This window comes from Cavia porcellus, unplaced genomic scaffold (genome assembly GCF_034190915.1).
Source record: "Cavia porcellus strain 051 isolate PalLab524CR breed Dunkin Hartley unplaced genomic scaffold, mCavPor4.1 scaffold_25, whole genome shotgun sequence".
Taxonomy (NCBI): domain Eukaryota; kingdom Metazoa; phylum Chordata; class Mammalia; order Rodentia; family Caviidae; genus Cavia; species Cavia porcellus.
Window position 1 is genome coordinate 20,347,710 of NW_026947508.1, and position 57,478 is coordinate 20,405,187.

The 57,478-nt window shown below is 47.0% G+C and overlaps 2 protein-coding genes and 1 pseudogene across 6 annotated transcripts; all 3 read left to right on the plus strand.

Moving 5' to 3' along the window:
* Positions 1-7,109: 7,109 nt before the first annotated feature.
* On the plus strand, positions 7,110-7,801 carry LOC100714031 (methylosome subunit pICln-like; annotated as a pseudogene).
* A 4,195-nt stretch (positions 7,802-11,996) lies between these two features.
* On the plus strand, positions 11,997-55,716 carry Zdhhc18 (zinc finger DHHC-type palmitoyltransferase 18). Of its 5 annotated transcripts, XM_063235843.1 has the most exons (10): positions 11,998-12,446; positions 18,520-18,680; positions 42,576-42,725; positions 44,110-44,247; positions 44,364-44,412; positions 44,931-45,033; positions 46,560-46,672; positions 47,669-47,768; positions 49,993-50,070; positions 50,582-51,261. In XM_063235843.1, exons 1-9 carry the CDS (start codon positions 12,112-12,114, stop codon positions 50,032-50,034), a joined length of 1,191 nt encoding a protein of 396 aa, XP_063091913.1. In that variant the 5' UTR covers positions 11,998-12,111; the 3' UTR covers positions 50,035-50,070; positions 50,582-51,261. The 5 variants fall into 5 exon arrangements, with proteins under 5 accessions (XP_063091911.1, XP_063091912.1, XP_063091913.1 ...); XM_063235841.1 differs by lacking the exons at positions 49,993-50,070; positions 50,582-51,261 and adding an exon at positions 54,890-55,716 and having other exon boundaries at positions 11,997-12,446; XM_063235842.1 differs by lacking the exon at positions 49,993-50,070 and having other exon boundaries at positions 11,997-12,446.
* A 133-nt stretch (positions 55,717-55,849) lies between these two features.
* Sfn (stratifin) lies at positions 55,850-57,198 on the plus strand. Its single transcript, XM_003471295.5, has one exon. It carries the CDS (start codon positions 55,977-55,979, stop codon positions 56,721-56,723), a length of 747 nt encoding a protein of 248 aa, XP_003471343.3. The 5' UTR covers positions 55,850-55,976; the 3' UTR covers positions 56,724-57,198.
* The last annotated feature ends 280 nt before the right edge of the window (positions 57,199-57,478 follow it).

Sequence of the window (57,478 nt, forward strand, 5' to 3'; positions counted from 1 at the left end):
TATTTTATTTTTCTGGATCCTATTGTGAAAGGAATTGTTTCTCTAATTTTTCTCTTGGAGTTTATTAATGTACAGTGATGCTATTGATTTTTTTAGTGCTAACTTTGTATCCTGCTACACTACTGAATTTTGTTGTTAATTATAGGAGTCCTTTGGTGGAGTTTTTGGGGTTTTCTGTATAGAGGATCATATTATCTGCAAATAATGATAATTCAGCTTTTTCCTTTCCTATATATATGTCTTTTATTTCTTTTTCTTGCCTTATTGTTTGGGCTAATGTTTCAAGAACTGTATTGAACAAAAGTAATGACAGACATTTCCATCTTGTTCCTGATTTTCCTAGCTTTGGATTTGGAATGTTCTAGTTTTTCTAGGACTTTAAGGCACATCATAAGATTATTTATTTGAGCTTGCTTTGTTTTTCTGATGTAGATATTCATTGCTATAAGCTCTCTTTTTTAAATTTGAAAACAAGAAAATAAAAACAATGTTACAGAATTTCAAAACAAAATAATAAGAGATTAACAATGGTTAATATATTGCATATTTTTATCTTCAAAATAATTTTTCAGATTATAAGATATAAGCATAAAAAATGATCACACAATCAAACAAAGCACGAATCTTCTTTTTGATGGACCAGTAGTGACATGGCAGAAGAGTGTTGCAGAGAAGAAACAGCTTGAGATATAGAAGGAAGGAAGTAGCAAAAGCAGCAAGCAGCAGCAGCCCTCTTTCTCCCTTATATTCCACTGAAGCCACCACCCTTTAGGCAGGTAGCACTCGCATCCAGCATCACATTTTTTCTTTATTTTTTGGTACAAGGGATCAAACGCATGACCTCACACTTGCCAGGCAGGTGCTTATGCCGCTGAACTAAATCTCCAGTCTACCCAGCATCACACTTTTATCCCAGCATCACGCACCCTAGATTTAGCCATCTCTAAAAAGTCTCACATAAAGCTTTAGGAGAAGGTCTCAATACAAACTATAACAGGAAGGAAGGATGCAGTGTAATTGGCCCAATGTCAAGTTTTTTGGGAGTGTATGCTAGTATTGATAATGTCACAAAGGTAAACTGGGTGTTGGGTTACACACATACACATTCATAGCAACAATTCTGCAACCCTGGTAATAGCAAGCAAATTAGCTACAGTAGCATCACCCAAAAAATTTAGATATTAACATACCGTAAGAATAGATTGTGTACTATCCTTTAACCTAGAAATCCACAATTACTCTGTAAACATTAAGGCAGCATTGATTTACAGCTAATATATACTAAATGCAACAGACTTATTTCTGCTAATGGTAGAAAAGAATTCAACCATAATTTTATACAATTATCTAAAGATTAATGAAGCTTTATGGTTACACTGTTAAAGAAATAGAGTTGGAAATTAGGGAATGCAAGTAGAAAACTTTGAAACCTTAAACCATGTGATATGAGGAGGAGAGAGCAGCAAGAATAAGGACCCTATTCAGGAGTAGAAAGGTGCTTACAGAATTAGGTAAAGGTAGCAGAAAAAACTGACAAGAAATAGAAGATACAAGAAAAAGAGATTATATGAGAAGTAAAAATAAGGGAGAAGGGAAGAAAAATTTGAAGGGAGAGAAGGAAAAAATACAGAAAAAAAGAAGAAAATGCGATAAGCAAGGAAAAAGAATAAAAGAAAATTCTCCAAGCCCCAGTAAACTGATAGAGAAGAAAGAGGAAAGGAAAGAAGAAAGAAACAAGCAAAACAAACAAACAAAAAAATGATTTCCACATTCACACACACACGAAAAGGAAGAAACTTCTCTGTGATTTTGAAAGGTGGTATTCTTCTGGGATCTATAATTTTAGGTCCAATGCTAGACATGTCAGTGCTCATGGCTAGTAGATAAAGAAGGCAGTCAGACCCCAGGTGTGTGTGGGATACAGGTGCCAGCAGGCAGTAGGAGTAGGGTAAAGGTGCCAGTGCTGCAACTTTCAAATCCAGAGGGACTCATGCTGGGCCTGGCCCCTGGCCAGGGGGGCAGAGCTGCTGTTCCATAACTCAAACCCCTCAGGGGGCCTCGTTCCAGCCCAATCTCAGCCGTCTCCCATGTTGGTCTTCTACTCAGTCACTGTGGGAATGTATCACTAGGAGCCCTGAAGTGAAGCTGTTGTGCAGCTGTTCTGAGTCCCAGATTCAAACAATCAGCCCTCCCCAGGGATGACATTCGACCAAGCACTCTCTCCAGGAATATGGTGAGTGCTTGGACTAGAGGCACTCACCAGCTGTTGCCTTTTAAAGGAGTCACATAGGAGTAGAGCCCCATACTATCCCTGCAGAACACAGCATCTGTTGGTCACTCTGCCACTGCATTTTTGCCTGAAGCCCTCTGGATCTCTCCAGCTTTTCACTTGTCTCTGTAGTTTCCCTTTCCTGTGTGCCACAAACTAGGAGTGGGGAAAATGTGCAGACTGTCTCTTCCCTTCTCTGCTTTGTGTCATATATATAATTTTTTTTTGAGACAGTGTCTTACTGTGTGCCTAGAATGGCCTTGAACTTGTGGCAATCCACCTGCCTCAGCTTCCTGAGTGCTGGAATTATAGGCATGTGCCTCCTTACTGGGCTATTTATTTTGCAATTCTGGGGATTGAACCTAGAGCTACATTCTTAGTTCTTTGCTATTATTTATTTATGAAAGAATTTACAGGTTTATTAGGCAGTTAAACAGGAAGGGAAAATAGGAAAAGACTCCAACGAAAGTAGCTGGAGGGAACATACTCTGATGCGAGGATTCATACAGGTCTGATCACAAACCATGAAGCCAGCTGTTAAGGATTAGCTGAGGTGGGCCAGGGTCTAAGGACTCATTATTTTAGTCCTGGTTTTGTAGCTCCAGAGGAATCTCTGTCACTTAAGGTTCAATTAGATTCCATTAGATGAGTGTTTATGCTTGGAAAGAGGCTACTTTGGTTCCCACCATGGAGTAACTCTTCTGCTTGGGATGAGGTGAGTTTTTGTTTTATTTTATTTTATTTATTTTTTATTTGTCTTTTTTTTTTTTTTTTTTTTGGTCTTTTTCATTTTTATCGGTTCCGGGGATCGAACTCACGAGCCTGCTCACAAGGCAGGTGCTTATGCCGCTGAGCTAAATCCCCAGCCCCTATTTTTTTTGTCTTTTTCCTTTTTATCGGTACCAGGGATTGAACTCACGACTACCTGCTTGCAAGGCAGGCTCTTATGCCGCTGAGCTAAATCCCCAGCCCCGAGGTGAGTTTTTATTTGTTTGTTTGGTTCAGGGGGCCGAACTCATGACCTCACACTTGATAGGCAAGTTCTTGTGCCGCTGAGCCCTCACTGGCTCATTCCCTTCCCCCGGCTTATTGTTAATTTTTAGATTATTTTTACTGTTCTATGTTAAGCTATATAAATACCTGCCATTGTGCTACATTTGCTTATAGCATTCATTCCAATAACAAACTGTACAGATTTGTGGTTTAAGAACAGGCTGTCCCACAGGGCCTAGACTGGTATTAGGTTATTTTGTTTTGTTTCTGTATACACCCTGTGAGGTTCACACAATGGTAAAAATACCCAGTATGGGCTGGGGATTTAGCTCAGTGTCATAAAGCGCCTGCCTGGCAAGCACAAGGTTGTGAGTTCAATCCCCAGTACCAAAACAAACAAACAAACAACAACAACAAAAAAAAAAACCAGGGGCAAATTTCTCAGAATTTTCCCTATCATTTTTTTTTCTTGGTCTTTTTGGTTTTTATCAGTACCAGGGATCGAACTCACGACTGCCTGCTTGCAAGGTAGGCGCTTATGCCGCTGAGCTAAATCCCCAGCCCCTGAATTTTCCCTATCATTAAGAAACACACAACCATATGTGGTGACTAACATGGGTCACTTGCCGCTCTGTGGTAGGCAGGGCCACGCATGTCCTGGAACTTCCTCTCTACGAGGACAGCAGACCAGAAGTAAACTGTGTGCAATGTATTGTGGACTGAATTGTTCTCTGCCCCCAAATTTGTTAAATCCCAAACCCTTCAATCTTCACTTGAAGATAGGACTCTAAAGGAGATAACTAAGGTTAAAAGAGAGTAGAGTATGATGGTACACAACTGTAATCCTAGCATTCTGGGAGACCGAGGCAAGAGGATCACAAGTTCAAACTCAACCTTAACAATTTAGTAAGCAATTTAATGACTTAGAGAGACCCAGTTTCAAAGTGGAAGAAAAAAGGCTGAGAATATAATTCATAATATAGTGAAGGCCATGGATGTACTCCCCAGTATTGAAAGAAAGAAAGAGAGAGAGGAAAAGAAATTAAATGAGGTCATAAGGATAGCACTCTAATTTAATAGTGTATTCAGGTATCTCCTTCTGCAAGTGACTTGCAAAATAAATGTTACCGAGTTTTGGGTTGCTCACCTCTCTTTCTGGAGTTAGATTCCAGGTTGTTCTCATCTCAAAGAACTGAATGAAACAAACAAAATGCAGTGGTAGAGTTTATTTGAAAAAATAAAAGTGAAGAATGAGAGAAAAACTGACTACACAGCAAGACTGGGCAAAAAAAAAAAAAAAAGAGGAAAAAGCAAGGTAAAAAAAAGGTATAGCCTGGGCTAGGGATTTAGCTCAGCAGTGTAAGTGCCTGCCTTGCAAGCAGGCAGTTGTGAGTTCGATCCCCGGTACTGATAAAAAGGAAAAAGCACCCCCCCCCCAAAAAAAGATACAGGCTGGAAGAAGCAGTATGGACAACTGAGGAAAGCCACAACACCGAGCTCTTCTTGGCATCTGTGTCCTTTTATACTGTCCAGATCTCAACCTGTAAGAACTTCTACATGTGGCTCCTGAGAGGCTGTGTTGGGATACCTTGTGTCAGGCTGGCATCAGGCCTGGGGCATCCTGTTGAGAAGTCCACAGGCAGGACTTCGGGAACTGTTCTGCAGGTATGTCCTGGAATTTTGTAATTAACAGGTAACGCCTACTTAACACCAGTTTTGCTACACCCCAATATGACTGAGATCCTTTCAAGAATAGGAAAAAACACCAGGATTGTGTGTGCACTGAAGAGAAGCCCTTGTAAGAACACAGTGAGAAGGCAACCATCAGCAAGCAGGAGAGAGGCCTTGCCAGAGGGCACTTGATCTTGTTGTTCTGGCTTCCAGAATTCAGGGAAAATAAATGGCTGTTGCTCCAAGATATCCAGTCCAGTGTTCTGTTATGGCAGCCCTTAGCTGATTCATATGGTAGGAGAGTTACAGTTATTAATGTCACCATCAAGGACTTTTTTGTTTTTGTTTTTTTGAGACAAAAATCTCACTATGCAGTGTAGGCTGGCCTTGAACTGACTATGTAGCCCAGGTTGAATTTATGGTGATCTTCCTACCTCAGCCTCCTGAGTGCTAGGATTACAGGCATGTGCCACTGCACCCAGCAAGGACTTCTTGGTTATTATTTTTTTGGTGGTTGTGGTGGTGGTGGTGGTAATAGTAATGGGTATTGTTACTATGTAAATCAAGCTCGTGGACTCACAACATCAAGAAATGAAGTCTTAAAACAAAAGAAATTAGAGTTTTTATTGGAAATAAGAATAGTTCCTGGATTTCCAGGAGGGGGTCCCAAGTGGGTAGGTATCTTACCAGTTCTGCGATGCTGGGGATTTCTTCTAGAGGTGCTTTCTAGGGTTAGGGTTATTAATCTAGCTGTGAGATTACATGGTAACAATCTTGACCTTGGATATAATACAACATCAGTACATTGATATCTTGTTAATTGAGTCTGACATACTGGAAGTAGCAAGTACCTTATTAAAAACTGAAAATACAGTGGATATGGTGGCAGATGCCAGCACTTTGGAGGCTGAGGCAGAAAGATTGCCATGAGTTTGAGGTCAACTTAGGTTATATGGAGATCCAGGCCAATCTGGACTGCACAATGAGACCTTGTTTAAACAAACAAAAAGACAAAACAAAAACCCTCAAAATTCTGTAAGTTCAAGCTATAGTACCAACTCCTCTTCAAGTGGATCTTATGAACCAGCACATCCAATGAACGTATTTGTGTCAAGGAAGGATGTTGTATGGAGTTTCTAGCAAGCACCAATAGTGGGATCAGCACTGACCTCTAGGATTTGAGAGTAAACCCTTATCCGTGGGTGACTGCTCTCATTTCACTTACTTCTGCACCCTGGTAGATGTTAAAAGCCTATCCACAGGATACTGAATAACCATCTGACCTGAGTTTCCCACTTTCAGTTAGTTCACTTATCTCCCCTACCAAGCAATGAGGCTAGGTATCACAGCAACAATCTATCCTCAGGTAGAAATGGTATCTAAGAAATCCAGCTAGAGCGTCTGGAAGAGGAGGTCATGAATATGTTGCATGAGTGGATAATTTTCCTTTGACCCCAGCTCCTGCCTTACTGCCTCTTCATGGAGAGTTCTTTATGACTACAGCTGGCTCACAGATGGCTCTGCACCATATGCTGGCACCACATGAAACAGGATGGCTGACACATTATAGCTCCACTCAGGTGGCCCTGAAGGACAGCGGTGCGCTGAAGGTTCATTGAAGATTCAAGTCCTTCAGAACAGATTTGGATCACCTACCAGGTAAAGAACACTAACCAGCTGAGATGCTGGCAGAGGGCAAAGGGAATATGGAATGAAAAGTAGAGAACTAAAACTATAAATGTTAACCATGGTCTGTGATCTGTTACAGAAATGTAAATTGTTAAGGCAATGCATATTTTCTTCCACGTGTCACACACGTGTCTGTAATTAGACTATATAAATACTATAATAGTTAAAATTATACACACATAAATAGATAAATAAAAACACATGTAGATAATTTTCTGTCTTGTATTTTACACAAATTGAAAGCTTACAATTCAGTTTTCTGGGAACAGAACTATAAAATAAGAATGTTTTGAGAATTATTGATATAGCCCAGAGATAGGTACAACAATGTCTTTATGTTGGGGAATGGGTGAGAATGTATTTGTACTAAAGATGTTGCACCTTGTAAATTGTATGAAAGTTCAAAAATGTGGGAGGCAGCCTGGGGCAAGCGGGGACTACTGTGCCCAGCTTCCTCCAAGGGAGCCATGTATCCATATGCCTAGCTATGGTGAGCTGCCTCAAAAGTGTCCTGCCACCAGAGCTGGCCGAGGGGCTCTAGCATCAGCCAGATATCAAGGCTGTGCTGAAAGAGAAGGGCCTCACCACAGACACGCTACATCACTGAGAGCCACCTGTATTGGTCAGATGCTTTCGGATTAGGATTTTCACTGGGATAACCCACCATTAGCATACATGCTAAGTTCAGGGACCTAGATGTCTCTCTATGAAAGCATTTGTATGTTATGATGAATGTTAAATTTACAGAAGAAACCACAGAATCTCTCACTGATGAAGAAGAGCAGGATAGTCATGATAAAGTTAACCTACTGCTGAATTTAGATTTGTGCCTAGTGATAAATCAGTACGGGAGGCTATGGGTAGCCGTGCATTCAGAGCCTGAAGATGAAGACTTGGATAATTATGATGGAGAAGAGTAAGATGTGGAAGCACATAAACAAGGACAGGCAGATAGCTCCATATTTTATTCCTATGGAGAAGGATTGTCCCATTTAACAGCAGAAGGACAAGCTATATTGGTGCTATAATAGAAGGGATGTTTCTCAGTCTGTGAGCAGCCAGTATAACATGGCTGGGATCTGGATAGAAGATTCAAAAAGAGATTATGAAAACGGCACAGAGGTATATGCCACACCAACAATTGCCACGCAGTTTGAAGATGCAGCTGTTGACTGCTGAAAATGATTTATGCTTCAAGCCGAAGGTCCTGCTCCGAGCTTCAGGAGAGAACCTGGTGCCTCGTTCCCTGGAGTAAAGCTGTCTTTTTCATTCTGTGAAACTCACTTATACCGGTTTTCCCTCAAGACAAGCTATGCTGAGACAGCAATTTGTTGCTAGCAAAAGAAACTATGATCTTTAGTAACAAAAGTGAATTTGCTTGACCAAGAGATAGTTTCTCCTTCTTCTTCTTCTTCTTCTTCTTCTTCTTCTTCTTCTTCTTCTTCTTCTTCTTCTTCTTCTTCTTCTTCTTCTTCTTCTTCTCCTTCTCCTTCTCCTTCTCCTTCTCCTTCTCCTCCTTCTCCTTCTCCTTCTCCTTCTCCTTCTCCTTCTCCTTCTTCTTCTTCTTCTTCTTCTTCTTCTTCTTCTTCTTCTTCTTCTTTTTTTTGTCTTTCTCTTTTTTATCGGTACTGGGGATCGAACTCACAACTTGCAAAGCAGGTGCTCATGCCACTGAGCTAAATCCCCAGCCCTGATAGTTTCTTCTTTATCCTAAAACTTTCTGTGTCTAGCTACCCTCTGAGGAGGCCTGTGATTCCTACCTTTGCTGTATGTATCAGCTGTATGCTAGCGGGCTGCTGAGGTGAAAATGCAAAGGAGCTATGTGTAAAAATGGAATCTAAAGGTAAGATGCCTTTTTGGAGCCTAGAGATACCCTTACCACTAGAAGAAAATGTAGCAGTCTTTGAAGAATCAGCCTCTGTCATCTTCCATAGGACCAAGAGCATTTTTTTGATTTGGGGCTCAGACTAATTGATTCAGACTGCTGTAGGAAAGTTCTTGGGAGACTGCCAGCTGTAGATCCCACCACTGATACAGTGGGTCTGGAGAGCTGGTGCTCTTTCTGCCGGTTTTCTAGTCTGCCTTCATACAGCCTTTTAGGGTGTGGCCTTTGATTTTTACCCCTTAGTTCATTTTCTTTATCAGAACTGGGACTAGTTCTCAAGGTACTCCTGATGGCAGTTGGTTTGTCTTCATAATAGCTTAACAAATGCCAGCTGTTAAGTGGTGCATGCCTGTAATGCCACCACTCAAGTCTGAGGCCAAAGGGTCACCAGGAGCTCATGGCCAGCCTAAACCACAGAGTGAGACTCTGTCTCAAAAAAAAAAAATGATAAAGAGCTTAACAGAAGCCAGGAATATAGCTCAGTGGCATAGCACCTACCTGGCAAGCACAAGGTCATAGTCCAATACCTAGTACTAGATTTAAAAAAAAGAAGAAGAAGAAGAAGAAGAAGAATGTAACAAGTCTAGATTTTCTAAATTACTGTGCTCTCATATTTATTTATTTATTTTTATTTACTTTTTGAGACAGGGTCTTACTATGTAGCCCAGGCTGGCCTCAAACATATGCTGATCCTTCTGAGTGCTGGGATTACAGACATGCACCACCATGCCCCTCCCCCCTGCTTTTTACTAGTACCCTAATGAGGGTGGAGATAGTAAAGCACTGGAAAGTACTGTTTTTTTGTTTTTTAAGTTGTTTTGTTTTGGTACTACCCACATGCTCTGACTGTGTGCACCCCTGTTCCTATTGTTCATAGGGGTTTTTTTTGGTTGTTGTTTCTTTTTGTTTTTGTTTTTAGATAGGGTCTCACTATGTTGTCCAGACTGGCCTTGAACTCATGAGTTTAAAGGATCCTTCTGCCTGCCTCACCCTCCCTAATTCTGAGATTATAGGCACTTGCCATCATGCTTGGTTTATTTATTTATTTATTGTACTGGGAATTGAACTCAGCACCTCATACTTACCAGGAGGCACTTATGCCACTGAGCTATATCCCCAGCCCCTTATTTCAGTTTTTGTTTATTTTTTGTTAGTATATTATTGCAGTACATAATAATTACACTCCTCATTGGGAGTTATAGATACATAATGCATCTTAATTCTTTTCTCATCCTCTTCCCTTCTTCTCCCTCTATATCTTGGCCCTCTTTCCATTTGCAAAATATCTATCTACCAATTTCCAATTACCTATCTTTTATTTTGCTCTTTATATTTTGGATTCCTCATACAAGAAAAACCATGCCAGCTTGTGTGTCTGATGTACTTTACTTAACATTATAGTCTCAAGGTGCACTCATTTTCTTCCATATTTTGTATTTATTAATTGACAGTTAAACAAATAACTTAGTATGTGATTACAGTCTCAAAAAGGAAGAGAGATAGGTCGAGAAGGAGACCCATATCTTTTTCCCCAGTGCTGGACATTTAGGGCTTCATGCATGCTAAGCAAACATTTTACCCCATGCTATTTCCCAGACCCACATTTTAATTTTTTAATTTTTAACTTTTTGTCTCAAGATAGGGTTTCACTATGCTGTTCAGGCTGAACTTGAACTCACTTTATAGCCTAGGCTGACTTCCAATTTGCAGTGCTCCTCTTGCCTCAGCCTCCTAAGTGCTGGGATTACAGGCATGCACCACCACCCTTGGCCTCATGTATTTTTGAGATGAAAGGACAGACACAAATAAAGAGACATTATGAGATACTAGGAAAACTGAAAATCAGTTTCCTACTCCTCTGAAGTGAAAGGATAGCTTTGGTTTCTGAAAGTTTCAAGTAACAAAAGATTTAGGGTTGCAAGGTGGCCCATTTGATGTGGGATAATAGAAATTTGTGCTGGAACCAGGATGTCTAATTTGTGCCTTTGTTTCAGCAAAAGGGGAAGAAACACACCACTGACTCCGTGGTGGGGCTGATCAAATCCAGAGCCTCTGGCACCAAGGGCGTGACTGGTCAGCTATGGGCATGTAGCAATTAATAATTCTTCTTGTTGTTGGCTCCCCATTGTGGATATTGCCTGTGCTCTGCTATTCTCCAGTTTTCTTATTTTATTGTAACGACAGTGTGATGGACATCCCTAACAAATGATCCTCAATGATTCCTATCCCCTGACATTCACAACCATGTGTGATCTACTACTCTTGAGTGCAAGAAGCACCTGTGACTTACTTCCAATCAAAATATAGGGCAAAGGTGACAGTATAATATTCCTGTCACATATAATACATTATACAAAGCTTTGTCAGGCATGATAGCACAGTCCATAATCCCAGCACTCAGGAGGCTGACACAGGAGGATCACCATGAGTTCGAGGCCTAGACTACATAAGCAAGCTCAAGACCAGCCTGAACTTTAGAGTGAGATCTTGTCTCAAAACAAAACAAAACAAAACAAAATGCTCTATTTTAGGTTTGGGACTGTTGATTAGTGGTGGAGCACTTGTCTAGTATGTAAGGCCCTGAGTTTGATCCCCGCACCACAAAACAAAACTTTGTCTTAGCAGACTGGCGCTTTCTCCAGCTTGCTGAAGTAAGCCCACATGGCAAAGAATTGTAGTAATCGCTACAACTACAGGTGAAATTTGAGGGAACCCTCATTCTGGCTGACAGCACAAATGCAGGCTCTTGGTCATCTGTTCTCAAGAAACAAATCCTGCCAGCAACCTGAATGGACTTGAAGTAGATTCTTCCCCCACTGGAGTCTCCAGGTGAGAATGCAGTCTGGGTAACACCTTGACTGTAGCTTTGTGAGCAACCAAGTGGAAGTTTTAGTTGACCTGTTTTTGGACTCCTGATCTGGGGCCTATGAAATAATAGATGTATTGTCTTACGCATTAAATTTGTAGTAATTTGTTCCATAGCAGAAGACTAATACATGCAGACTTTCTGGAAAAACATCAGAGCTCTCAGGCTCCCTGCATTAGATGTTATATAGAAAGCCCTGTCTGGGAGGGGGGGCCAGGACACAGCTGGGGGAGCAGGTCCCACACAGAGGATGGGCCACACACATCCACTCAGGGTACCCTGAGTTTCAAAGTAAATTGTTCCCAGTACCCTCCCATCAGTCTCCCGAGCTAGGTGAAATCTGGCCCTGGAATCACAGATTGGGCCACCATCTGAATCTCGGCGCTTGGCACGGTGCTTGGCACTCCGTGGCCTCCTAACCGCTGGTCTGATAGCAAAAGAAGAGAAAGAGTCCTGAAGCGCGCATCTGCTGGGCGCTCCCGGGGCTGAGGGGATCTCGGGACCCCGCGCGGGCCAGGCCCGTCCTCACCGGCGCCATCCCGCGCCCCGGCGGAGGGGGCGCTGCGGCGGGAGGCCGCGCGGGCCGGGGGCGGGGCGGGAGGGCGGGGCGAGCGCGCGGGGCGGGACCCAGCCAGCCGGAGAGCGAGCGCCGTTCGCCGCCACCTCTGCTGCTCGGCCCGGTCCCGGAGCGGCCCGGCCGGCCCGCGGGGCACAGCGCCGAGGCCCGCGGCCGGCTGCATGAAGGACTGCGAGTACCAGCAGATCAGCCCCGGGGCCGCCCCGCCTCTCGCCTCCCCCGGGGCACGCCGCCCCGACCCCGGCCCCAGCTCCGCCGCGCCCCTCGCCTCGGGCCCCGGGCCCGCGCCCTCCGCGCCGCGCTGGAGCGGGAGCGGCAGCGGCAGCGGCAGCGGCAGCGGGAGCCTGGGCCGCCGGCCGCGGCGCAAGTGGGAGGTGTTCCCGGGCCGCAACCGCTTCTACTGCGGCGGCCGCCTCATGCTGGCCGGTCACGGCGGTGTCTTCGCGCTCACGCTGCTTCTCATCCTCAGCACCACCATCCTCTTCTTCGTCTTTGAGTGAGTTCGCGACGGCCGCGCGCCCCGCTCCCCGCTGCCCCGGACACCTCGCCGCCCCGGCCCGCGCGTCTCCTGCCGTCTCTTGTCTGCTCGCCTTGGTCCCTTCCACCCCTCCCAGCAGCCCGGTCCTGGCCCGCCCTGCGCTCATCCTTGCCTTCCTGTCCTTGCCAGGCTCGGCGGGGACACTGCCCTCTCGTACTCCGTACGACCCCTACTCTCCCAGAACCTGTCCACCATCCCATCCGCGTCCCATGGACCCCTCTGCGCTCCTCTCCGGACTCCCCACCCCCAGGCATCTTCGCTCCTACCCCTTCCAGACGGCTTCTGAATCTCCGGCGTCGCACAGCACACCATGAATTCTGGGCATCGCTTTGCCTTCTCCAGGTCTCCCCGGGGTCCCATTTCCTTTCCAGACCTCCCTCCTTTCCCTCAGTGCCGCTCATCTGAGGCCCCAAGTCATCCTCCCTCATGTATCTTTGGGCCTTGGGCTTCTTCTGCAGCACCTCCCTTAGTTTCTCTGAGTTTCCTGCCCTTCCCTTAGTCTCCTTGCTCTCTCCCCCACCACTATCGTAGCTTCCTGCCTTTTTTTTCCCTCCTCAACACTGGGGAGCACCCCTCCAGCCCACTGCACATCGCAGACAGCTGCAGTGTCTTGTGATTTTTCAGGCGGCTGCACAGTGCTTTTGTAAGGACAGGTCCTATTTGCCCCCATGGATTTTTATGCCTCCTTTTTTTTTTTTTTTTTTTTTTTTTTTTTTGGTCTTTTTCCTTTTTATCGGTACCAGGGATCGAACTCATGACTGCCTGCTTGCAAGGCAGGCGCTTATGCCACTGAACTAAATCCCCAGCCCTTCCCCCATGGATTTTTGACCTCTTCATCTTCCCAGTGACCAGGGATTGTAGATGCTTAAGCAATTTGCTTATTAGAACCACAGAGGTGCACTGAAAGTTTCTAACCACCCTCCAATTGTAGTCACCTGCAGCTGACTCCTTGGTGTATATCCCCGCCCAGCGTGCACACCCTCCCCTGAACCCCACCTTCTCCTCCTGTTTCTCCCCGTCCCTGTGGTCACCTTCCTCTATTATGCCCTAGTCAAGAGTTTCATCTCTAGACTCAGCAGACCAGCTCCACCACCCACTAATTATGTGACCTCCGGGCCGTAACTTTACTTCTCAGGGGCCTAGTTTCTTCATCTATAAACCGATGCCTTTAGTAATGCCTGCCCCCTGTGGTCATCATGAGGTTAGTATGAGGCCATACACACACACACACACTTTAGCCCAGTAACAAGCACTTGATGTTTGCTGCTCTACTTGTTGTCTTCAGCAAAAAGCACTTCCCAAGGGCACGTGTCCCTGGTGAGATGCCACAGAGACACCAGCTCCCAGGTGCCAGATCCTGTGTCTGCAACCCTGGGTGTCTCATTAAAGCAAGGTGAAGGCTTCCTATAAATTGGCTTCTCCTTTTCACCTTTCCCCTACTCTTCTCTTTCTTTCTGAGTCAGGGTGTATAAAAAGTTCAGGGGTGATTTGCAAGCAGAAGCTGGTGCCCGCAGCCCATAGAATACCCCACCACCACCACCACCAGGTTGAGTTTCAGATCCACCTAGCCCAGCCAGCCCCATGGGCCATGTTATGGAAGCACCTTTTTCAGAGCTCACACACCTCCCCTGCTGTGGCTCAGGTGGGAGGAAGCTGTGCTTGCCATGGTTGGCCCTGTGACCCTGAAGTGAGATTCAGTCAGTTCAGAAGCTGGACCTTCTCTGGCTTTACTGCTAATTGATTTTTCCCCATCTAGGGAGGAAGTCAGGTGAGAGCTTTTGAATCATTTTCCCTTTTGTCTCTTCTCATCCTTATCTGGTGGATTTTGCAGTAGGGTTTGACTGGGGCCTAGAGTTCCCCTGGGTCCAGACTGGTACAAAAGCCCAGTGAGGACCTGGATTGGTAGAAATGCCCTTACTGAGGACCAGAAGGTTAAGAGATGGTACCAATGGCTTTCTCAGACCTTCCCGATTTCTTATTTGGTGGATTGTGGTACAGGCCTCCCAGCAGGATCCCGGGCCTCTGTCACTTCCTACCCCCTCAGAGCAGCCAGTGTATGCCATTCAGATCCAAGTCAGATCCCAGTCCTGCCCATTCTCCAATAAAGAGCTAACCTCTGAAAGTGGGCTTCCTCTGGTCCTGGTCCCTGTCTGTTTACCCCAGCTTCACTGCTGCACATTCCTCTTTAGGTTTACCAGGCTGCTGAGCACTCCTACCACAGGGCCTTTGCACTGTTTTGAACACTCTTCCTTCTGGTAGCCTCATGCCCCACTCTTCCTGTTCGTCCATACCATATATATACTGTTTGGTAGTTTCTTGCTGCTGTTGTGCATGAGAGCGGGGTATTCTTGCTATTGAAACCTTAGTGCCTAGAACCAGACCCTGGCATGCAGTGGGTGCTCAGTACAGCAAATACTTGCTGGATGAATGAACAGATCATTTGCTGGGAGCTCAGAGACCCTGCTCTGTCATTGGCTGGCTAATCTCCCTTGGGAAAATGTAGAAGCTAGGGCTTGGTGTTTCCTGAAAATCTTTTAGGTCTCAGACTTCAAGTCTTCTCTATCCCCAGAAGAACTTTGATTGCTTTTGTTTGCTTGTGTTGTTCTGTTGTTTGGAGATAGGGTCTTGAGCTATAGTCTTGCTAGGTGGCCCAGGCTATCCTCCAGTCATGATCCTCCTGTCTCAGTCACTGAGTGCTGGGGTTACAAGTGTGCACCACCATGCCTGGGTAAGAAGTATGGTTATACGTGAACTGGATGAGTTGTTCTGTGGGTCACACTGCCAGGCTGGTTCTATTTTGAGGGTCAGATCTAGGAAGAGTGAGAAGTGCAGAGCGGAGTGTGGCCCACTGGGCAGCGTGGGCCTTGGCTTTTCCTACTTCAGAGGGAAGAAGCCTCCCTGGAGGCCAGAGCATCTGAAGATGGAGGTTTGGAATTTGCTGCCTGCTTCTGTGCTGGCTCCCGGAACCTTGGGTGTCTCAGTTCTCCCTGTAGTCAGTCATCTCTCAGACAGCAGCTCCCAACCCAGCAGGTCTGCTCTGGCTCCAGGAGGGAGGGTAGCAAATGACAGTAGTTAAAATAGAGTATGAGATGGATAAATAAATAGAGACATAGAGACACAGATAGATAGATAGATAATGGGCCTCAAAATCAGACCTAGTTTGAGTCTCACTTTTAGCACTCCTGAGCTGTGTGACCTTGGGCAGATTACTTAAGCTCTCTGAGCTTTTGTATCCTCATCTGTAAAGTGAGGTGCATAATTTCAGAAGGTCACAGTAAAGAAACAATGAGAAGGTGCATATGACTTGCTTAGTGTGAAACCTGGCACACAGGAACAGTCCAGTCTGTGGTTCAAGTTTTGTTCATGATAACTTAGGGATGGTAGTGATATGTGTATATAACAAGCTTTAAAGGAGGGTAGCTATGTTCTGTGCTCTGGCAGGAATGAACACAGTTCATTAGTTTTTCAGTTATTTACTGAGTACCTTCTTGGTCCAGGTGCACATTTGCTGTGTGCTGGGAATGTACAGTGAATAAGGAGGTATGGTGTATCCTCAGAGGAGCTCGTGGCCTGGTAGTGGAAGAAGTACCCAGCATATCAGCTATTAATGTTTTAGTGAATGCCATGCAGGAATTTAGGAGTATTAGGGAGGTCTGCTGTGTTTAGAGTTGTCAGTGAAGGTTCTTCTGAGGAAGGATGAATATTCTAGAGGAAAGGAACAGCATATGCAAAGGCCCTGAAGTGCATAAGAGTTAGATTTGCTCTGGGACTGGTTTTGAAGCTTTTGTGAAGGGAGTAAAGGTAGTAGGGAGAGTTTCATGGAATGAGATTGGAAAAACCCTTCAGTAGGTCCAGGTTGTACCTGGCCTACAAGGTTGTGGTATGGAGTTCGAATTTTATTCAAAATTTATGAAGTTGAGCTTAGTAGTACATTCCTGTGATCCCAGCAACTTGGGAGACTGAGGCAGGAGTATGGCAAGTTTGATGCCAGCCTTGACAACTCACTGAGGTCTGTTGCAAAATAAAATAAAAAAGGTTGGAAATGGATTATGGTGGCACATACCTGTAATCCCAGCCCTCTACGAGGCTGAGGCAGGAGGATTACAAGTGCTAGCCCAGCCTGGGAAATTAATGATTTAGGAAGACTGTCTAAAAATAAAAAACAAAAAAGGACTCAGGATGTAGCTCTGTGCAGAGACCCTGGGTTCAATCCCCTGAGCCACTAAACAAATAAACAGACATGTGAACAAACAAACAAACAAACAGGATTGAAAGTGTAGCTCACTAAGGAGTAATAAAATCCAAGATGTGTAAATTTTGTTGTAAAAAAGAGAGGGAAAAAAAAAAAAAGAAAAAGAGCTCTAACGGATATAACAGCAAGTGTGTTTGGGGGTGTTAAATAGCTGACTTTATCAATGTTTTTGGAACATTGAACACAGCTGTTTGCAGTCTCCCTGTTTGAATGTCCACCTTGTGTTCTTTGATACTGTGATTTGAGGAACTATTTTCAAGAAGATAGTGTGTAATCTACTAGCAGGTGATTTCTTACTGTTATGTTTTTTTGTTTTGTTTTGTTTTGTTTTGTTTTGTAGTTCTGTATTGCGTGTACCCTTACGCCGCTTTGGTTTGTTTTGTGTTTTTCTCTTTTTCCTCTTAAATTAAAAAAAAATAATAAATTAAAAAGAAAGTGTAGCTCAGTAGTACAGCACCCTTGTGTCAATCCCCAGTATGGCAAAAAAACCCACAAAACTCCCTCAAACCCACCATATATATAAAACGGGAAGCTTTGTAAGAGTGTCAAGCAGGGATTTGATTTACATTTCCAAAATGTGACTCTGGCCTCTGGGCAGTCAGTGGCATGACAACAGAGAAGACTTGCTTTAGAGGGCCCCAGTGGCTTTATTCCATCTTTAAGCCGAGTCCCCACCATGTCTAGAACTTGTAGAATGTTCCAGCCTTGAGACAGGAGGGGGCTTGAAGAGGATGTGGAGCCTGTGCAGACAACCTGCCGGAGGAGAGGGGGCCTGGGCACCCAGCAGGCCTAGGTTGTTTTCTGAACCACCTCGGGCCAGGGACCCCAACAAACTCCTTAAGGTTACATCCCCGTGTGACAGTGGCAGTGGCTGAACTCACCGCACTGCTTATTCTTCCACATTATCTCCTCCAAGGACCCTCTCCTGTCCTCTGTCATCTCCTCGCCCTGGGAGAGCACACATCTGTTACGGTCCCCACTAGACCATGTGCCACGTGGGGGAGGGACTTTTATCCTATTTGTGGCCATTATTCCTGCCACTTATTGAAAGTGTTGCTTAGCACAAAAGAGAACCCAGTAAATTTTTGTAGAGTGAGTGACAAAATGAATGATTCAGTGAGCACTGCTATGGTTCATCTCAGGCAATGATCCACCTCATTGCGGGTAGCTGCCTGGAGCTCTGGGTTTAGAGGGATTTGGAGGCTGCATCTATGTGCTGAGGTCGAGGGTTGGGGTCGGGGCTGGGGATTTAGCTCAGTGGCTTAAGCGCCTGCCTGGCAAGCATGAGGTCCCTGGTACAAAAAAAAAAAAAAAAAAAAAAAAAAGCATTGGGGTCAAAGCTGGTGCAGGGATGCAACTATAGACCTGGATATTTAGGAGCCTGAGGTAGAAGGATTGCTTGAACCTAAGAGTTTGGGACCAGTCTGGGCAATGTAGCAAAATGAAACCCTGAAATTGTCTCTTAAAAAGAAAGAATGCTAGTGACAGGCCTATAATCCCAGCACTCAGGAGGCTGAGGCAGGAAGATCATCACAAGTGCAAAGCCAGCTTGGACTACATAGGGAGACCTTGTACTCTGCCCCCCTACAAAAAAAAAGGAGTGCTGAGATCTGTTGGTCACATCTGCCTGCCCTGGGCTGGGTGTGTCTGTACAAGGACTAATTAGTGATGTTTGGCCCGGGCACTTCTTGCCCTCACCAAGTGGCTTGGCTATGTGGGGAGAGGTCTAGGAGCCTTGGGGATGTCTGCTAATCGCTCTTTCTCTGTCTCTCCTTCTAGCTGTCCTTACCTGGCCAACAAGCTGACCCTCGCCATTCCCATCATTGCTGCTGTCCTCTTCTTCTTTGTCATGAGCTGCCTGCTGCAGACGAGTTTCACGGACCCTGGGATCCTGCCTCGGGCTACACTCTGTGAAGCAGCTGCCCTGGAGAAACAGATCGGTGAGGCTTCCACTCCCAGCTAAAGCTGTCTCCGCTGCTCCCCACTTCAGGACTAGGGAGGAGCCCTGATTTCCTCTTCCTACATTTTGCTAGGGACTGGGGATAGCGTAGTGAACAAGGCAGGCTGGAGCTGACACTGGAGCAGAGAGAGGCAGATGATAAATGATCATATAAATATGCAAGAAATGCTAGCAGTGAAGGCTGTGCTGGCAGCCAGCATAAAACCAGGTGCTTCCTAGGCATTGTTTTAAGCTCTTTATAACTTGATCTTATTGAATCCCTCTTGAATCCTATGAGGTAGGTACTGCTGTTATCCCCTTTTGCTGATTGATTTAATTGGGGCAGAGATGTTAAGTAAATGGTCCAAGATCACATAGTAAGTAGAAGATTGAGATCAAGACCTAAGCAGTCTGGCTAGAACCCCTGCTTTAAAACATTTATGTACCCTCATTTATTCAGTCATCAAACATTTACTGTGTACCAGGTACTTTTCTAGATGCTGATGCTGGGGCAGTGGTGACATTCTAGGGGAGGAGAGAAACCATAAACAAATGATTAGATATCTAGGTTGTTAGAAGAAAACAGAGAAAATAAGAGCTAGAGGGGAACAACTGGCCTCCAGATTGGCCAAAGGAGGTCCTGTGATGGTGGTAACCTCTGAGCAAAGAGGCCGAGGCCTACAGCCTGGATGGCATGGGCTGGGGTCTGAGAGAAGACAGGGTTGCAGTAGATGTGGGGCAGGGCTTGTTTAGTCTGGGTAGTCAAGGCAGGCTGTGTGCCCCAAATGTTGTGGTAGGAAGACAAGGATCTGCACAATAGAAAAGGAAAAAGCCCAGAGTGGTGAACAGGTCGGCAGGGCCTGAGGACCAGTGGAAAGGTTTGTGCAGAGGGGCTGGGGATTTAGCTCAGCGGCATAAGTGCCTGTTTTGTAAGTGTGCGGTTGTGAGTTCGATCCTGGTACCTATAAAAAAGAAAAAGACAAAAAAAAAGAAAGGTTTGTGCAGCTGGTTTGTAGGCACCCCAGGTGGCCCTTGATTCTTCCTAGACTGCTGCCTGGGTTCTCCTAGGCTGCTGGGTCCCAGGGCAGGCTGAGGCCTTAATCTCAGCCTGCCCCACCCCTGCTCCTTCCTGCTGAGGAGCAACAGGGTAGTTTCACACCTCTGGTTTCCGGTCTGCGGTCTGCTCCTTCCCCTAACTGCTGGTGTTTACACAGGCTTTTAAATGCCCAGCTGGCCCTGAAGAGATGTAGTGGCCGGTAAATGTCAGAGCCCTGCTGCATCCATCACTAGAAATCATCTCAGTAATTCTCTAGAGCAGCTTGGAGGAGACTGGCAGGAATAGGATGTTCTCTGGAACCTGGGCTGTTCTTTGTCACCTTCCTGTGCCCAGCTGTCCCTAGCTACATCCATGGCAATTGCCTTCATCTCCATCTTGCCACCATACAACTTCCTTCTCTCCCACACCCCAGGCTAGCAGGCCCAAGGTTCAGCTCCTCAGCACCCTTCCGTGGACCTGATCAGGTTTACCTGGCAGCTGTGATGACTCGGCACCTGCCCGTTTCTCCTCTCCTTCGTGTCAGGGCTAATTGCGAGGCAGGATTAGTGTCCAGCTTAGACTCAGGGCTTGGGGCAGCCTGGAATCCTCTGGCCTCCTGTGAGCTGTGCAGTAATGATGACAGCAGTAATCCCTGTGTTTGGAGAGAGCTGGACCGAGCCCTCTGTGCATCCCACCCGCTATCCCTCCCAGCCTGTGGTGCAGTCAGCCTGGTGTATGATGCAGGCTCTAAGCCGGCAGTCACAGGGCAGGGATAGGAGAAGTGGTGTGGAGCGGGTACCCTCCCTCCCAGGCACCTTGCTCTGCCTTTGGAGAGGGCAGCAGAGACTCATCCCCGTTGTCTTTCTATTTCCACACTGGCGTCTTGCACCTGGAGCCCTGTGGAGCCAGCCCCTCTGTCACAGTCCCACTGCCTTCTTCCTTCTCTATCCCCTGTGCTGCATGGTCAGTACTGCCTCATGCTTCCCCGTGCTGTGTGGGACCTTGTCATCATGTAGTGATGTTGGCTGAAAGGGTGGATGAATGACTGAAGAACATGCTGCCCCCAAGGGCCATGCTGAACGGTTGTCAGGGTGTCTCCAGCTGTGCCAGGTGGAAGTGAGTCTGTGCTGTTCTTACACACAGGGTGAGGACTGCTGTGTGCCTGCCCTCTGCAGCTTTCCAGCCTAGGCCAGTTCAGGGTGGAAGGCCTGACTGGGTGAGGCCAAGGTTTAGAAGGTGATCAGAGGGATCAGGAGTAACCACCACTTGGAGAACCTGCAAAGGTGACAGTTGAGCCAGCGTAGAAGTTTGGGTGGAGTTGACTTGTACAGAACAAAGAGAAGGCAGAAGTGGCAGGAGGCAGGACAGGTATGGGCATTGAGCAGGCCATGTGGGCTGAATGTTTGGAGCATTGTGAGAATCAGATTTCCCTCAGAAGCTTGGAGTCAGTCTTGTAGGTGTCATAATGTCAGGACTTAAGGCTTTCCTTTTTTTTTTTTTTTTTTTTTTCTGGTTCTGGGAATCAAACTCAGGACCTTGTGCTTGCCAGGCAGGCTCTGTACCTCTGTGCAATATGACCAGCCCCTAAGACTTTCCTTTGAAAACAATTACCAAGTGTTTTTGTTTGTTTGTTTGTTTTGAGACAAGGTATTGCTATGTAGTGGCCTTGAACTCACTATGTAGCCCAAGTTGCCCTGGAACTTGAGGTGGCTTTGGTACCTCAGCCACCTGAGGTACGCCCAGCTAAACAACTCACTTTTAAACACAGACATCTACCCATAATTATATTTGAGTCAGTGGTGGACCTCGTGTTTGTCTGTAGTCCTATGAGATAATATTGCTTGATGGTGACGTGGCCCTTAGTGTGTACAAGCATACTGTGGTGATGTTTGGCATAAGGAGGAACTCACATGACACAATCACACATTTCTCAGAATTTATCTCTATCCTTGGGCAATGAGTAACTGTATTTTAAAAAGAAAACTTGTATCACTTCTGTAAGTGGAAAACCACTTTGCTCTGGTAGAAGATACTCTACTCCCACAGCAAAAACAACAATGTTACAGCTCTCCTGCTGGGGAAAGGGTACCTTTGAGGCTTGTGAGGTTCTCAGTGTTAGGCAGTAAAAATTGAGACTTGGCTTTGAGGTAGTCAAAGGCTTGACAGAATTGGGAAGGGAATAATTTTCTTATTGCACGATTCACAGCTGCTTAGTAGGAAACAAATTATCTTCCATCCTCCTGAACCTGCCCCCTGCTGGACAGGCTGGCCGTAGGCCCCCACCCCACCCTCCCACCCCGTTTCCTGCACACACACACACACACACACACACACACACACACCCACCCAGCACCCTAACCTTGCTTTGCGCCAGGACACACACACACACACACACACACACACACACACACACACCCAGCACCCTAACCTTGCTTTGCGCCAGGACACACACACACACACACACACACACACACACACACACACACCCAGCACCCTAACCTTGCTTTGCGCCAGGACACACACACACACACACACACACACCCAGCACCCTAACCTTGCTTTGCGCCAGGGAGTCTGTACCTTTGCCGGGCTCATGCTGTTTCCTGTACCATCTGCCCTCCTCCCCAGGTAAGTTTGCTGCCTCATTCTTTCTGGTACAGCGCGGCACTGTCAGTTTTTTCCCTGCCTTGTCTGGCTCCTCCTGCTTGACCCTGCTTTTCCCCTCGGCACCCCCAAAACTGTGTGTAGGCACCAGTGTCCTAGTTGGCTAGCTCCAGGTTAGACCTTGATATTATGTCATCTGTTAAAGTCTGACACTGTTGTTATTCTTGTTTTCTTTCTTTCTTTCTTTCTTTCTTTCTTTCTTTCTTTCTTTCTTTCTTTCTTTCTCTCTTTTTCTTTCTTTCTTTTTTTGAGTCAGAGACTCATTGTGCAGTTCAGAATGGCCTTGAGCTCACTTTGTAGCCCAGGCTGATCTTGAATTTGCAATGATCCTCCAGCCTCAGTCTCTCAAGTGCTGGGATTACAGGCACGCATCACCACATCCGACCCTGTTATTCTTATTACTCTTATTTATTTATATAGTGCTGGAAATTGAACTCAGGACCTTGCACTTGCCAGACAGGTACTTGTGCCACTGAGCTATATCCCTGGCCTTATTATCCATTTTAGACATATGGAAACCAAGAGAGACTGAGCAGCTTCCTCATAGTCACAAGCTGACAAGCGGCCACATCAAGTTTCAAAATGAGACCAGGCTGCTCTAGTCACCTACAGTGGCGCTGACTCACTGTCCCTCCCACCTGACCTTGTGGGTGCATGCTCCTCCAAGTCTGCCCTCAGGCCGAACTTCTGCTGTATCCAGGCCCTAGTCCTGACCTTGATGGGGGTAATGGCGCCATAAACCTCCAGGAAGAACTAAAGCGGTGACCCTGCTTGAGGCTGGGCTCTGTGGCTGACCTTGAGCTGGGCCTGGCAGCTGGGAAATCATAGCCCTGCAGGGCTTTGCTCACAGGGAGCAGCACTGGGACAGACTCAAGGAGCTGGGGTATAGCTCAATGGTAGAGCCCTTGCTCGGTGTGTTAGTTACTTTTTTCACTGCTGAGACAAAATACTCAATACCCAAAGTTAAAGGAGGAAAGGTTTAATTGGCTCACTGATTGTAGAAGTTTCAATCCATTGTTGGCTGACTCCAAGCCAGGGTTGCACAGCAGACAAGCACTGAAGAGAAGAAACAGTCCATGGTGGGCTAAGCGTAGAAAAGCAAGCAAGGGATTTTAGCAGCTTCTTTCTGCCCCTTTTATGCTCTGTTGAGGCTACTGGGATTAGCACCCTTAATCCTAGCGTCACACACTCTAGATCCAGCCACCTGTGAAAAAGCCCCACTTATGACTGTATAAGGCTTTGGGGGGGACATCTAGGCACAAGCTATAACCCTGAGCATGCTTGAGGCCCTGGGTTCAGCCCCAGCCTCATTAGCCCAAGGCCAGCCCTGGGGGCTTCAGTGGCAGCCTTAGCCATTCAAGCTGTTAATCAAAATACTGATCAAGGAGTTGATCATAGATTTCTGAAGACAGGGAGCATATCTTATAATCATTCCACCTTCCTTCAGCAAGTTGTTTTGATTTTTCTGAGCGTTTTTGTTGTTTTTCCACACTGGGGATTGAACCCAGGGGCTTCCCACTGAGACACATACTCAGCCCTTCATTAGTATCATCATCATCATCATTTACTATCTTGCAGTCGTATTTGGAAGGAGCACATGAACACCTTGGGAGACATGGGGTTCTAATTTTAGCCCCACCTGTTGCTATTGGAGTGAAAGTTGCCCCTCTGTAAATGTGGGCATACATCGACTTGCCCAGCCCAGAGCTTTCCCTGTGATCCAGTGAAACGGACAGTGGCAACATCTTGACAGTCAAATGCCGCTGTTGAAACCTTGAGCCTTTTGATTGGAGTGGCCGGTGCACTTGCTCTGGGCCCTGCTAAGCTGCCTGTGGCAGGAGCTCCAGGTGGGTGCAGGGCAGAGGTTCTGAGCCAAGCCTGGGGTGGTGTCTGCCCAGCATTGTTTGGTCCGGGAATGAGCAGTGGGATGGCTGCCCTTCGAAGCCTCCGGTCCCTGCCATTTCACCTGCTGGTTCCCTTGCTCTCCCACACTGCTGTCTACCCTGGCTATGGTCGCAGAGCTTCACTTCCTCTTTCTAGAGTTGTGGAGGGGAAGCAGCCTTGCTGCCCATGGTCAGACATGTTTGTAGGCTGTTCCCTTGATGCCCTGGGAAAGGCCACTGGGAACCCAGTGAGAATTTCAGTAACTTCTCTCAGGCTGAAGAGTGTTTGTGGCTGTCCTCATTCCTAGATGAGTTGGGTTCTGAAGGTTTCTTTATAATTCAGCTGTGTGGGATGTAGTGTTTTATGGAACAGTGTAAGAGTAGTGTGTGTGAGTACTGAGGATTGAACCCAGGACCTTCACACTGAGCTTTGTTCCCAGCTCTTTTTTTATTTTATGTTTTTGAGTCAGGTTTGTTTGTTTGTTTGTTTGTTTGTTTGTGCCAGGAATTGAACTCAGAACGAGCTATGGGCTTATACTGCTGAGCTACATCCCCAGCTTGAGTCAGCTTCTTGCTAAGTCACTAAATTGCCTGTTCTGAGCTCAAACTTGTGATTTTTCTGCCTCAGCCTCTCAACAGTGCTAGGATTACAAGCATATGCCACTAGGTCTGGCTAATATTTAGAGGCTGGACATTGCTTACCTGAAAATCAAAAATTCAAAATATTCCAAAACCCAAAACATTTTGAAGCTGCATGAAACCACAAAGGGAAAATCCCACACCTGACTTCATATGACAGTTTGCAGTCAAGACCCAGGCACACTAAAAATACTGTACAATATTACTTTCAGGTTACATGTCTCAGGTGAATATTTTATGAAACATAAGTGAATTTCGTGTTTGGACTTGGTCCCATCCCTAAGGTATCACATACATATGCAAGTATTCCAAAATCTGAGAAACTGAAATTCAGAACACTTCTGTTCACAAGTGGGTAAGGTCTCAAGTTTGGATAAGGGACACTCAACCTGCAGCAAGTTCTTGTTAGGTGCTAGACTCTTTGATAAACCAAATTCAGTGAATTCTAACCTGATCCTCTTAACAAGCCTCTGAGGTAGAGTCCATTATATTTCATTTTATTTTTGTCAGGTCAAAGTACAGAGAAGTTAAATGACCTACTTTGCTCAGCCAGGAAGCAGTTGGGTGGTGACACATACTGGCGTGCCTGTCTGGCTCCCAACCCTGTGTCTAGGAAACAGCACTGGGCAGGAGTTGCAACCCTGGGGACACGGAGCAGCATCCAGGGGTTGGGTTTGCAGTAGCATTAACAGCCTCAAGAGAGCTGGTGATTCTCGAGCATGTTCAGGACCACCATTAGTAGCCCCTATGTCACTAGCACTACCCAGTGCTGACCTTCAAGAGGCTCACTCAGCCCTCATCACAACCCTGTGAGGTTGTGACCATCTCATCTCTGTTTTATGGATGAAGAAACCGAGGATCAGAGAGGTGAAAGGTCTTCTTTGAGTGGCAAGCGGGTGGGATTCCAACCATGGTTCTGACTCCAGAGCCTGCACCCTGCTGTGTCAGGCAAACAGTGCTAGTGAGAGCTCCTCCCATGCTGGTACCTTTGTGTGCTCTATTTCCAGTCCTTGCGAGCCTCCAGGTGGTGTCCTTCATTCCTGTCTGTTTGTACATGCAGCAGCAGCCATGCAGAGGTAAAGGAACCTTCCCACACACTTGCTTATACATGGGAGGGATTTGAACCCAAGCCTGCCTCACCCCAAAGCACATTTCTCTCCTGTCACCTGTCTCATAGTTCATAGGTTCAAGCCTGCCCCTTATTACACTCTCCCTGCTCTGAAGCCCTACAGATTGCTTAGAGAAACAGAGTGCACACGTGAGTTCTGGCAGTGCTATGTGTGAGGCTGACATTGGTGAGATAACAGCAGGGGCTGCTTGGCTGGTGTGGGAACGGGAAGACTGAGGTATGGGGACTCGGCAGGGAGATTGGGCTCACGATGAGAAGTTTGTCCTCGAGCTTCTGACTTGAGAGACCAGTGAGGTATTTGAGCGGGGACGTGACTTGGAAGGGTGTTCAAAGAAATTCAGCAGCCCATGCATGCAGGGATGAAAGGCTGGGTGTCGGGGCAAGGATTCTTCAGGGAGGCTGTGTGATGGTACAGCGCAGCTCTGTTGGGATGATGGGAGTGGAGGGTGAAGGATTCTAAAGGGAGGACCAGACCAGGCTTAGCAACTGGCCAGGCAGGCACGAGGCAAAACAAGGTTTCTACAGAGACTCAGGACTGAGAATCTCCCCTGTGTGACCTTGGGTAAATCCCCTAACCTTTCTGGACCTCTTTTCTCATTTGAACAGAGGAAGTCAGCAAGTGAGGCATTTTTCAAGAATTTACTATGTACTAAGGCCTGTTGCAAATGCTCCCCTAGGTTCCTTTCAGCTCTTGGGTTATGGCATCTGCAAAAGTAAAGAGCCAGGCAGGCTACGCAGCACTTACCGTGACTCTGTAAGGTTTGCCCAAGGTTCGTAATCTCGGGTTCACATCCTGGTTCTGTCATGTACTAGCTACATGGCCTGATTTATGCATTACGGTACTGAGGCTCAACCCAGGTTCTCGAACATACATGGCAAACACTGTCCCACTGAGCGACAGCCCCAGCTCAGGGCAAATCATTTAACCTCACTGAACACCCTTAGCTATCACACAGAGATGACAAGTATAATCTTGCCTTGAGGGACAGAATTCCTTCCTCAGTAGCTCTGTTAGCTAGTAATAGCATTGCATGCTTACATGAATTCACTTACTCTTCCAATCAACACTGTGAGGTGGGTACTGTTATTATCCCTTTCTATGACTAGGGAAACTGGGGCATGGGGTCATGCAGTCATTTTCCCAGTCACACTTGTAGCAAATCATATCATCAGAGAAACCCAGCTAATAAACAGAGCCAGGACTTACTCACCGTTCTCCTGGGTCCTGCCGTCTTCCGGGTGAAAACAGGCTTAGAGAAGTTCATTTGACCAGACATGCGTGCAGCCAGCCATCGACAAAGCCAGGTGTCAGAGTGTGTCCAGTGGCCTCAGGGCCCCCTCCCTTTGCTGTGCTGCCAGGTGTTTGTTTGTGTGTGGCTGTATGTATGTGAGTATGTTTCACTGTGTTGCCCAGGCTGCTTGAATCAGTCCTCCCACCTCCACCTGCCGAGGAGCTGGGACTACCGCTGTGCGCCATCACACCCAGCTTGTGCTACCAGTCTGAGGGAAGAAATGCACAGGTGCTTTGTTGTTTTGAACATGTTAGGTTCAAGATGATTGGGAACAACCTAACAGAGGTCTCTTTGTCAGTTGGGAATGTGAGGCTGGAGTCTGTTTCATCGGCACATGCCAGTCAGTTTGCCTGGTGCATTGGCCAAACCGGAGACGTCATCCTGTAGAAGCCAAGGTAGAAACACTGCTGAGGGCCCAGGACCTCAGGTTGCCCCACATGATTCTCAACTTGCCTGGAACAGACCCACTCCTCTGGAAACTTTGGTTCTCTGTGGCTGGGGTTCCACAAGGCTCAACGGGTGGAATTTTGGGCTTTGTATATGGCAGAACTGGCTAGCAGCGATTCTGCTCTGCTGGCGTGCCAGCTGTAGGTCCCTTGATAAATTACTACAGCTTTTCTTCTTCTATTTTTTTCTCTTAATGAAAGTATAAGAGACTTCCCAAAGTCTGCCCATTATCAGTGTTCTAGTGCATGAATGTTCACAAGCTGACTATATGCAAATCAGCACCCAGACCTCGGGAGTTTATAACCAGTACTCTGGGAGTGACCCCTTCCACTCACTGTTCCCCTTTAGAGATAACTGTGATCCTTATTTCTAATCAGTAATCCTGTTGATTTTTCCTGTTTTGAATGTTATTGTTCTTAGGTATCTGGTTTCTTCATTTTATAAAATCTCTTTAAGATTTATTCATATTGTCATGTGTAGTGGAGGATTGTTGATTCTCATTGCTGTATAGATTATGTATTTAATTTGTGAGACAGAGCCTCATGTAATTCAGGCCGGCTTGAACTCACTGTATAGCCCAGGCTGGCCTCGAACTCACAGTGATCCTCCTGCCTCAGCCTCCTGAGTGCTAGGATTACAGGCAAGCACCACCACTCCTGGCTTTGCTGTATAGAATTCTATGGTGTGAATACATACATATTTCTAATCTGTTCTACTTTGGAACACTTGGGAAGTTGCAGAGACTGGCTGTGCAGGTTCTTGTGCACGTCTTTGGGTGTGCATCTTCTCACACTCACCTCTGTTAGGCAGGTGCTGGCAGTGGGATGCTGCGTGTGCAAATGCTCTGCTTTGGTAGCTGTTGCCAAGCACTTGTCCACGTGGTCGTATGGGATTTCTAGTTGCATGTTTTTTTCTTTTTTCTTTTTTTTTGCCAATATTTTAAATATTTCTTATTTTGGCCATTCTGGTGCGTATGCAGTAGTAGCATATTGTGGTTTTAATTTGTATTTCCTTGCTAACTAATGAATACAAACACATGTTTTGTTGTCATCGTTGTTTGTATCATAGCCTAGGCTGGGCTTGAACTCCTGGCAGTCCTCCTGCGTCACCCTCCAGACTGCTAGGATTATAGATGTGCACTATCACACCTAGCTCAGGCACTTTTTATTATGTGTATTGACCATTTGGGCAGTTCTTTTTTTTTTTTTTTTTCTTAACAGGGATTGAGCCCAGGGCCTTTACGCTGAGCTACAGGCCTTTTTATTTTTCATTCTGAGACAGGGTCTTGCTAAGTCACTATGTTGATGGTGGGATTGAGCTTGTGATCCTCCTGCCTTGGCCTCTCAGAGGGCGGGGCTTACTGGTGTGCACCACCAAGCTAGCTGGATACCCTCTTTTATGAAATGCTTGCTTTGTCCAATATTTGTATTTGTCCACATTTGTATTTGTCTGACTTTTTCTTACTGACATATAGAAATGCCTTAAGTATCTTAGATATAAATTCATTTTTTCTTCTCTGAAGTTACCTTTTCATTCTTGTATTGATATCTTTACCTGAAGAAAATGCCCTGATTTTTCTTTCTCTCTCTCTCTCTCTCTCTCTCTCTCTCTCTCTTTTAAAGACAGAGTCTAAAGTACTTTGATTACAGTCATGTGCATCTATGCCTGGCCAAAACTTTCTGATTTTGATGTAATTTAGTTGATCAAGTTGTTCTTTATGTTTAGCCTTTTGTTTGTTTTTGAGATAAGATGTTGCTGTGTAGTTCAGACTGGCTTGAACTCAAGGTAATCCTCCTGCCCAGCCTCCAGACTGGAAGACTTATAAACGTGCACCACCATGCCCAGTTCCCTTGTGTCTTACTTAAGAAAATTTTGTCTGGTCCAGAGATGTGATAATGTGTATGTGTATATTTTCTTTTTAATCCAAAACTTTGCCATTTTGAGGGCTGGGGTTATGGCTTTGTGGCACAAGTACCTGCCTGCAAGCACAAGATCTCAAGTTTGATTCCCAGTACCAAAAAAAACAAAACAAAACAAAAAATGAAATACTTTGCCATTTAGAGCTATAGTCCATCTGGATTTGAAGTTTGTGTGTGGTGGAAGAAAGGGGTGTGCATAGCCCACTCCCACTTTATTTCTGCCATTTTCCCTTACTACACCACTGTGTCTTTCATCATAAACCACAGGGTCCTACACATGTTAGGGCTCTTATGGATTCTTTTCTGTTTTGTTAGTCAGCATCTCTAGCTTTGCACCAAAACCAGGCTGTCTTAAGTACTGTAGCATTCTTATATTTTGTTTGTTTTTATTATTTTTTGGAGACAGAGTTTCCAGTTGAAGCTGGTCTTGAATTCACCATGTAGCCCAGGCTGGCCTCCAAACTCAGAGATCTCCTGCTTCAGCCTCCCGTGTGCTAGGATTTACAGGCTTGTATCACCACACCCAACCATATCATATTGATGTTTGGCATGATAAGTTATTTAGCCTTGTTCTTCAAGAATGCTAGTATCTCAGCTCAGTAGTGCATGCCTATAATCCCAGCTACTTAAAATGCTGAGGGTAGAGGATTGAGGGTTCACGCCCACTTAGCAGACCCTACTGATATTTTGGACTGGATTTGTGTCAAGTCTATGGATTAGTTTAAGGAAAATAAATCATTTTATAATACTGAGTCGTCTAATGAGTCAGTGAGATATATTTCTCCTTTTGAACCTTTTTTTTTTTGGTACCAGAGATCCAACTCATGACCTCGTACCAGCCACGCAGGTGCTTATACTGCTGAGCTAAATCCCCAACCTTAATCTTTTTTTTTTTTTTTTTTTTTATGGTACCAGGGTTTAAACATATGCGAGGCAAGTACTCTATAACTGAGCTACATAACCTGCCTGCCTTTTATTTATTTATTTATTTACTTGAGACATAATGTCTTAGTTATTTTTCTTGTTGCTGGGACAAAATACCCAGTACTCATAAGTTAAGGGAAGAAAAGTTTATTTGGCTCACAGTTTACAGAGGTTTCAGTCCATAGTTGGCCCGTTCCTAGGCAGATTGGCATGGCAGAATGGTTTAACAGAGGAGAAATAGTTCATGGTGAGCAGAAGACAGCAAAATCAAGCAAGGGACAAGACAAGCCTCTTTCTGTCCCTTATATTGTATCCCAGCCACCAGGATTAGGGCGGTACCAACCAATCAGTGGGTTCGTTTAGTAATCACCCACCCTTAATCCTAGCACCCTTAATCCTAGCATTGCAGCATGAATCAGTCACTCTAGATTCAGCCACCTCTGAAAAAGCCCCACCTATGACTACATGAGGCTTTGGAGCCGGGGACATCCAGACACAAGCCACAACATAGGGTCTCATTATGTAGACCAGGTTGACCTTGAACTTGCAGTGATCTTCTTGTCTCAGTTCCCCAATGCTAGATGTCAGATACACCAAATTTGTGTTCCCTGCAATCAAAGAATGTAGTCTAAGAAAAAACAGAATTTAGGAATAGTAAAATGTATTAGAGAAAAGGAATGGGGCATCGCAGTAGTTTCTAAGAGACAGGAGGAGTCCCAAATGAGTTGCCAGCAAGCCCATTTCTCAAAGGACGTTTTATAGAGCAAAATCATAAGGCAGGTACAACATGGGTCAAAATTATGATTTACCAGTCAGATTGTAAGGATAGTTGCTTAGGTAATACTGATCTAGTTGTAGTAAGAGCATATGGGTGACATCATTAATTCTGGTTGGTAATCTGCAGTAGCCTTAGTTTTAGTAGGTAGGAGAGGATGACCCACTCCTAATGAGATAATGGAAAATCTTAAAAGGGTGGTACCAATCACCTCAAACTTTTGTTTATCCCTTAGGGAAGTGTGTCAGTCTAGCCACTGGGATTTTAATCTTCTGATGCACCTCTAGCCAGTTTTGATGCATTGTCATCTTCTGCACTGACTCCCTTGAAAGCCCGAACTTGTCTGATTGACTCTTAAATTTCTTCCTAACTTAGTTGTCGATAATATTCCCTGCCCTGAAGAGATATCCCTGACTGTGATTAGGAGAAAAGAGGTTTAGTTTCCATCTAGTTGCTTTGAGCTGAGAAGGTTCAGTGTAGGGAAAACCACAGTCAGGGGCCTTCTCCAGCGAGCTAATCTAATGGGTTTTGTCTAGAAGTCATGTTGCAGTTTAGCAGTTATGAATTCCCTTTACAAGTCAATCCAGTGGGTCCCCGTAAAAGGAGTCTGGCACCTTTGTCATTGTTTCTACCTGCACGATCACTTGGAATTTGGCAGCCTCTAGGCAAAAATCAACCAGTTTTCCAAAAGGTAAAGCATGTATAATCAAAGCATGAGCACCAGAATGGAAAGGCAGATTAGGGGAAGAGCCACACCCAGAAACTGCTGTGAAGGGACTGGAATAGTGATTGCACCCAGCTGGCTAATAGACCCCTCTACTAAAGGAGGTCCTCTGTATGTCTGATACCTCCTGTCATAAGTCCCTCTAGTTTTAGCTATAAAAGATGGAGAGTTCAGTGGTTTGGAAGGGCAGTTTTAACTAGGAATTTAAAGATGCTTTTGCTGAGCCGTAGTTCTTCTTTAATGTACCATTACAGTGATCAGCTAGAAACTACCAGAGAGGGCCAGCAATTGAGCCCCTTTTTGTGCCTAGCTTTTGTTACTATGGTATTGTTTTCATACATCTTTTGGTTATACTTTTCTGCTGGGAGTTTAAGACCAAATTAAATTTTTTTGCCTGTTTTTATTTTATTAATCCATTTCAAAGAGAAAGAAAAAAAACCCAAAATTTCAAAACATATTAATTGGGGCAGCAATGGTACATACATTGTGCATTGTGCATCATCCCCAAATCATTTAACCAGAGCTCAAAACATCTGCATTCAGTTGTCTAAACAGTACCAGCACAAATCTTTCTCTTCAGTGAACTTACAGAAATCAGAAGCATAACTATCCTGTCTTTTATATATGTCTTTCAGCTTCTCACACCAGCGAGATAATACAATGTGTGTGTCTTATTTGTGTCACTTATGAGTATGGTGTCAAGTTGCATCCATTTACCAGTGAAAGTCTCCAGTTTATCCTTATTTATGGCTGAGTAGTATTTCATTGTATAAAAATACCACATCTTGGGCCAAGGATTTATCTTAGTGGCATAAGTGTGACCTGCCTGGCAAGTACAAGGTCATGAGTTCAATCCCCGGTACAAAAAAAAAACTACATCTTTTTTATTCATTCCTCAGTCAATGGGCATTTAGGTTATTTCCAAGATCTATTACACTAGACATGGGAACACATATATCATTTTGATATGATGCTTTTAAATCTTTTGGGAAGATATCTAGAAGGGGAATAGCTGGATCGAATGGGACCTCTAGTCTGTTTTTTGAGGAATCTCCACACTGATTTTACAGTTGTCACACCAGTCCATGCTCCCACCAACAGTGGAGAAGTCCTCATAGTCCTCCAGCATTTTTATTGGTTGATTTCTTGATAATAGCCATTGTTTCCAAGGTGAGGTAAAATCTCATTGTTTTAATTTGCATCTCTCAAATGACCGGTGATGTTGAACATTTTTCATATATTTATTTGCTGTTTGTGTTTCTTCATCTGAGAAGTATATATTCATGTCAGATGTCCATTTTTTGGATTGGGTCTTTAAATCTGGGAGGACTGATTTTTTTTTTTTAATTCTTTGTATGTTCTCAATAGTAATCCTTTGTCAGAGGAACAGCTAGCAAACATTTTCTCCCACATTGTGAGTTGTCTCTTCCCTCTGTTGGTGGTTTCTCTTGCCTTGTCAAAGCATTTCAATAGGATGAGAGCCCAGTGGTTGATTCTTTGTGGTGGTTTCTCGGCATTTGGGGTTTTGTTCATAAAATCTTTGCCTACACTAGTGTCTTCAAGAGTTTTACCTGCTTTATCTTCCAGCAGATTTAATGTTTCTGTTTTATATTAAGATTCTTTGATCCATTCTGAATTTAGCTCAGTGTACGGTAAAGGATATGAGTCCAATTTTAATCTTTGGCATGTGCAGAGCCAGTTTTCCCAGCACCATTTATTAAAGAGGCTATCTTTCTTCCAATGAATGTGTTTTGCACCTTTGTCAAAGATAAGGTGACTGAATGTGTCTGGAGTTATTTCTTCCAACCTGCTCAGGAGGTTGGGTGACTCACTAAAGTTGTAGGATCCTATAGACAATGATCCCTCATGTCTTGGGTCCTTGTTGACCAGAATATTGGCTGTCTTCTTTTTTTTTTTTTTTTTTTTTGTCTTTTTCGTTTTTTTATCGGTACCAGGGATCGAACTCACGACTGCCTGCTTGCAAGGCAGGCGCTTATGCTGCTGAGCTAAATCCCCAGCCCCTTGGCTGTCTTCTTAGCCCAGTTACCTTTCTAGTTCAGGTCTAGACTTTCGTTGTTGAACACCCAGAAGAGATCAGTGATATTAATATTGCAATGGCAGCAGTGAGTTCAACTATTATAATTTTATCTGGATATCAAGCACTTTGAAATGTAGAGGACAGCCAGAGGGCTGTTATTTCTTCCCAACCATGGTTTTAGTAGTTAAATCCACAGACTGTTAACAGACAACAGTTATATAGTTTTTATAGAGAAAACTTAAAATCAAAAGCCACACATAGTATTTTATTATTTTAATTTAATTTATTGATTGATTGATTGATTGATTGTGTAGTCAAAGCTGGCATTGAGCTCACTATGTAGCCCAGGCTGGCCTTAAACTTGTGATCCTCTTGCCTCAGCTTCCCAAATGCTGGGATTACAGGCATGCACCACCACGCCCAGCTACACATAGTATTTTATCATAACAGTAATAATGACATTATCTTTGTAACACACTTAAAAGTCTGTTTAGAATAGAATAGTCCTTTTATTCAAACATCTCCATCTGAGCGCAAGACATTAAATGACACAAAGAAACTCTCACCTAATTTGTTATCCTTCAATAGGATGCCATCCAAGGAGAATACTCTTATCTATAAATGTACCTTAGAAATTTATAATGTCTATCCTTTAATTTTTAGTGTGTGACATTGTTTGGACTGCCTGAGCATCTCTAAGCATAGTGACACATATATAACGTACATATTATGTAATTTTTTAAAAAAAAGTATCATTTGATGATAGTCTCATGTTGGTTTTACATGTACCTCCAAACACAACTAGCTGGAACACAAGAGAAAGGCAGATACCTGAGTCTAGAAAAAAATTATCACCCTAAAATATCCTAGTTTTTCATTTTAGAAGGCCTATACACAGAAGGAATGAATACATTTAGGACATCATGAGATTAGCAATAATGAATGTTGTAGCTGTATGGAAACCTTTGTCTCTTAATAGTTTTGTGCCAAGAGCAGCTTTTAATAAAACATTGTTTTACCTACAGAAAATTTAACCTTTTGATGATTTATCCAGTGTAAACATATTACAATAATGTGTTTAGCAACATCTATTGAGGTGTGTCTCTCATAAAGCTATGGAAATTATTGGAGTCTCCTTATTGAACAAAGACTGGAATAAAAATGTTTCCAGGCAATTGCTCCTTTATTCACCAAGGGAAGTCATGTCCAGCATTTTCCCTAAGCCTATTGGGCCCTTATTTAATTATCTTAACAAGTTTTTCACATGACCTGTGAGAACTAGATCATAACAATTAACACCTTATTCTTGACCAATGAAAGACTCCCAACTCACTGTACACAGACAACAATATGTGTTGCATTTGTAAAACCAGTCTTGACATCTTTTAGATCAGCTGGCAGCCTGGGAGGAACCATGTCTTTAACTCTAATGCCATTATCTATAACGTAAACTGTAAGTAAATATTTTAAATATCCAAAAAAGTCAAAAAGAAAAATTGTTGCACTCAAACAAAACAGCTCTAAGTATTGTAATCAGTGACAAATTGAACAAAACTACATGCATACATAAGACAATTGTTAACAGACCAGAATGCATTCTGATATATTTAGCTAAGTTGAATTACAATAATGCTTTTACAGTTTTTAAAGTTTGTAACTATAAATAGTCTAGTCAGAGCTTTTTGTGGGTCAGTTAACAGAGATCTTTTGTAATAAGAATCAGAAGAAATAAAAATATTTACATCAAAGAAAAAATACTCTGCATCTGGAAAGCAAGGACAGTTTTAAGATAAGCCCAAGGCTGACAGTTTATCTGATGGGAATGCCTAGCTACACAGGCTTCTCATTGTTGCTTTGATAGCCATGGTTGTTTTATAGTCACAGCTAATAGCCAAAACTACTGTTTTGATAGCGACTTATATTAAACTGATAGTTCCCTCAATCAACTTATCTGCTATAAAAATTAGTCTGTCCTGTGCTATGACAACCAGTCAGATGACGGCAGTGATGTGTGCCTGTAATCCCAGCACTTGGACGCTGAGGCAAGAAGATCGCTGTGAGTTTGAGACCAGCCTGGGCAACAAAGTGAGTTCAAAGCCCGCCTCAACTGCAAGGTGAAACCCTGTCCCTCCAAAAGACCAAAATACTAAAATAAAATAAATGAAAATTAGTCAGCATCATTGAAGGGAGAGGGAAGAGGAGTTAATCTCTAGTTCTGCCAAAAGACTGAAAGGCAGACAAACTTGGACTAAAACTTTACATTCATTCTTTCAGAGTTTCAGGATTAAATCTAGATCACTTTTTTGAATATGACCTAGATATAAATGAAGGTCAGTTTCACTCTGGAAGAGTCCCAAGGAGGGAAAAATCACATTCTGGAAACTTGATCCTGAAATTTAGTACCCACAGAGGAGAGAATTTTCTTAGATCAAACACAGTTGGAAACTGCATTGTTTGTCAGGCACAGGGCAGGGGAGAAGAGACAGGAGAATGGCTCTATGGCCCAGGAACTAAACCCTAACATCTTAGGTGTAGAAAGACAGTGAAGATCAGGAGCTTTCCCATGGCAGGTCTCTAATCCTCAGCAAAACATGCCTCCGCAGATAGAAGCTATGACTGACTCCAATTGTATTGCCAAGCAGAAAGTTAAATCAGTAATCAAAGAACCTGAATGTCTGCTTTTTAACCTTTTGAAAGCATGTGAGGGAGAACATGAAGGTGCTCCAACTGTGTTATTTAGGGCTTACTTTCTTTTTTTTTTTTTTTTTGTATTTTTATTGGTACCGGGGATCGAACTCATGACTGCCTGCTAGCAAGGCAGGCGCTTATGCCGCTGAGCTAAATCCCCAGCCCCTAGGGCTTACTTTCTAAAAAATGACTCTTAAGTCTCAGCCTACAAAAGAGATCTATCACTTCCAGGGACTGGTAATAGTCCAGAAGAAATCTAGGCCCTAGGACAAAGAGGTGTTTGTGGCATTTTGAGTTTTCTATCTGGTCACCTCGGTAATTTCTCTCTAGCAGTACTGGCAAGGCTCTATTTAAACCCACTCTGAAAATACGTATCCCCGGGGCTGGGGATTTAGCTCAGCGGCATAAGTGCCTGCCTTGCAAGCAGGCAGTCTTGAGTTTGATCCCTGGTACCGATAAAAACGAAAAAGACAAAAAGAAAGAAAGGAAGAAAGGAAGGAAAGAAAGGAAAGGAAGAAAGGAAGGAAAGAAAGGAAAGGAAGAAAGGAAGGAAAGAAAGAAAGGAAAGAAAGAAAGAAAAGGAAAGAAAGAAAGAAAATACATATCCCAGGTATCTGTAATACACTTAAGCAAATCTGAGTCTGTACCCGTTGTCTCTCAATAGAAGTAGGTGTTTGATTTATGTGTAACATCATGTCTTTCCAGTCTAGTTCATAGACCTGAGTAAGTCCTTTAAAGACCTCAGTGTACTTATCAGGATCATCTGAAAATTTTTCTAGATCTTCTTTGATCTCTTTTAGGTCACAGAAAAAAAGACATACGAATGTGGGTAGTTCCAAATCCCCACTTACTTCCTGTAAGAGACATTGTCCTTGAGGAGCTTGAACAAAATCAGCTAAGAATGAATAAATTTTCATGAAGGTTTTAATTATAACTGGCCTAGAAGGGCAAGTAGGGATAGCCTGAGACTCAGTAATGGTGGGCAAGGCTTTGATTAAAGTTGTCTTGGAAAGGGGCTGGAGATTAGCTCAGCAGCACAAGCAAATGCCTGACAAGCATGAGGTCATGAGTTCGATCCCTAGTACCAAAAAAAAAGTTGTTTTGGGAAAAAAAATTTTTTTTTCTTTTCTTTTCTTTTTTTTGGCACCAGGGATCGAACTCATGACTTAGCACTTGCCAGGCAGGCGCTTACACAGCTAAGCTAAATCCCTGACCCGAAAAAAATTTTTTTAAAAATAAAGTTGTCTTGGAAACCTCATCCTAAGGTTCCAAAGGTTAAAGAAAAGCAGCTTTGGGGCTGGAGATTTAGCTCAGCGGCATAAGCGCGTGCCTTGCAAGCAGGCAGTCGTGAGTTCGATCCCCAGTAGCGATAAAAAGGAAAAAGACCAAAAAAAAAAAAAAGAAAGGCAGCTTCAGGCTTAGTGATACTGGATGCCTCAAGGCCTGGGTATATGGTTTTCTTATGGCTTACATTTATATTTTGTTTTTGTTTTGTTTTTTCTTTGAGACAGGGTCTCACAATACAATTCAAGCTGGCCTTGAACTTACTTTGTAGTCCAGGCTGGTCTCAAACTTACAATGGTCCTCCTGCATCAGCCTCCCACAAATGCTGGATTACAGGTGTGAGCCACCATGCCTGATTTACATTTACACTTTGAACACAAGGATCATTTTTTAATGCAAAGAAAGTCTGAACATAAGGCAATTCTGACCATTTTTCCTCTCTCGCAGCACAAATCTAATTGTGACATAGCATTATAATTAAATACTTCCCTCTGAATTCCCTTTTGGCCCTAGGGATAGGCAGGCCATGTGCAGGTACAGAAAAATACCAAGCTGCTCCTTCTCAGTATGTGAGGGTTGAATACTCTCCAGTGCTTAAGAATACATGCCAAAGGAGTAAGAGATTTTGACACTGAATTTCTCATCAATGCAAGAGAAACAAATTTGTGTCCCTTTTAATTTCTATATCCCCAAGATATTCATTGAGGTGACCTACTCCAGAGCAGGTGGCAGCTGTCTGGAGAGGAACCAAAATATAGGACAGGTTGGACCAGCCACTTTTTACCAGCTCGAGACCCTGTCTTCCCTCAGAAACTCATACTCCTTAGCAGATGTTTCTGAAAGCATAAGCTGCAGTTGATGCCAGCTGTAACAGTCATGTTTAAAGAAGGAAGCATTGCTAGCAAAACCAATGATCAAAAGATCTAAATCACTGTTGTCTAATTCTTCGAGAATGAGACAAATAGATCAATTAGCATCACTTTTCATCCTGTGAAAGAGGTCGCCTCTAGAGAGAGAATTTGGTAAAAATGGCTCAGAGAAAAGTCTTCCCTGGATCCTAGGGCAAAGAAGTCTCCAAGACATTCCTGTTATCTGTCTAATCACCTAGCTGACCTTTCCTAGCTACACTTTTACACAAGGCTACACTTTTTAAAGTTCAAAAATTTCTACATCTCTGAAACTCACAGGTTAAATTTATACCCATTACCTACCAACCGCAATTCACGTATTAGTGTGAGTACCTCTATCAGTTTTCTCCCTGCAGATGAAAGAAGGGAAAGGTGACTAAAATCTCTTTCTTATTCTTACCTAGCATAACAAGGCACAAATATAATCATTCCTCTTATAGCTGTTTTTCTCCATGAAATACAAATAGTTGTTGCAAACTGCCTGGGCCTGATTTCTGGAGGGAGGAGCAGTCTAATGACAAGATGGTCCTAAAGTTAACTCCCAGCAAGTTAGAGAAAAACTCAGGCTTCTAACTTACTAGCAGAGAGACTGAAGTCTGTATCTATAGCTCCACTGTCAACAGAGGCTTTAAGAAAAGGCTCAAACACCATCATCTCTGGGCACTGGGACAGAGGATACCAGAAGATCACTGAAGGTTACCTCTCACCTCACTGAGGAGTGCGGTGGGGGTGAAAGAGATTTTTTTCTGCTGGCTACCCAGTTGGGCTGTTGGGACTCAGTTCCACTGAGGAACCTTTGGGTATCTACCAGAGATCACTGATATGGGGCAAATGCTAGATGTCAGATACACACAGTTTGAGTTCTCTGAAATTGAAGAATGACTTCTAAGAAACCACAGAGTGAGCCGGGCATGGTGTTTCACATCTGTAATCCCAGCACTTGGGAGGCTGAGGCAGGAGGAGCCTTGCGAGTTCAAGACCAGCCTAGGCTACAAAGTGAGCTCAAGGCCTGCCTGAACTGTGTAGACAGACCCTGTCTCAAAAGACAAAAAAAAAAAAAAAAAAAAAAAAAAAGAAACCACAGGGTGAAGAGTAGGAAAATTTATTGGAGAAAAGGAATGGGGCATAGAAATAACTTCTGAGAGACAGGAGAGGTCCCAAATGGGTTGCCAACAAGCCATTTCTCAAAGGAAGTTTTATAGAGTAAAATCATGAGGCAGGTACAACATGGATCAAAATCATGATTAACCAGTCAGTTTGCAGGTAGTCGCTTAGGTAATATTGATCCAGTTGTAGCAAGAACATATGGGTGGGGACCGGGAATTTAGCTCAGCAGCATAAGTACCTGCCTTGCAAGCACGTGGTAAGAGTTTGAGCCTTGGTACAAAAAATAAATAAATAAATAAATAAATAAATAAAGAGCATATGAGTGACATCATTAAATCTTGGTTGGTAATCTGGAGTCTTAATCTTGATAAGTGGGAGAGGAATAATCTCAAGCTTGTTTCCCCCTTAGAGAAGTGGGTAAATCTAGCCATTGTGACTTTAATCTTTAGATGCACCTCCAGCCACAGTCCTAATGCTTTCTCATCTTCTGCACAGACTCGCTTGAGGGCCCAGCCCTATCTCTCTGCCTTCCTATTTCTACTGAATTTAGCTGCCTACAGTACCAAGTGCTGGGATTATAGATGGGCACTACCATGTCTGATTTTTTTTTTTGTCTTTTTGAGATGGGATCTTGCTATGCAGTTTAGGCTGGCCTTGAGTTCACTTTGTAGCTCAGGCTGGTCTCAAACTCGAAACCATCCTCCCACCTCAGCCTCCCGAGTGCTGGGATTACAGGCGTGAGCCACCACGCCCGGCCCATGTCCGATTTTTGAGGGTTTTGTTTGTTTGTTTTGAGACAGGTCTTGCCAAGTTGCACAAGATGGCCTTGAATTTATGTATGTGGTATCACACACTTGCTAAGGCAAAAGGATCACAAGTTCAAGCCTAGCCTGGAAATTTAGTAAAACTTTCAAAAACTAAAAGGGGCTGGTTTCAATTCCCAGTCTCTCTCTGTCTCTGTCTCTCTCTCTCTTTCTCTTTCTCCTTCCCTGCCTTCCTTATAAATTTGAACATACAGAAAAGTACAATTAATACAATAAATGCCTGTACGTTCACCCAAATTCCCTAAATGTTAATAGTGTATTTAATTGATACCATATATATGTTTATTTACAAGCTGGGCTTGGTGGTGGTAATCCTAGCACTTAGGAGACTGAGGCAAGAAGATCACCATGGCCGGGTGTGGTGGCTCATGCCTATAATCCCAGCACTCAGAAGATTGCATGGATTTTGAGGCAAGCCTGGGACCAGCCTACAGCTAAGTGTGGTGGCACACACCTGTAATCCCAGTACTCAGGAGGATTGCCATAAATTCAAGGCCAACCTGGGCTACAAAGTGATCCAAGCCAGGCTAAACTACATAGCAAGACCTGTCTAAAAAAAAAAAAAAGAGGATTGAGGTTATAGCTCAAAGTGAAGCCCCTGGATTCTATCCCCAGTGAAGCAGGGGGATGTTGTATCTTTCCTGTGTGTGTGTGTGTGTGTAACTGCCCACCTGCCTGCCCGCCTGCTTGTGGTGCTGAGGATTGAACCCGTGGCCTAGTGCATGGACAAGGCTCTACCTCTAAGGTAGAGGCTCTACCTCTACCAGGCCCTCCCCCTTCTTTTTAAATTTTGACACAAACTCATAAATTGCTCACGGTGGTCTTGAACTTGTCATCTGCCTGAGTAGCTGGGACTATAGGTTTGTGCCACCACAGCTGGCTCTTTTCTCTTTTATAAGTGACATTGGCTTTGAATAAGAAGTAAGTCTGGGGGCTGGGGATTAGCTCAGTGGCATAAGCACCTGCCTTGCAAGCAGGCGGTCGTGAGTTCGATCCCTGGTACCGACAAAAATGAAAAAGACAAAAAAAAAAAAAAAAAAAAAAAAACGAAGTAAGTCTGCTGTCGTGCTAGGTGTCATGGGCTCCAGGTCTGATTGTTTCCTCATGGGGCTGTTCACTTTGCTCCTTCATGGCCTGCATGTTCTGTAACTTAGAGCTTAGGTGTAGCCTTGGCTGGCTATACCTGCACCTCACTAAGTCTTCCTGGGGCCTCCACTTCTGATGGCCCTTTTCGGAGTTGGCTAAGGCCAGCAGGTATGTGAGCAGCAATGTAAACTTGTATTACAGTGCCTGACACATAGGAAACTTCAGTTCCTGGTAGCTCTTAAGATTCATCCCCACTTTATTCCAAGGACAGTGACTCCTGTGCATGTTACTTGGCACTTTCTTTGGTTGTGGTGGGGTTGGGATTGAAACAGAGTCTCACTAGGTAGTTCAGGCTGGCCTTGAACTTGCAGCAATCCTCCGGCCTCAGTCTCCTGAGGGCTAGGATTACAGGCATGTACTGCCATGTCTGGCTACTTTTGCGTACCTTTCCCTGAGTCTTCTTCTGGCCAGAGCTCCTTGCACTGAGCTGCGTTGGGCTCCCCACACCTTTCTCTCTTCTTGCCCTCAGACAACACAGGAAGTTCCACATACCGGCCACCCCCTAGAACAAAGGAGGTAATGATCAACGGGCAGATGGTAAAGTTAAAGTACTGCTTCACCTGCAAGATGTTTCGGCCACCCCGGACCTCACATTGCAGCGTCTGTGACAACTGTGTGGGTGAGTGGGCGGCCTGTGGGGATCCCTGAGAGAGAGTCACGGGGACAAGAGGTCACATGTAGGGCAAGATGCACAGTATCTGAAATATCCAGGGTTGGGCAGCAGGTCCAGTTCACCCACATTTGTCCTGCCAGGAGAAAGGTGTTAGTGTGAACAGCGACATCTTGGCTTCAGCCCAGGAATGGCTAGTTCCTCTCCTCCAGCTCTGAAGTGCACAGTGGACACACAGAACCCTCAGACACTCCTCCATGTTAGCCTGGACCTCAGGTCCAAGTCCCTGGAAGACACTGGAGTGGTAGCATCCCAGATATGTTTGGGCCTGAGAAAGGTTTAGCACCCAGCTCTGCAGCCTTGATCTGGTTTGCAGGGTTGGGGCAGGACCAGAGCTAGTGAGTCCAGAGCTAGTGTAGTGGAGAGGATGTAACCGGGACTTGAAGCCTGCCTGACCCACGCTGCAATGCTCTCTAGAGGCCACTCAGCCCTGATGGTGATCTGGGGTGGCTCTTCTGTGAAGTATCATAAGGCAGACGCTGTGCAAAGACCTGGGGGAGCTGAGCCATGGTGACAGTGCACAGTTCCCAGGGCAGTGACCTCATCTTGCCAGCTCAGCATGCCCTAAGCAAGAAGGTAGTGGGGAGCCACCCATGACGGCAGGCAGTGATGAAGTGGTGACTCAGTGGGTGTCATTCATCCCTGAGCGTCTGCCCCACCCGCCTCCTGCAAGGGTGCTGGCCTTGGCATGAGGCTTGCATCAGGCTTGTGACCCACATTCCCACAGGGACTTTCTACCCCTGAGGACATACAGCTGGCGTGAGCTCAGCCTTGGCCTCTGAGGCTGTCTCTCTGTAGTGGCCTAACCCCTCCCTGGGCCTCTAATCCTAGTCTTAGAGCAAGGAACAGGTCATTGGCTGATGGCGTACGGCTGGAGTAGTAGGTCAGACAGGTACTTTCTGTTGGTCTTCAAATAGGGTGCTGGAGAGTCAGCACGGTGTAAGGTCCCCACAGTCCCCCTCGTGGGGCAGTTGGCCTCTTACCTTCATAAATAAGTGCGAAAACCCACATGGGCAATGAGCTGCAAAAAAGGAGTGACAGGGCAGATACCAAGACTCTTCTTTTGTCTGGGCCAGAGGGGACTTTTTAAGGAAGTGGCTTTGTAGCTGAGACATGAAGGAGGAGTTACTGTTCCCCAGCAAGAGACGGAGAACATGTCAGGCGGGAGGGAACTGAGGCACAAGGGACCACAAACAGGGCATGGCCAGCGGCCTGGAGTCAGCGGGGCAGAGACAGTGAGAGGGCAGGCGAGCCCCAGCTGAGGGGTGAAGCCTCTGAACTCCTGTGTGGCAGGCCAGACCTCACTAACCTGTTGCCCCTTTCCCTTTTCCAGAACGCTTTGACCATCACTGTCCCTGGGTGGGCAACTGTGTGGGGAGGCGGAACTACCGCTTCTTCTACGCGTTCATCCTCTCCCTCTCCTTCCTTACGGCCTTCATCTTTGCCTGTGTGGTCACCCACCTGACACTGCGTGAGTTGGGACAGCACAGAGAAGCAGGAGGGGTAGTGGCCAGTGAGCCGGGCCAGGTAAGGGTCTGGGGTCACCACCCCTCTGAGCTGTGTCCTCTGTTGTCTCTTCCTCTCCAGGCTCTCAGGGAAGCACCTTCCTCTCTACTCTAAAGGAGACACCAGCAAGATATCCTTTGCCAGTGAGGGAAAACCCTTGTGGGAACCAAGGTGCCTTCACTGGGTGGGTCCCCCGGGGGACTGCTTGAGTCCTTATCTGACCTCTGAACTCCAGTGTACAACTGCTTCTGTTTGTGCCCAGGCTGGAGCCCATCCCAAATGGGGCATCATGGACCTGGCTGTCTGAGGACTCTTGGAAGGCACTGTCCTTGTCTTGAGGGTCCTAGAAGAGAGCATGTCCCTTAAGATACCATGCTTCCTGGACCATGTCGTGCTCCAAGCCCTGTGTTTGGAATCCTCGCTTCCCTTTGCCAGCTGTCATCCAGTTTTGTCTTGCTCTTTAGGAGACTCTTAACCCCTCCTGAGGACCCAGGAGGTAATCCTGTTGAGAAGTCATGACTGGGCCATAGGAAGGTCCCAGACTGTGTCCCCTCCTTGGGAAGTGGCTCCAGGGAAGGCCAGATGAGAAAGGATGGGCTTAGTGAGCTCCTAGGCCTGCATCTCCACGTGTGTCCTTGACTGGCCCACTGTGCTGGAGTTGGTGATATGCTTCTTCTCCATCTGGTCCATCCTGGGCCTCTCAGGGTTTCACACTTACCTCGTCGCTTCCAACCTGACAACTAATGAAGATGTGAGTATGACTAGCACTGGGCCACGGGAGCCTGGGTGGCTAAGTGCAGTCCTGCCCGGGGTTCTGCTGGGGGAAGCTGACTGGAGGCCAAGGCAGCCAGGTGTCTCCCAGGGCCCAGACCTACATACCCTGAGGTCCCTGCATGCCCCATCCCTCAGTGCGGGCTCCTAAGGCCCCACATTGCTTTCCTCACAGCCCCATAAGGCAACACTCAAGCCACAGCACTTGGGTCTGGCTAGTACATTTACTGCTTATGGACTTTTTCCAGTTCCTGTCATTTCCTTGGGTCCTTTTGCCAAACCTGGGCAGAGGAACAGAGAAGCTTTTTCTTCACTGCATGATTCAAAGATGTGCCTCAGGGTCATAGAGTTGGGAAGGGGCAGAGCCAGGCCTGGCACCTAGAACTCATGGACGTGTTGTTTCTGCTCCACCACCCTGCACCTGGAGGCAACAGAGCTGTGACTAGGACTCCCTGGGCGTCCTGATTGAGGGGTATAGCCAGGACTGTACAGTGGGGCTCCATTGAGCCTCCCAACTTATTCCCTGCAGACCACCACCACTAGAGGTTGTTTGAGCACCTGGGCCAGACTTGACCTCTCCCACCCTCCAAACAATAAAAAGCAAATAGAAGCATATGTTCCCTGGCCTGACATCTGAGGATGATCAGAGGGACCCATCATCCAGTACAAAATACATCCTATGACCTCAGCCCTTCAAACAGAAACAAAACTCCGCACACACCACAGGGTAGCAAGTACCCGGTGATTGGGGAGAGCAAAAAAGACAACAGCCAGCATCCCCCAGAGAGGTTTCCAGGGTGCTGACTGCAGGATATTATAGAGCTCGAGCAAAAAGGGGCATCATGGTCCAGTAAGTAGAGAACTCTGGGTAGCAGTCAGTTGGCTTCTTTACTATTCACCCCCTCAGTTCCTTCAGTAGCTGACTTCACAGAGCTAGAGAGGGGTGAGCTATCACCTAATGCTCCAACAGTGCTCTCCGAGAACTAGTATTACTGCCTCATTTTTCAGAAGAGGACAGAGTCGGATGCTCTGTCCAGGAGAATGGAGCTAGTGTGCGCTGGGGCCAGGGTTCCCAGCCAAGTCAGCCTCAGCCCTGTGACCCCAGTTCCACCCTCTCTCTGTGGTAGCTAGCCAGTGGAGGGAGGGGTCACCCACAAACTATCCTCTGGGAGCTTCTCCTTGGTTTTACTGTCTTCTCTCCTGGCTGGGGCATCCTAATCATGTTTAGGAACCCTCTTACATCAAGCAGTCCCCCATACCATTACTGGAAGGCCTAGGTTAAAGACATACCCCTTCCACAGTCTAATTAGAACTGGTTTCAGAATTGGCCAGCTTTCTGCATCTTTCTCCCTCTTAGACAACAAAGCAGAAGGAAGTAGCAGGGCTGGGTGCTGCTCAGTGGTAGAGTGCGTGCCCAGCATGCATAGGGCCCTGGTTCAATCCCTAGCACCATGTTCAAAAAAATAAAATAAAGGTAGGTGACCCAAGCCTCCTTCCTGTTTGTAGATCAAAGGCTCATGGTCCAGCAAGAGGGGAGGTGAAGCCTCTGTCAACCCCTACAGCCATAAAAGTATTATCACCAACTGCTGTGCTGTGCTCTGTGGCCCTTTACCTCCCAGGTAAGCTGGTGGGGATGGTGCTCAGCGAAGAGGTTACCTTGAGAGGTGGCCCTGTGAGTCAGCTCCCTTCAAGGAGGTTCTGGACCTCAGCAGACCTTTCCTGTGCCATGGACACCCCCTTTCTGCCATCACCTGTTACATGCATTTAGTGTTTGTCAAGTAAAGGAATTGGATGGCAGCTTGTCATTTTTAGTCATATGTGCTCCTTGTAGCAAAAAGTTAAGTACAAGCCAGGCATGTTGCACCACTGTGTCTGTAAACCCGGCTGCCTCACAGGCTAATGCAAGAGGATTCTGAGTTCAAGCCCAGCCTGAGCAATTTAGCAACCTATGGAAAACCTGTCTCAAAGGAAGGGCTGGAAATGTAGCTCAGCACAAAGGCACTGGGTTTAATCCCTAGTACCAAAAAGAAAGAAAAATTATGTACAAATATTAATATGTACTAGATTCCACATATGGTCCTACTCCCTAGGGATAACCGTAGTGACTCTTGTGGTCACAGTTGAGCCACAAGGCCCCTCCTGCTGCCACTGGGTGAGGTGTCCAAACTTTACTGGTGAAAGGGAACCCATGGCTCAGCCCTGCCAGGAAGCAGCCTCTGTCCTAACACCAGGGGGTGCCAGAGCTCCAGTACAGAAGTTGCAGTGCCTGTTGGCACTTTGGGGCAGGACCTCCCGGCTAGAATTCCATTTACCTGTCCTGCCTGAAGCAGTGCTGTGGGAATCTCACTAACCTGAAGTGCCTGGTCATCCCTGCTTTTCTTATCACCTGCATCCTGGCTTCTTAGCAGATAGACAGCCAGGTGCCCAACAGGTAGAGAGAGCTCTTACAGAAGGGAGGGACTTGGGCCCACAGGTGGAGGGTGGCTCCCCCTCTTCAGCCTTTCTGGGACTGAGTCTTTCCCTGGCCAGGAACTGGATTCTGCCCTCCAGCCCCTGGCCTGGAGCTTTAGCACTAGCCACATCCCTCATATGTCCCTGTCCTTGTGTTTTGGAAGTCTCATTGATCGGAGAGGATTTGTGCAGTCTGACACCGTGTTGCCCTCGCCCATCAGAAGCGATGAACCAGCCTGTGAAGCCAAGCCAGATGCCAGCCTGGTAGGAGGCCACCCCTGAGTGCGGCCCAGTGCTTGCCACCTGCTGGCCTGTCTGCCCCTCTGAACTCACCTGCCGTCCTCCACGCCTGCTGGGACCCTCCCCAGTCCATCCCAGGGAGGCAAGGCTGCCAAAGACTGAAATCTTCGTATTTATTTCCCTCCCTGCGTGGCTTTCCCTGAATGGTTCCATGGCTGTACCCTCTGTGCCCCACACCCAGGTTCCCACAGCCTTGGGTCCTAGGTCCCTCTGGGCACTCATCAGAGGCAGAAGGGACAGGACAGCCAGAGCCTCTGGAGGCCACCAAGGGGACATGCCAAGTGTCTGCCTGTGCCAGGGTGAGCCCTGTGTGCGTGAGGGTACGACCTGAGTGCCAGGCCTCCTGCTGGGGCAACATCTGGGTCTTGCTGACCCAGAGGTGTCAGTGAGATAGAACTGCTCAGCTGGCTGTGGACCACAGGCCCAGGAGAGAAGTCTCGAGGCTGCTTTGGCTTGCGAGTATCTGCTTTCTCTCTGTAATGATCATTGTTCTTTCTTCTGTTGGGTTTTTTTGATGGGTTTGAGGGTTTTGTATGAAGTTGGCCAGCAGGACAGACAGAGCTAGGTTAGGGGGCACAGCTTGGGTCTGAGGAAGGCAAAGCAGCCAGCCAGGCATCCAGAACCTCCGCTCCCAGGGTCCCAAGCAGCACAGTGGGAAGGGGCCTCACCCACCTCTGCCCATGGAGGCTCCACAAAGGATCCTGGCCTGTTCCTTCTCTCTGAGCATGGGCAAGTTATGCTCCTGCTGGCAATACTTGAAACGGGTTTATTAATGCTGGGTATTTTGCACAATTTTATAGACCTCTTTTTTACATAACCTTTTTTAAAAAGGAACAAGAAGTCTCAAGAAATATAAATATCAAAAAGAAAAAAAAAAGGAACAAGAAGTTAGCCATGTCGCTGTGTGTGTAATGCCAGGCGGGGGTTATCCGAAGGCTAGTTGGATATACTAAGTTTATTACAAGACACTTTCTGGCTGTGAGTGTTCGGTGTGTGTTTGTTCACGTGTGTCCCTGTATGAACGTGGCTGGCTCCCACTTCCCCTGGGCTGCCCCCTTCCACCATCACTGTTGGGGTCAGGAATAGCCTGAGCCATGGAGACAGGGAACATGTACATTAGTCATAAGACACCCTGGGGCTCCCATTAGGGCTCAGTCCCCCATCCTCTTATCTTTCCTTCCTCCATGGACCTCAGATAGCCAGTAGCCGGGGACTCTGTCACCACCTTCTGCCACCCAGCCCCCAGGTTAGGCTTCCAGCAGGGACCTGCCCAGACAGGCAGAGGCGGGGAGTGGTGGGAGGAGTGATGGCACTGGGGAGCGGCTGCTGTCCTACAAGCCACAACCACCCCCAGCCCCCGACTCTGAGCTCTGAGCGTGACCCAGTGCCGGGGTCTAAAGGACAGTGTTTCTGGCAACTGAGGGGTTTCACCAAAGTCAGAGGAAGGAAGCTGAGGGGCAGCCAGAGGCAAGTGAAGGTCCGCTCGCAGCTGGGAGCTGTTCTATCTTATCTAAATGGAGCCTTCTCCATCTAACCCCTCTTGGAACTTCAGGTGGGCTGAAAGGGACATAGGACAACGATGAGTCTCACCCTTTCTTGCTCCAGAGACCACTGGGTCCCCAGGGAGAAAGAGCTCCACCCCGCCTCAGAGCCCTGAGCCATCCTTGGTGCCCTGGGAGCTGGGGAGGAAGCTAGCTAGGGGGCCCCCACCTACCTTTTATTTAAGCCAGTGCTCTTTGATCCTGCTTGTAATAAAACTTTTGTTTTTAAGTGTTGATTTGCTTTGGTTTGGTTTTTGTTTGCTTTTTCTTTGCTGAGACCCCGACAGACCCAACAGGCCCTGTTCTCTGAGACAGGCCCGTGTTTATTTCCTCGGGAGACAGAAGACAGGCAGCTGGAACCCCCATGCCCGCCTGGAGCACTGTCTCCTGGAGGGAGAGAGAAGGGGCTCCTGGCTGAGCCATCCTGTCCCCTCTTCGTCCCCTCCACCTTCTCCTGCCTCGGGCTTGGGACCCCTGAATTTTCCCAGCTGCCTTTTCCCCAGTCCCCGGTGAGTGCTCAGCTGAGTCTGAGACCATAGATCCCAGTGGCAGCCAGAGCCTCTGTAACCACTACCCGCCCCACCCGGGCAGTGGGGCCCAGCCAGACACCTCGTAACACGGGCCCACCTCTCTGGTATCTCCCCCAGGAGGACACCTGTCAGGATTTTGCCATCTCCTGCACAGCCTGAGGGGAGCTAACAGGCCCCTTTGCAGAGGGTTAGCTGGTAAGACCACACTCTCCTGTCGGCCAGCACTGCCACTGCCCTCACACACCATCTCATCCTCATCGCATGCCTCGCCCTCCCCGTGGGGTTCCTCCATCTGTCCAGTGTGTGGTGTGGTGTGTGTGCTGGTGGCGGAAGGTCCCCAGGGCTCTCCCAGGTGGGGATGGACTGAGGAAATGGCTCAGTCCATAGTTCTCATAGGGCGGCTGACCCACTGGGAGAGGAGGTGAAGGGTGAGGCCGCTCTGAGGTGCCTGGGCCTGTTCTGGTGGTATCCTGGTGTGCAGGGGCCCTTGGTCACTAACACTCCTGCGTCCTGGCTTTCTGTTCTTGCTAAGTTTTGTTTCACCTGCCTGTTTTCTGTCCTGCCTCATTGCCTGTTGCCCTTCTCTGGGGGAGAGGCAGGTGCTGTGGCAGCCTGTCCCCACCCCACGCCCCTGCAGGCCACCCCGCCATGCATCCCACTAACCCTCTCTCTTCTCCTCCTTTGCTGTCCTGCCTGGGATCTCCAGTGTGTGCGAGGGCTTAAGGACCTCCTGAGGACCGCTGCTCTCTGCCTCTCCAGGAGTGGCCTGGGGGGAGCCAGGCACCTGGCACCTCCATCTGCCTAACCTGTGGCCCGTCTGCCACCATCTGTGCCTACAGAGTCTGCCCCCCAGCCTGCCCTACCCGTGTGCTCTCTGGGCCCCCCCATGGGGGCAGGGGCTGGCCTTATTGCTTCCCACTCTGTGCCGGCCAGAGTGCAGAAAGCCATATCCAGCGCCAGCACAATGCTGTGATACTATGCTGAAACTCCTCCTCCTCCCCTCCCCCCAGATTAGTGAGGAGACTGAGAATCTCGTTTTAGAGCCCCCCCACCTCCATCATCATCAAATTCTGGCATAGCCACAGTCAAGCAGAGCAGGTTTCTTCTGGAGCTGCCTGGGGTGTTCATGACGCTGCTGAACAAGTTTGGTGGCTGTTCAAAGCACAACCAGCTTGACATTGTTCTCACGGCCCTCCCCTCTGTTCACCCCAGTAGGTAGGATGCAAGGGGGGACCACATCCTCTGCTCCAGGTACCATGTTCTTCAGAGCACCTAAAGGAAACCAGCCAGGCCCTAGAAAATCAGCTAAGCCCAGGGCTGGGGGCTGCTTGTCTGCTGTCCTATACCTTTTATAACCAGAATAAAGATTCCTTTCTTCTTGCCAAACCCTTGACTGGTGCCGCTTTGACTTGGGGTCTGTGGATGGGCCTGCAGCGGGTGTGCCGATCACGCTTTGCCTTGATTCCAGCCTTGTTCCCACTGGTCAGTTTACAGGAGACAACAAAACCACAAAACCGGGAAGGACATGGGGGCAGCGACCAGTGGTCTAGCTGTGTCCCTTCAGGATACCTGTCTCCATCGCAGGCTCTTCAAGCCTTAGCTGACCTGACTCTGAAAGGCCTCAGCCCAGGCCAAGACCAACAGGTTAACTCTAGCCTGCGGCTCACATCCCTGAACCGAGCCCAGCCCAGGGTCACAGCCTCCATGGCAGCTTGTCGCTTGCCAGCTGCCATGCACACTGCTCTCTGATCTGAGAACCAATCACTGCCGCCACTGGGCAAGGGCTTACCAGGTGCATTTTCTCACCTTCACCCAAGAGGAAGGTGATGGCCCTTCTACAGAAGAGGGAACTGAGGCTTGGGGAAGATTCAGGAGCTGGCCAGAGTCACTCAGCCGGGCAGGGCAACCTGATTTCTGCCCCTTCTGCTCTGCCGAGGAATGAGTACGGCGTGGGAGCACTGGATCTTGAGAAGCCCTTGTATCACATGCAGTAGGGGGGAGCTTAGAGATGACTACGAGGCAGCCTCCAAGATCTGGGAAGCTGAACCTGGGGGCAGGAAGGGGCCTGCCCAGGGCCTTATAACAGAGGTGGAATGCAGTCCCACACCCTGACCTCATTCCATTGTCTTTGCATAAATTCCCCACTATCTCCCAGACCGGACTGGTTCAGGAGATGTGGGCTGCCCTGCACAGCAGTGCCTTGAGGAGAAAGACTCTGAATAGCTGAATCACTTAAAAGTAATTTAGCATCCCTCCCAAAGGCAACTGGTAGAGAAAGCTCTCAGCTGTATAACTGGTCTCTTACAACTAACCAGGAGGAAAAGGTGCCAGAGCCTCTTGTAGTTACTTCTTTATTTTGAACTGAGGAGACAAAGGGATATTTTTTTTTTTTTTTTTTGGTAATGGGGATCGAACTCACCACCTCATGCTTGCCAGGCAGGTGCTTATGCTGCTGAGCTAAATCCTTGGCAACAAAGGGATTTCTTATGAAGCTCTTTCTGAATTAACTAGAGCCCTTGCCCTGTGTTGTTCCCAGTAGAGGTAGACAGCAACTGATTTCGCTGCCCCAGAGCCCTTCAAAGCCTGCTGCTACAAGCCGAGGAAGGAGTAGTTGAGTATGTATGGCCCAGGGCCGTGAGCTGCCACTAGACGGATGCTCCAGAAGAGTAAAGAGGGGCAGGCAGGATGGGGAAAGCCCACTCGGGCTGCAGCCTCAGCCGCTGTCCTGCTGACTCAGGCAGCTGATAGAGCGCTAAGCCCTGCCGGGGCCTGCTGCCTCCTGTCTGCCTGTGCTCCTTGACTTGAGAAATAGAGGCCTGGAGGCAAAAGGAGGTAACAGACAGGAACTGAGTCAGGATCAGCAGGCCAGAGCCAGCAAGAGAGGGTGAGGCAGCCTGGCTTCCAGATTCTACCTTGAGCTTCAGCAAAAAAGAAAGGGTAAAGAGGCTCAAGGTGTGCAGAGGACCTAGAACCTGTGCTGTGAACCACTCACTACCAGGAACCTGGCTGAAGAGGTAGGAAGAGAATGCCTCCTCCTTGAATTTAAAAGAAGCTCCAAAATTCCTAGCCCTGCCAGCTTCCTCCATGTTTCCCCCCAGGACTTGGGGAGGCTCAGACTGGATAATTCCTGCAAAGGAACTTCCTTGAGGGCTTGGGGCCTGCAGACAGCAGAGAAATCTCCAGCACAGCAAGGGAGGAGGCAGCACTGAGCCATCTGACCATGTCTGCAGAGGGCAAACTACCACTTCTGTCCCCTGGACACTCAGCTGGGCAGCATCTGGTCTTCAGCTTAAACTTCCCTTGGGACCTTCAGCTAAAACTTTTCTTGGGACCTCTCATTTCATAGAACCCACCTCTGTGTTAGTATTTCTTTTTTGGTACCAGGAATTGAAATGACCTCATGCTTGCCAGGCAGGTGCTGTGCTGCTGAGCTATTCCCCAACCCAGTTTTTAGGGTTTTGTTTTGTTTTTTGGTCTTTTGAGACAGGGTCTCAGTCTCGCTATGCAGTCCAGGCTGGCTGTGGGCTCACTTTGTAGCCCAGGCTGGTCTTGAACTTGCAAACAATTCTCCTGTCTCAGCCTCCCAAGTACCAGCTCAGTATATCTTTATATATGTTTATAATAGTAAAGTTGGCTGGTTTTTACAGTCTAATCATTACCACCCACTCTACTAAGTGTTTCTGTTCACTTATTTAATCCTTACATGTTTCATTTTATAAGTACAGGGACTGAGGCTTGGAAAGGTGGTCACTTGGCCACAACAGTTTGTAAGAATTCAACTTGGGCAGTCTTGATTTCAAAAATACCAGGCTTGGGGGCTGGGGATTTAGCTCAGCGGCATAAGAGCCTGCCTTGCAAGCAGGCAGTTGTGAGTTCGATCCCTGGTACCGATAAAAAGGAAAAAGACAAAAAAAAAAAAAAAAAAAACCAGGCTATTCTGTCTCTCATAGAAAAATAACATTCACCATTAATAATTTGGGGAGAATAAAAAAAATTTTTAAAAAGTGTCAGTACATGGTGGCCCATGCCACAATTCCAGCACTCTGGGAACCTTAGGCATGAGAACAGTGAGTTCATATGCAGTGTGGGCAATTAGCAAGTTATTGAGATCTTGTCTCAAATAAAAAAAAAAAAAAAAAGGATCAGGGATGCAGCACAGTGTGAAATATTGTAGCACAGTGGGTTCCATCCCCAGGTCCCAAGTACCATCAAAAAAAGACAAAAAAAAGTTATGTAGTCTACCTAAAGATACCACTCAGCCAGGCATGGTGGCACATGCCTGTAATCCCAGCCCTTAGGAGGCTGAGGCAAGAGGATCAGCCACAAGTTTGAGGCCAGCCTGGACTACACAGTAAGACCCCCTGCCTTAAAAAAATAAAAACTAAAAAGAAAATAAAGATGTCCCTTATGAGTTGGTAATTTAGTAGTCTTTTCCATTGTTTCCCATGTCAAAGCTCCTATTCGAGCAAAGCTTCAGGGAATCAGATCTAATATTCCTCTTCTTCCTGGGAAACCTCTTGGATTAGCCCAGACTTGCTCCTACCTTTCCTTGTGGCAAAGAGACAGTTTTCACCTTTAGTCCTTTGAGTCCTGGGTCAAGCTCCTCTCCAAAGGTGTCCAGGTATTCAGGAACCTGGGGAGAGTTGGACTCAAAATTTGGACTGGCTGGAGTCCACAGAAGCCCCATCCTGAGCCCCATCTGAGCTTTTGCTGGGAGCGGGGCTACTAAGAAGGCACCTACCCTCCAAGGCTTGGTGCCAACAGTCAGTGATGCTTTTGGTGAAACTTGTAGACAGGGACCCCTGCTAGCAGGGACAGATGGTTGGCAAGGGAGGCATCCACCTCTAAGGCCTCTGTCAGAGGCCAGAGTTGAGGCCACAGTCAAAGAGAAGGGACAGGGAAACTTCTAGAAGCCTGGCTGGGGAAGACCTCACTCAGCTGGAATTGCCACCCCATAAAAAGAAATGCTATGTGTCACTGCAGCCTCCTTCCTCAGTCCTATCTCTCTCCCCAGGTTGCTAGCGTCCCCCCTGGGGGAGACCAAACTGGACTGAGCACCCAGGTGGCCTGCTTTCCACCTGTGACCAAGGGCAGTCTGAGTCAGACTGGAAAGTGGAGCAGCCAAGGAGCTGGAGCCTCACCCTCTGGGAGCCCCCACTGACACTTCATGGCAGGCAGCTTGAAGAGGGCAGGTGACCTGGTGTGGAGAGTCAGAGGCTGCATCTTCAGACAAGTGGCAACAGGCCACCAACTTGAAAGGGCAGATCCTGCTGTGATGGGGAAGGTGTCCGGCAAACCTACCAGGTGACTAATTACAAAAGGGCTGGAGCGTTAGAGGCCGCTTGTTAAACACTTCATTAAGTGGCACCTTGAAAGCTGCCACCTGTGCATTCTCAGGGGTCAGAGGGAGAGCGTGGAGCAAGGGAGGAAGCCAGTGTGTCTTCAGGGAGACTCGGGAAGAAGACCGAATCCAACCTCTAGAGACGGTGCTCATGGGTCAGAGGCCTCCATGGTAGAAACATCAAAGAAAGCAGGGTGCAGGGAGCAGATAGCTGCGTGACATTGAGCGAATCTCACCCCTTTCTGAGACAGTGTTCTCACCTCTCCAGTCTGTGAGACATCATGGGGATTAAGTGAGATCACGGCTGAGAAAGTGCTTGGGAACTGCAGCCCTGCCTACATATGAGTTATCTCACCTGCACCAAGAGAGTAACATACCTGGCAGGATTAAGAACCCCACCCTCTAGGGCCTGGCAGCTTCCTAATTTGGGCCTGGCGCAATGCAGCCCTGAACAGCAGGGGGCAGCCGGGAGCTCGGAAGGCGGAGACCACACCCAGTTTCCCTAGCTGACTGTCCAGATGACTCACTCACCTTCACATCCCCGCCCTTTTACCTTTAAGGAAGAGCCGGAAAGGGTGTGGGGAGAGGAGGAGAGAAGGAGGCAGGTCTTGGGTCTCAGTCCCGCCCCTGCCTCTCCCCACCCTTGTCTGGGCCAGGCTATTCAGCCAAAAGGCAGGCTGAGTGCAGGAGAGGCACAGAACCCGGCATTGGTCCCTTGGCAGCAGGTTAGCCTGACGCCCGACCTTCTGTCCCCAGAGCCATGGAGAGAGCCAGTCTGATCCAGAAGGCCAAGTTGGCAGAGCAGGCCGAGCGCTATGAGGACATGGCAGCCTTCATGAAGGGCGCTGTGGAGAAGGGTGAGGACCTCTCCTGCGAAGAGCGAAACCTTCTCTCCGTGGCCTACAAGAACGTGGTGGGCGGCCAGAGGGCTGCTTGGAGGGTCCTGTCCAGCATTGAGCAGAAAAGCAATGAGGAGGGCTCGGAGGAGAAAGGCCCTGAGGTCCGAGAGTACCGCGAGAAGGTGGAGTCGGAGCTCCGGGGCGTGTGCGACACGGTCCTGGGCCTCCTGGACTCCCACCTCATCAAGGAGGCTGGGGAGGCCGAGTGCCGGGTCTTCTACCTGAAGATGAAAGGCGACTACTACCGCTACCTGGCCGAGGTGGCCACCGGAGACGACAAGAAGCGCATCATCGACTCTGCCCGGGCAGCCTACCAGGAGGCCATGGACATCAGCAAGAAGGAGATGCCACCCACCAACCCCATCCGCCTGGGCCTAGCCCTAAACTTTTCTGTCTTCCACTATGAGATCGCCAACAGCCCTGAGGAGGCCATCTCGCTGGCCAAAACCACTTTCGACGAGGCCATGGCTGACCTGCACACACTCAGCGAGGACTCCTACAAAGACAGCACCCTCATTATGCAGCTGCTGAGAGATAACCTGTCGCTGTGGACAGCCGACAACGCCGGGGAAGAGGGCGGCGAAGCTCCCGAGGAGCCCCAGAGCTGAGCCTGCCTGCTGCTGCTGCCTGCCCAGCCCTGCCCGCTCCAGTCCCCAGCCGCCCAGAGGACTTGTACGGGGTGGGAGGCCCGGCCCTTCCCAGACCTTTTTGAGTGCACCGCCCCAGCCCACAAAGGCTCCTCCGGGGACGCAGCTGCGCTGAGGCCACCGTGCCCAGGAACCACTCTTCACGCACCAGCAGCGGGACACCCCATCCACCTCTGCTCCTGGCGCCCCTTCTTCCTACCCCACGCTACTCCTGACCCGAGCCACTTCCCCACCCCGCGCCACCCTCTGGCCCCTGCTGCCTCTGGATCTTAGGAATCAAGAAGCGTCCCACCCGTGGCTGTGGCTGAGAACTGGACTGTGCGGCAGAGGCTGGAGAAGGGTGTGTGCGTGCGCATGCGTGTGAGTGTGTGAGAGTGAGTGAAAGTGCATCTGTTGGGTGTGACCATGTTCCTCTCAATAAAGTTCCGCTGTGACACTCCTGGCTTTTCCACTTATTGGCCTTGGGCTGGGAGCGGGACTGATGTATGATTTAGAGGCTGACTTAGGACCTCAAAGTTAAGGCCCTATCCTCCTTTGTTGCTAGCCTGGTGGCCCGCAGGGGAGACCTCGGGACACACACGCTGCAGCGAATGCCCGGAGGACCCCAGACTTAAAGCAAGAAGTAGCTCCACCCAGCTTTTAGACCGTGGGGTGGGAATAAAGGGAAATGGGCTGACGGGGAACAGGCGCAAGGTGGGTGGGAAGAGCCGCGGGGA

Coding starts and splice junctions, on each gene's coding strand:
- Zdhhc18 (XM_063235841.1), top strand. CDS start 12,112: ATGAAGGACTGCGAGTACCAGCAGATCAGCCCCGGGGCCGCCCCGCCT. Junction 18,681..42,575: donor TGCCCTGGAGAAACAGATCG/GTGAGGCTTCCA, acceptor TCTTGCCCTCAG/ACAACACAGGAAGTTCCACA. Junction 44,248..44,363: donor GGTCACCCACCTGACACTGC/GTGAGTTGGGAC, acceptor CTTCCTCTCCAG/GCTCTCAGGGAAGCACCTTC.
- Sfn (XM_003471295.5), top strand. CDS start 55,977: ATGGAGAGAGCCAGTCTGATCCAGAAGGCCAAGTTGGCAGAGCAGGCC.